We start from the raw sequence: 72,089 nt of genomic DNA, 5'->3' as shown, positions 1-72,089 counted from the left end.
CTTCCCAAAACCCTAAGGGTCAAGAACCCTAATTCTCAATTTCCTCAATTCATGAAATTAAACTATATAAACCTTATCTACACACTAATCTAAACTTAAATATGCTTTTTACTTCATCAAAATCAATCAAACCCTAGTGGATCTATTGGTGACCGAATTTCCTATCTAGTCCCCCATAATTTTTTTCTTTTATATTTTCTCTAATTTCTAAGTTTATGTAACTATAAATACATAGATTTAATTTAAATTTGTAGGTTAAGTTACTAACCTTTCCCTTGAATTTCAATCACCAATTTTCTTCACTTCTCCTCATTGCTTTCTTCTTCAATCTACTTTTCAAGTTGCCAAAGTAGGGTTTATCAAGAATTTTGGGGGATTTAATGGAGAATTTTAGGGTTTGTGAAGCTTTAAATTAAGCTTCAATGGAGGAAACAAGAAAGAGATGAGAGAGAAGATGAGTGGACGGCATTTGAGGGTGAGGAAGAAGACCCATTTTTTCTTTTAATTTTTTAGTATTTATCTTACATTTTGACTTAGTCAAAATTAAATTAATTTAATTGCATTTTTAACATCATGCATGATGTCACAAAAGTGATGTCATAAATCCCATTTTCTTTTCTTTTCCTTTTTCTTTTATTTTTCCATTCTTCTTTAATTTAATTCTATATTCTAAAATTGTTATTTCTCCGATTTTATCGAACAGTTAGATCAGGAGTCACCTCTAGGGGTAAATTGACCCAATTGCCCCTCACTGGTTCGATTCAGTTTGTTAGTTATTCAATATTTCTTCTAGATCACTGACCTAATTATTTGACCTGCTTAACAACTCTTTTCTGTGATTTTCTCTTTTTCACTATATTCGCAATAGTCCTTAGGACCGCGGCGTCACATTTTTTGGTTCAAAATTTAGGTTAAAACTGACTTCGTAGTCACTTCCAGGTAAGGTTACCCATTGCTATGACCCTCAGCTCATTTAACTTTTTATGCTTTGTTTTTCTTATTTTTACTTTTTCATCTGGTAATTACTATTTATTTTAGTTCAAGGCTTTTTTATATGTCTTAAACATAATTCTAGCCCTCTTAATTGTCCGGACTGACACCGATCATCGGAACAGTATAATTTACTAAGCTATACAAATAGAGGTATTACAAAAAAAAAAAATTGTTTACAGTTTGTTAAACAGTGAAAATATTAATGTGTTGTATTTCAGTTATATATGTGATAGTTAAATGCTTGTGTTATGTACAATTTTAATATAAATTAATTTTTTATATATTTAATTTAAATTTTAATATTTTAATTTTTGTTAATTTTTTTAAATTTTTTATATAATTTTAATTACTATTATTTGTAACATGTAATTATAATACTCTCATTTTAATATTGTATTTTTATTCGTTATATATCAACTAGATTTTCAATAAAATTGTATTTATTATCCTGTTTTGTAATCTTTTTTTTATGAAAAAAAAAGTTAATTAATTTATATAATTAAATATATCATCATTCATATTTGATAAATAAATTAATTAATTAAAAAAATATAAAAGTATTGTCATTATCCTAAGTAGGTAAATAATTATGAATATATTCTAATTTAATTGAATAAATATATTTAAAATTTTTGTAAATTTTAACTATAATTATATTATTAAATTAAATTAATTTTTATTTTAAATAATAATAACAATTATCATAATTGAATGATAATTAATATTATAAAAAAATAATTTTTTAAAATAAATAAAAATTAAATAATATTAAAGTAAATTAAACTTTATTAAAAACATAAAGGAGAGAGATGACTCAACGATATGGCAAGTTCGTGAAAAGGACTGCCACGTGCCAAACTCTTAAAAAAATTTAGCTTGCTTCATATTGATAGATGGACGTGAGATTTTGAGCTTAAATTTAAATTTTAATAAAAATTAAATTAATTAAAAAATATTAAAGATATTATAATATATTAAATTATCATTTATATTACAAATCAATTTTATAAATAAAAATAATAAGAAAAAAAAATTAATAAAGCAACAATTTTTCCCTTAGATTTCCATAATTAATAATTTTTTTTAATCTGAATATTTTATCTATTACTTGTACCTATTGTGCAAGATATTTTGATGATTATTAATTTTTTTTTATTATTGTCAAATTATAAGATTTTGGCATATATTATATTTTCATATAAAGAAAAAGTTAATTAGGTTTCTGAGAATTTTTTTTTATATATAAAAAAAAAGTGTCAAAATATTATCCTTGCTAAAGCTACCAAAAACTTTTATTCAGTTATTGGATAAACAATTACATAATGTGAGTGCTATCAGTGATTAATTAATTAATTAATTAAAACCCTATTAATGATGTTTCAAGTTTGAGTTCTGTAGTCAAACCTAATTGTATGAAAAAAAAATAATTAAAATTAGAATTAATTTGTAAATAAAAAATTTTAGTATTTAGTTTAAATGAACATTCATTTAAAATTCTTAAAAATTAATTTTATGAAATTTATTTTAATTAAACCAAATTTCATAAACATTAATAGAATTTGTTAATGAATTCTAATTTAAAATTATATATATTTTAAGTGATAAAATGATTCTCTTATTATATATTATTTTATTTTATTTTATTTATTTTAAATAAAAAATTATTTCTTTAAAAATAAATTTCATATTTAATATAAAAAATATCAAACAAATAAATTTATTTGTAAATGAATTCTAATATCATTTGCAAATGAAATGAATTTTATTATAGAATTAAACTAAACAGGATCTTAATAAATAAAATATAAAGCTTTAGTTATAAGAGACATAATATAAATTTAAAATAAAAAATTTCATATTATTATAATTTTACATAAAAAATTTTAAAATAAATTATTTATATAAAATATAATAATAATAATTATCTTAATTTAAAAGATCTAATCGTGTTTATAAAATATTTGAGTTGACTATTTAGTAAAAATTTACTCCATTCATTAGTAGTCTACCACTATTCGACTCATAATCTTTTTATGAATCTGATTTGAAAATCATCATATTTTAATCGTTATACTCTTTTATCTAAATAACAAAACAAAATACATAATCCCTTTATGATAAAAAAAAAATCTACTTATAAAAAAAGAAATACTAAATACTCACAAAAGATAAAAAAAATTTAAATAATCCAAAAGCAATCATAAATATATTCTAAAATAATATAAATTTAAAAAATTCTGAGAAAAAATATAAAATAATATAAAAAGGAAGGAAAATGGACCGATGACCACTCTAAAGAACTCACCTTTGACTCTAATTATGCTATGTTTTATTATGTATTGGTTCTTTTTTTTTTATTCCATCTGTTAATTTAATTTAAATTCATTTAATCTAAGGTGATTTATAATTATTTAAATTTGAATTTAATTTCAAATGATGTGAATTTAAATAATTTACAAAATTAGGAGTCAGTTTAATAATTTGTATAATTCAATTCAAAATTAATATTCGTTGAATCCATCCATCTAATCTTAATTTTAATTTAAAAATTAAATAAAAAATATGTTTTATGTTGAACAAAAAATAACATTTTAATCTGAAAATTCAAAGCCCTGTTAATTAATTCCAAATATTTTGGTATTGTGATATAATGAATAACTCAAATTAACTGTAATTCGAAATGATCCGACTCAATATCACTTGAATAAAATAACTTAAAATTTAAAATAATTTAAATCTGTTGAATTCAACCCTTTTATTATTAAGAATTATAATTATAATTATAGCTCTGTTTATTTTATGAAAAATAATTTATATATAAAAAATATTCTAATGAAAATATTTTTCATTATTTGGTTGTAATGTTAAACTAATAATATATATTTATATCATGTATATATAAATATTTTCACATTTTAGACTCAATTTGTTTCATCTGAAAAATATTTTTCATATTTTTTAGTGTTTTGAGTATTAAAAAAATTAAGTTATTTTTAATAAAAATGACTTCATATTTTTTTTAAAAAAAGTTATTTTTATATTTTCTAAATTTTAATAATCTTATTAAAATGTGAAAATATTTATATATATATATATATATATATAATATAAACATATACAATTAGTCTAACATTGTAATCAAATAATAAAATATTTATATTTTTTTAAAAAGTATTTTTATATATTTTTAAAAAAATATTTTTCATATATAAGATATTTTTTAAAAAATAAATGGAGTTTTAATAATATTATCAAAATTTAAAAAAATAAAAAATAACTTCTTTTTAAAGTCATTTTTTTTTAAAATGATTTAATTTTTTCTTTGACCTGAAATATTAACCTATTTTTCTAAGTACTTCAAATACTATAAATATAAAAAATATTTTTTATAAAACAAATGAAGTCTATAATTTAATTTTAAATAATTACATATAATATATACTAAAGAGAAAAAAATAACATAATAAGTAATAAAAAAAACGTAATTAAAATTTTGGAAAAGAAAAAAAGGTGTTATAGATATGTTGAAACCTTATGCAAAGCATGATTGAATTGTGCTTAAATGTCTTAATTTAAGTTAACATATCCGCATAAAAATTAATCATAAATTAATTTTCGTTTAATAGTTAAGACAAATGTCATCCCTAATTATTAAGAAATGTCTTTTCTTTCTATCAAAGGAACTAAACCCAATCTCATCTCTCACTCTCTCTCTCTCTCTCTCTCTCTCTCTTAGGTGGAAAATGCTGAGACTTCCCCAAACTTTTTTATAACAACTATTAATTAATTAATTGCTCAAATCACATTAGAGAACAATATTACGCCGATTAGTTAGCTTTAATGGCTATTTTTTAATAGACATGGATAGCATTATGCAACTTAATTAATTGCACTCTACAGCTCTTATTACCTCAAGAAATTAAATAACAATTTCAAAGGGAATAAATTCATAATTATTTATATACATATCTATCTCCTCAATTACAATAAGTTCCATGTTTATGATTTTTCAAAGAGAGAGGATCACCCTGAAAAAGTGTTCATCATTTCATCCTTCTAAAGAGTTCACATTGCATTTCAGGTAAAAATAGTTCATAATGATCTGAAGATGGAAGGCCAATCTTCCTGAAAGTATTAGGTAAGAAATTTCTTCGTACTCGTTTATATGTTTTTTTTTTTAATTCACTTTTTTTTTTTTGCATTGATTAGGGTTTTCTCATGTTCTTATTTTACAATTAACAGAAAACTATTCCCTCTCGAGCACTAGACATGCAAAGTGAGGTTCTCTCTAAACTGTCAATTTCATGAATTGAACACTTGATCAATTCATAAGGTGTAGTGTATGTTCGCCACTACACTAATTATCATATACATACTTTATAGATTTCAGTCTCATAAAATGCTTAACTTATTATATGATTACAATATTATCAATAATGTGGTGCCATAGAACAAAATTGATCCCATAATTAAAGGCAAAATGGCTTCAAATCGATTGGCAATAAGCTTGGTGATGACTTTATAGACAATTATGCATAAGCTAGTTGGTCGAAACTATGAAATAGACACTAGATTGTCCACCTTAGAAATGAAAACCAACAAAGTGCTATTTATCTCCTTCTCTACCAACTTGTTGTTAAAGGCAGCTCCTAGCCTCTTGACATACAACACTTCTCGCTATACTCCATTGTTTTTTATAAAAACCCGCATATATATCATCATGACTTGGGGCTTTTCATGGCTTCAACTCAAATAAAGTTTTATGAGCCTAAAAGAAAGAATGTTATGTTTACGTAAATATGGTGGAAATTAATAGTATATATGAGAAGTGAATTGTTTAATATATTGTTAATGAAAGAAAGTGTCAAGAAAGGAAGTGAGAGTTCTATGGGCAAGGGTATATGAGTTCTGGCAGTTTTGACAAGGACGTCCAACCCATTAGCCATGACCATTGTCCTGAAAAGACAAGCCAGCACCAAAGCGCCAAGCAATGATTCCTCCATCTTCTCATGCTTGACTTCCATAGCAGTCCGAGCATCTTTTGCAAATGGCTAGATAATAGAAACTATTCACAATAATAAAAGGTATGAGGCCCAATAATAAAAATTATTCTAAAACAATTACTTCGATTCACCCAGCGTTCACAATTACAAAAACACATCCCAAGCCCAAGCCCACATGTTTACCTCAACTCAATAAGAGGTGGACAAAGAAAATATTAAAACCTATTAAAATTTATCTAATACCAAAAAATAATTAAAAGTCATATATATATATATATATATATATATATATATATATATATATATATATATATATATATATATCTCGATGCAAATGTAAAACCTATTAATTTTATTTGGTTTCAATTCTTTAGCTCATAGCATATTGTTCCTGTAAGCAATTTTCATTATATTTTTTTAGTAGGGGATCAATGGAGTGGATTGTAAACTCAAATTTGAGTTTACCTGGTGAATAATTTCTTTAAATACTAAATCAAGTCAGGCTAAATAATTTTTATTTTATTTAAAATTATAAAAAAATTAATATTTGTAAAATAATATCCTATCCATAAAAAAATTAAAATAATAATAATTATTATTAAATCCATACGGCTAATTAAATACGTAACCAACTTGTTAAAATATTACGGTAAATTATTAGATATATTAATAACACTAAAAAAATAATGTTCACTTTCTCACAGAAAAGTGAATTCTCCTTATAATATAGAGAATGAATTCTATATAATTGTGAAAAATTATGCATGTACATCGAATGCACTTAATAATTTCTTAAATATTAGAGGTTAAAATTAAATTATTTGATATATTTAAAAAAAATTAAATTGATAAATATTAAGATTTGTGTAATCTTAATATGTTTTAAAATTAATAAAAAAAAAGTGTATATTAAGGTTTTTTTTTTATCAAAGTATATATTAAGTTTTAAATCATGAATTCTCTTAGTCCAGGTCAGGGCTATATTATTTGAGAGATTAACAGATTTTCCATTAAAAAAATATTATTTTACTATATATATATATATATATATTAAATTATGAATATTTTATTTTATTATTTTATATATTATAAAAATATTTATATCAATTAAATTTCAATTCATCTTTTCTTCTTCTTTCTTTTTCTTTCTTTTTTTTTTTATACATTTATGAACTTAGTCAGTAGCCGGATAAAGCGTGGGTTAAAGTAGGAGGGCAGTTGGAATGGCTCCATCGTTTAATATAAATTCTTATTCGGTATAATAATTTAATCATAATTATTAATTATAATAAAATTCAAATACGATGAATCATAATTAATAATTGTAATAAAAAGATGATATATTTCTTTGCTTATAAAAAAAATTTCTATTTAAAATAAAAAAATTGATACATAATTAAATTTTATATATTAGAATAAAATATAAAGTGAAAAAAAATGATATAATAGGTATAAATCTTCCTATTTTTCAATTCGGTTTGATCATAGAGCTATTTATTTGATTTCAGACATTTCTGGAGCTTCGTTGAACACAGGTGAAAGCTTTAATCAACAACACCTTGTCATGCAGCAAGTAAACAAATGGTGGCTCGAACTTAGCACAGCCAACCTAAGCCCACTCTGACAGTCAACTACGGACACAAAAGTCAAAGCCACGTACAGACTTAACTTCCCTCATTTTGAAGTTAAGCTCATCCTTAGCGGCTCATTTGTCGGGCTAGTCCTTCAAAATGACATCGGTTGAATGCATTCATGTATAGACTCAGAGGGGGGCTAAGTTCGCAAGGGATCATCTGTTTCACTACCTGAGTGCAAGAAACACTCTAAGGGGATTACTCCCCTCCTCGACTGTCTTTATCCCTGACAACCCTTTCCTCATCTGTTTCAGTATCCACCCTGGCAGAGAACTCATCCTGGAAGAACTATGGCTCCTCTGGTGCATGGTTACTCTCTATTCTACAGGGATAGAATTCCTACTCATGGCCCTGTATAAATGTGTATATATTATTCTATCTTAATACTCTCACTAAATTTTATTCAATGTTTCATTGAATTTTTTTTTTAATTTATAAAAAAATTTAACATACTAAAATATATTAAAAGTCTTATAATTATTTAATTATTTATTAATTTATAACTTCAAAATCTTTTAATGAGATTATTGCATTTAATGATTAATTAATTATAGTATATGAGTTGAAGTAAAAAAGTTGATATTTAATATGAATACATTACTCATATATATTTTAATTGATTGATAATTATTAATATTTATATCTAATATATAATTAAAGACAATATATAAAATAAATAATAACTATTTTTTTATCAATTTTTCATAAGATTATAATAAATGATATAATTAAATATTGTATATTTCACCTCAAGACAAAGTTTAATAAATTAAAATGTTAATATAATATATTTTATTAAAAAATATATTTATTTATTACTAATGAATTAATTTTTTATAAATAAAATAATATATTTCTTAAAATACTTTGTAAATATAAGAAAATATAAATTTTTGCCCCATTGATAAAAAATTCTAATTCCACCACTATACAGACTTATAAGTGTTAGCGCTTTAATAAAATTGTTATGATTTTATTTTAAAGTATATCCTTCCTCTGAACTTATATGTGCATATCTATCTTTAATTAAAAAAAAAAAAAAAAAAAGAGTTCACCCTCTATCACCATCACTTTTTTTTTTTTTAATCTTATATGGATTGTATGCATATTTCCATTTTGTTTTATATACTTTATATCTTTGGTCCATTTCTTCTTGCCCTTTGATGAAAATTAAGGAATGCAAAGCAAAAATGAAAAGTTCACAACATTGTACGAGATGCATTTGTGCTCATGCATTTTGATGTTGCTGTTGTATGAATTTTTATTTACATGTTTTGGGAGATAATTCCTTTTATCTTTTTAAACATAATTATTTTTGTGTGATTATACATTTTCGTAGTTGAAAAGAATTTGAAATCTCTATTTTCAGAGGCGAAACTTCATTGATTGATGGAGGATTATGGTCCTTCTAAACTTTGCAAAATTTTAATTTATTTTTTCATATAATTTTATTATATAGTTCATTATGCTTTCATGTTAAAAAAATATTTAAAAAATTTTTGATTGAAATATATATATATAGTGACAGATTTAAAACATATATCATATGAACCATCTTGATTTTATTTATTCACCATAAAATAGATGCTTACTTATTTTAGTAAGTGAAAAAAAGGTATAATGCATAGAAGAATGATGTGGCATCCTACTCTCCGTACATTTTTATATGTTGTATTTAAGTTTTTTTTAAATAATTTATTGTATTTAAAAAAAATTAAGGAGCATTAAATAATTTTTTTTTATTTTACTCTTTATCTTTACTAAATACTATACTTCTTTATATAATAAGTAATTAGGTGAGATAAAAAATAATTTAATCAATTACTAGTATATTTTATAAAAATAAAATTATCTAATCATTTTCTTAATAAAATACAAAATCTAATTAAATACAACAGATAAAAATGTATGGAAGTAGTAGTATATATTGAATTAATTATGTTGTTTATTTAGTGACCTAAAACATTCAACTTTATATTAAAGCATTCTATATTCTGAACCATTTCATTGTCTGCTTACTTTGTCTTAATTAATCTCCTCAATTTGTCCATCTATTTTATGATAATGAAAGAGATATGCAAACTTGTTTTATGTATGTAATGCCTCCATTAGCTACCACATTAATTTACATCTTATTAGTGCACCTTTGCACAAAAATGGATTAGCAACCAACTGAATAAGTTGCTAATCTATTAAAATCAGTTGTTAATTGATTTAACAATTAATTAAGTCTGTTATAATGAGGCTAGTTACTAGGGGTGAGTACTTTGAACTGAATAAATCAAATCGAACCGCCTTAATTCAATTATTCAATTCAGTTTTTAAGATAATTTGATTCGGTTCGATTTTACATTTTAAGAATTTTGATTATTTTGGTTCGGTTCTATATTAGAGAAAAAAATTAATTGAATCAAACCTAACTAAATTGTTTTATTGATTTTTAAATTAATTTATTTTTATAGGGAATTAATAAATTATATGTAATTTTATATATATATAAATCGTTTAATTTCATTGATTAATGGTTATGAGGTTCAAACCAAAGTTAAAATCAAAGGAAATAACTTGAAAATCAAGTTTAAATTAAAAAAAAAACAATCAAAACATGAAAACTGATCGGTTGAATAGAACCAAAATAGAGTGGTTCGATTTGATTCGATTTTTCATTCATTCAGTTCAGTTTCTAAAATATTATAATTCGGTTAATTCGATTTTGATAATTCGGCTCGGTTCAGTTTAAACCTAATGCTCAGTCCTAATAATTGCTTAATCGATTAGCAATAGACTGATAAGCAATCAATTTAACAACAGAAAATCATTTGCAAATAGCAACAAAAAATTGAATCGGTTGTTAAAATAAATAAATTTAAAAAAATAAAAAAATTTTATTAAAAATTATTAATTGTTAATAGCAACCGAAATCAGTTGCTCATAGCAATAGATACATAATTGGTACCTTTAGTTTGATAATTTTGCAACCGTTTCATAAGTCAGTTTCTATTTATAACCGATTATCGGTTGTTAATTTAAAAAAAAATTAAAAATTTAATTTTCAAATAGAAAATAAAAATTTTCATAAATAAATTATTCAAAAATCTAAAATTATAATTTATTAATGAAAAATTATTCTAAAATTACTAAAATAATAATTTATTAATGAAAATTAGTATTACAAAATTAATATAAAAATATTATCAAAAACAAATTACTAATAATAATTATTAATCAAAATAATAACAAAAATTGAATATACAAATATATCTACAAGACAAATTAGTAAAAAATTGACATATATATATAAAACAAAAATATTAAGAAAATTTTAATTAATACTAAAAATTAGAACTACAAATAATTTGTTAACAAAAAATATATGAACAAAAATAAATTATAATAAAAAACAAATTAAATAAAAAATGATAAGAAAGAAAAAGAAGAAGAAGTGGAAATTAGATGAGAAAGAAAAAGAAGATGAAGAAGAAAAATAAGAAAGAAAAAGATAATAAAGAATAAAATAGATGAAAAAAGAAAAAGTTGATGAAGAAGAAAAATGAAAAAGAAAAGATAACGAATAAAAAAATAAATAAAAAAGAAAAAATTGATAAGAAGAAAAATGAGAAAAAAAAAAAAGAAGAAATGAAAAAATGATAAATGAAATAGATGAAAAATAGATAAGATAGAAAAAGTTGACGAAGAAGAAAAATTAGAAAGAAAAATATGATGAAAAGGAAAAATATAATGAATAAAATATATTATAAATGAAAAGATGATAAATAAAATAAATGAATAAAAAAATGACAATGAAAATGAGAAAAAAGAGAGAAAATGAATAGTGATTTATAAGAGTAAATTAGTAACTAATTATCAATTACTAATTTTTTTTTTAAATATGTAAAAATTTTTTAGGGGAAAAGTTTGTAATCATTTACAATCAATTGTAAATCAAAAAAAGAAAAAAAAAAGAGTAAAATTTTTAGATGAAAATTTTGTAACTGATTCCCTATCAGTTGTAAAATCGGTTGTTAATAGCATTCAATTTTATTTAGTTGTAAAAATCAGTTATTATTAACAATCGATTCATAAATCGAATACAAATAAAAAAAATTAGATGAGAATTTTTTAGGAAATAATTTAGCAACCTATTTGAATTTTTGTGGGAATAATTTAACAACCGATTTTAAATTAATTGCTGATAGCAATTAATTTTTGCAACATATTGCAAATCGGTTGCTAAATTTTAGAGCCAATTAAAATAACTTTTTAATTTAGCAACCGATTTTAAAAGCGGTTGCTAATCAAATATTCAAATTTTTTCTAATATCAATTAGTAACCAATTATAAATCGATTGCTAATAGTAACTAATTTTTAAATTGATTATTAATTTTTAAAAAATTAATTATTTTTTTAAAAAATTAAAATCACAAATCAATTATAAATTCAGTTGCTAATAGTAATCGATTTCAGCCAATTACAAAAAAATCAATTGCAAAATTATTATTTTTTTAGTGATATTGCATTCAAATACACCAGTTAATCAAAGTGATTATACACCTTGCCCTCGTCACAAGAGCATGGACAGTATAATAATTGATCCATTAATCATTAATCAACCCACTAAATTTTGGAGTCAATTAAAATATTAATTTCAACCTGTTATAAATTATGTGTTAATTATGTTCATTTATAACAGGTTAAGATTAATATAAATAGGTTGACATATGATCACATATTTACGTATAAAAAAACGATATCATCTCCTTCTCCTTTTATTTGTCAAATTTTTAAAAATTATTTTATTCAAAATTATTTGTCACTATAAGAAAATTAAAGTGCATTAATTTTTTTTTTAATTTTACTTTTATTTTTACTGAACATAATAATTATTTTTAAAATTTTTTATTACTATTTTTATCACTTCCCCTTTCCCTTAATTAAGTGCAATAAAAGATAATTTAGTTAAATTACAGAGAACTTTATTATAATTTAGGTGATTTAATTATTTTTTTAATTATCTTATAAAAACATTAAACGACAAATAAAAGTGAATGGAGATAATAGTTAGATATTACATATCTCACATCTAAGGATATGTTTAGTAGAAAGTTAAAAATTAAGGATTAAATGTTACCTTATAAATTTTAACCTTTAAATAGGATAAATATTAATTTAGGCTCTAATGTTAATATTTAACTGTCTAAGAAGACATAAATATTAATGAAGTAAAAAAATTAACCTAATATACTTAAATGTCCAAATAACATTAATGAAAGATTAAAAGTTACAATGATAATAATTATCATTGATTAACATCGCACCAAACACTCTTTAATAATATAAAATAAAATAAATTTAATAATATATTAAACCTTTTAGTCTAACATTTAAAATTTGAGATTAAATTTAAATTTCTAATATAATAATCTTTAACAACCTATATTTAAATCATTAACAATGTCAATTAAAAGTAGTCTGCTAATTCTTTTTTTTTTTTCTTCACATTTATTAAAGCTTAGAGTATGACGAAATTTTGAGTTTGAATTTTTTTATTTACTTATTTTAAAACCATTTACTTTTACAATAAAAAATAAAAATTATTACTTTTTATTGTGTAGCCAGTTAATTATTTTTTTATGCTTTTATTTAATTAAAAAAATTATCAATAATAATAATTGAAGTGAGTTGTTCAGAATTACCTTGAGTACTTTTCTTATAAATTAATAGGCTAATTAATGTGAATATTAATGATATTTTTTTATGGGATAGGAGTTATCACAAGTAGGGATGGCAACGAGTAGGGTACCTGCGAAAATCGCCATATTCGAGCTGAATCCGATTAATATTATTAAAATTCGAATTCGTTTCAAACCCGTTTTAAATTTATTCTCAATTATCCGAACCCGTCCCAAATTCGATTATTATTATCCGAAAAAAACCTGAACCTTTTTAATTTTATATATTTTAATTAATATTTTGTATGAAAATTTATTTTAATTAATAATTTATATTTTAAAATTTTAATAATTTCATAAAATATTTAAATTATATTTTATATAAAATAAAATATTTAAAAATTTATAAATATTATTATAAAAATATATATTTTATATTTAATTAAGTATTTATATAAACGGGTTCGGTTAACAGATATCCAACATATAAAATCTGATTTCAATGCGAACCCAATACGGATATTATTTTTTAAATTCAAACTCATTCCGAATCAGATTATATAATATCCAAACTCATTTTATTAGATTTCAATAAAATCAAATATCCATAAAAATTCGGTTCATTAATCCATAAAATTCGGTCCATTGCCATCTCAATCACAAAGTGCACAAGCCCAAGGCGCAGCGCAAAAAAGCAGGTGGAAAGATCCAGAGGAGACCAACACACACTCATCATCACCCATGAAGGATTCCATTTACACTTTGCTTACCCATATTTTCTATTGGACCAACCTCATGTCATCAACCCACTATTGAAGAAGCCCAAGATGACAATCTCACAGGTTGCGGTGACCCAAGAATGCCCATCACAAGCAAGTCCAACAATCGGTAACAAGCTCAATTGAGCATGAGTGCATGCAAGAATCTGGGCTTGATCAAACAGAAGGTCCTCAGGGATTGCCTGCAGATGTAGTGCTTTTGATGATTATGAATCCATTGTCCGGCAGTTATTCTTCTTGCTTTTCTTACCCTTCTCTTACTTCACCCTCCTTTCTGTCTTGGTCTCCAAGCCATACCCATTCTTGTTTTTGATTATTCAGTGAATGTATATTAAGTGGGTCAGATTATTACCCAATAAATCTTTTTTTTTTTTCTCTGTTACTGCCAAGATAATGTGGGACAACTCAATTTTATGAATATTTTTATAAAATTATTAAATCTTAATTTATTTTATAAAATTTATTAAATTTTAATTTAATTACATAAAAGTCATTATGATAAAAAAAAAGTTAAAAATTTTCAAATTATCTGCTATCATTTATTTTACAAATAAAATTAGGTAATTAGTGCTTGTTGGTAGAGAAGAAATAAATAAATATAAGGGGTTTAATGGTAAGAGGTAGCTGTATGTGTTTTATGTATCATATTTATAAAAAAAATGAGAGAAGCTTGACAACGAAGAGTAGCTGAATGCATTTTATGTATTATATTTTCTTTTTTTTAAGAAACTAATAAAAAAATTAATTTTATTTATAAAATGGTTGACAGGTTAACAGGTAATCTGTAAATCTTTAGTTTATAGTCGTGATGACTTTTATAAAATAAAATTAAAATTTAATGAGTTTTCTAAAAGAAAATAAAGTATAATAATTTTTATAAAAATACACTCATGAAATTGAGTGATAATTACCCAAATAATATGGTGGGATAATGTATATAAAAAAAAAGTGACATAGTGAACAAGTATCTCACATTTATAAATGTTGTGTTGCTCTAATCTACGATATCTAAATTACAAATAAAGTAATTTTATCGTTATATCCAAATTATCTATTAGTGCAATAATATATAATTATGCTAATTAATTTATATTTCTTTATATTTTGCCCATAGTTATATCAATTAGCAACACTATTTGCAGCCTAAAAATCTTATGTTTTCTTTCACACACTCACATTTGTGGTAAGTGATTAAGTATTCAAAATTTCAATAAATGATTAAAGAGTTAAAAATTGATAAATGAAAAATCTTTACTTTTAGAAAGCTACTTGAACTATAAATTTGAAATATTAAATTACTAACCCTTAAAATATCAATTTATCAAATATAACAAATTAATTAAAAATTAAATTCTAACTATTTAATTAAATAAATGTCAAAATTTTTATTTAGAAAAAATATTTGAAACTTGTTAAAAATAAATTTTATATTTTATTTTCCAACAACATAGAAAATTTTAAAATTTCAAAATTAAAGGTTTAGATATGAAACTCTAATTGTATGTTTTGTTGAAAATTATATTTAAAAAGTAACTTGTATTTGTTGAGCTTATCTAGCTTAGGGCTTGTTTGGTATTACTGTTCGAGCTGTTATTGATAAAAATATTTTTTTAAATAAACTAATTAGAGACTATTAAAAAATAATTTAAAATTACATTTAATAATCTTTTGTTATAATAATACTTAAGTGATAAAACTTTTTTTTAATAACATTTTAAATTAATATGAAATAGTTTTGGCCATCTAACACATCCTTACGCAATTATTTGGTTGGTTTAAGGCCTCGAAAAGTTTACAGTACTTGTTTGGTTGCTCAATTCACAAACTCTCAAATTGTTTGGTTCAGTTATTTAATACAATTAATAGCTGATAGGTATTCAAATAACTAAACTTAAATCTTTAAAATATTAGCTAATAGGTGATATAGAACTGATAGGATACCAAACTTTAATTGTATCAATTTTAAAATTGAAGTTATTTCAAAACTGTTATATATTTATGTAATTATTTGATAAAGTTAATCTTATTATATATATATATATATATATATATATATATATATATATAATTTTTATCAATTTTACTTTACGTATCTTCATTTCACAAATTCGGAAAAAAAATACCTTAAAATCATAAATTTTATAAGTAGGTTTTGAGCAAATTTAAATTGCTGAAGCACCTTACTTCTTTAATATAAAAATGTACTATACTATTTAATTATGTAATTTTTATGCAAGTAACTATTTTTACTCATTAGAAATATTAAATCTCCTAATTTAATATTAACAATAATAATAAAATAATAAAATTGTCACGACCCAACCTATGGGCCGAATCGACACTAGGACCTGGGCTAGCCTAAAGCCCCCGAGGCCCGTAGTAAGCCTAACTATTCCTTGACCCAACTCTAAGGCAAATTTGGGCCCAATTTCAAGAATTCAACCGGACAGAGTCTGGCCATAAAATGGACCTTTTAACGGGGAATTTTTGACTCACCTGACCTGTAAACACGATATACAATCAATTGGGGAGCTCAGCTCACCCTCCACATACTCGTATGTCATAAAAATAAATGGAAGCTCAGCTCCCTCATTCAGTCCAACATACACGCATATAATAATAAGTTTACAGGTTCAACATGGTAATTATATTACAGACCCAAATCAAATGAATATTTCTAACACATGTGGAATTCTAGAAGTTAACAGAATTACACAAACATTAATAAACAACCTGCGAAGGAGAAAAGTAGGTTAACCACAACAATAATCCTCATGTAGCCTGAAAAATAATGAACAGGAGTGAGAGTTCGACTCAGAGAGTAAAATATCAATTTTAACCATAATCTCTATAACTATCTAAAGCTAATGCACCTTGCAGAGTGAAATGCAACATCAGCAATATTTTCACATCATAAACAGCAAAAAGGTAATTTGGAGCACTCACACACCCGATAATGTCAAACAATACATATATAGGAGCTGATCCCTTATACAGCCCTCTTAATCCAAACTGTGCCAGTGAAGAATTCAAGCTCGGACTTTCACTTAATAAACCAAATCGGGGTCCCAGCGAAGAACTCAAGCCGTGTCTATCCCGAAGGACCGGGTCCCAGCAAAGATCTCAAGCCGTGTCTACCCGTCCTGTTCATAGCCAACACCACACCACACGCACGCCAACTCATGCACACTGCTCCAAATTACCACAACAACATCCATGGCACTTTAACAATTATGAATGCAATATAAAACGTGCCTAGTGTTTAACTACATAGATACATATTTATAAGTGATGCATGGACATGCTTAAACATATAATAATATCGAAATTACAATTAAAATTAATATTTTACTCACAATACACCGATGACTATTATGGTTGCTGGATGGAGGAAAATAGCTGACATCGATCACCTAATAATTAAATTATAAATTTATTAGTACTAAGTCAAAATAAAACTCTAAAGAGGCAACAGACAACCTAATTCATACCAAAAATCCGGCAGAGTTTTCCCTATACCTAGACCTACCCAACCTGCCAAAAATAGTTCAAATAGCACTTCTAAACTCAACCCATATCTCATCATCATTATATAGCCCCTTCTGGGCCCTCCAAACCAAACAATACTCAAAATCTTAAAAATTATTTTTTAGTTCCTATAATTGACATTTTGCAAAAATCCACTCAAAGAAACTCTAAAAATTCTAAAATCTCACCCCGCGGTCCTTAATAAAGTTATAAAGCTATCGCAAAAGTAATGGTAATTTTCTAATCACTCATGAATATTTTATTCAAGAATATTACTCAATTCCATAAGTTTCCAACAGCTAATATATTCTTAATTTAACCCAATTCAATATTCATATATTTAAACCTCCATCCTCAAGTTTCAACCAATCATATAAAATTTAAATATCATAATTTCAAATAATCTTATATGCCTATATGCTAAAAATTTAACTAAAATTCATCTATATTTTTCAAAAATATTATACAATTACTCAAAAATTCAACAAACACTATAGAATACCTCCAAATAATTTTACTTTCATCATATATTTTTCTTAGAATTTTTCTCAAATTTTTCCTGTTTAAGGAACACTGCATTTATGCTCCACAGACAGAGAACTAATGAAAATAATCTTACCCGAAGCTTATCTGTGTCTCAAAAATTTCAAAAATTTATGAGGAAGCCTTTGGAAGTTGAATCATCTCCAAAGCTCACCAGAGCCACCGCCGGAACCAACCCGCATGGTGGTCGACCATTGATCGCCGGCGACATCTGCGGGAACTGGTTACACCAAAATGTTCCTCTCCTCCTCCTGAGTCCATAAGTGGTCTTGGATCGTCTATCCATCAGTCGGATTGTCAAAAATCTCGTCGAAAAGTAAAAAAAAAAACTGATTTTCTCTCTCCTCGCCGGCGCTAGAAACGGCCACCAAAGTCGGCGAGGCTAGTCTCATCTGAAAGGGCTTGCTCTTAGGAGTCCATAACCGTTAGAATCACTCCAATCGGATGTCGGGATCGCCGGATACGAGCATTCAAAGTTTGGGACCCTCTCTCTCTCTCTCTCTCTCCACTGTTGGTCGGATTTCGGGCTGCTACAGCCGCTTGGGAGGTCGCCGGCCGATCAACGAAGAAGGAAAGAAGAAGAAGAGAGGGGAGGAGAGGAGAGAAATTTGGGGGGGGGGGGGAGGGTGGGCTCCTCCCGATTTTTGTTTTGATAAAATTAATTTTTTTTTTAAGGTGACTGGTAGTGACAGTGGAATCCACTGTCACACGCTAAGTCCCATCCCCCTTTTCCCTTTTTTTTTTTTAAATAATTTTTTTTTTAAGTTGTTACATTCTTCCCACCTTAAGAAAAATTCGTTATCGAATTTTCGAATAAACAAAAGATAAGGAAAAGAAGATTATTAGAACAAGTGCAATCATTACTCCTCTAGCTATGCAGGGATTGGTAAAACATTTATTCTTCAAACTCCTCGTATATTATATATGACATTCTACTGCTCTCTGATTCTACTATAGTGTCCTAACTGTCATCATCTTTTCCCAGAGATGCTCTTATCTCTTAGCTATTCATTGACCATTTTTCTGACATCTCAAGTATTCATTATAACTCCACTACTCTTGATTTGATATCTGATAACTTTAATCAACTTTGGTGCTTACCTCACTTTTATTACGCCCTAACGTGTCTTTTGGTGACTTCAGTCCTCATTCATTTGTTTCAATAATCTCTGTTTCCCCAAAACATGACTTATGTTCCTTATCCTAAGGCATCCTATGAGTAGCTTTCCTGTAGCACCTATCATATACATCTCGTTCGAAACCTTTACTTATCCTTTGACCTTAACGGTTAGTACCAATGCATCTTCTCACTTTTATGATACTTCAAATTTTCAATCTATTTGTGTCTTTACTAAGGTACTTAGACTAACCTCTATCCATCTTATGTAACCAGTCAGGTAGAGTCCCCTCCAAGGGCCAAGTGTATCATTTATCAACATTGAAAAGTGAACTGGGTCTCTCCTTCTAGGTGATAAAAGTATTTATATTCCCTAACAACTCAGTCTATGCGACTTTATCGTTTTCCACTCCTTCTCTGGAATGAAAATATCTAGACTTCTTTCTAAAGCTTCTTAGTATGTGTCCTACTTCTGACACATTGGCACTTTGATCGAGGCTCCACTACTCCTTTAATATATCATCTCATAATAACTGATTTCAAACATCTCTTAATGTGTTCCTAGCATACCTATTCCTTCTTATCCTCATCATTTTAACTAGCTCTACCGAGCTTTATTCCTGTCATTTGGATCTTATCCACTTCCTTTTCTTGTTTCTACTATTGTTGATATCTTTTCAATCTACTATACTTATTCTTTAACCTTTGTTTTCTCTCATTCTTATACTTTTTCCTTCAAGGATGTCCATCCCATCATCAACTTTAACTTTCTTTTTTATTTCCTAGTCCTATCTTAATTACTAGTTTCATTACTTCGAGAATTTTAATCTTACGATTGACCCCTACCAGCACATTCTTCACATTATGTACCACTTGTAATTAAACATAGAAAATTCTTTTTGTGTCCCCTTTTCCCAACTTAACTATCAGAACATTATCATTCCCTACCTCTCTTAGTAGGAAATTGTACATCCTGGATGGATAGGAGCCCTAAAAACTATAAGTTTCATCTGAACTAACACGGCTGTGAGAAATGTGTGCCGTACCTTAATTCTAAACAAGATACTTCACGTGTTTATTCTCCTTAATATAATCACATATACTACCCAAAACTTTCCAAACTTCAGCCTCAAATTACCCGTCAGCAACAATTTCATCTATTGAAACTCATCCACAAATAGTACTTCCTCTAGCTCATAGTTTAAAATGGTTGCAAGCCTTGGTAGCTAACTCCATTTGACTCCTGTCACTATTCTAATTGTCCTTTCATACTTAATATTAGGGATGCACTCACCATCATTCTCCTATCGGGAGATTGTTTATGAATTGGTGCCTACCAAACTCTCAAATAACTAGGTATCCTTGACTCAGTTTATGTTCCTTATATAACGCCCTAGAATCAAAAGCATAAGTTAAACTTGAAGAGAAAGAAAAATTATCCTCTTACAGTCAACTACGCCCGATTGTCCATATAATAACATTTAACCTATGTTTCTTGGTCTTTCTCTTCAAATTTCATCATCTCCTAGCATAATTGTGCTCTACCTATAAGGTATCATCTGCATGAACCCTTTACCGTATCATTGTCCTTCCTGACATAATATTTTATAATTTATTAACTTTACTTATACTCGACCAATGATTCATATCTATCATCGTTTATATTGTGCCCTTAACTTTTATTAAATCCTGAAAGATTTTTCTCACTAATAGATTCTTCCAGCACTAATTTCACCCTTATCTATGGTCATTAATTTGATCCTTGAACTTTCTAGTGATTTATAACCACCCATACTTGTCACTTTTCGTTCTACCCCTACTATTGTTCTGTAGTTATTGCTTCACTGCAAAGTGATTCTTTTGGTCACACTAAAAATGTTTGCCTGACATTCATAATGAACCTCTAACTACCTTCTCACTATCTCAAAAGTCTAACCTAAAGCCTCTGTATCACTATCTATCATTATTTTCCTCTCATCATACCTATTTGATCCCTTAGATTGACTTTTATTCAACTTACTACTTACTAACTTCTTTTTCTCTGCCTAATCTTCTTGATACTGTTAACAAGTTAAAAGAATCTTGCCCCATTGCTATCCACTTCACTTTAGGAATAGGGAATAGATAGAGTATGATCCAATCATACAACTCCAAGCTCTATATTTTAGCCCCTGGCACTACCTCAACTACATCATGCTATGAGTATCACATTACTGGATTCCATACCTCCATCACTATTATCACTAATGTGGTCCCATTTTGGGTTCTCCATCATTGTCATTTACCTTGCCAAGAATAACACTTAGCTTACCCTATATCTTAACTTTTTTCCTTTTATTATGCGCTATTCAGGTTGTCCTTTCATTTATTTCCTTTGTCTTGCCCAAAATAGAACTTGACTATTCTATCCCTGGTTCCATTCTTCTTCCTAATATGATAGTTGTACTTGCTAACTATATCTTTCAGATTCTCTACCACATTATCACATATCTGTGCGACTCAGTTTTGGTCCTTTGACCACTCTAGCTAGTACTTCCACTGGTATTTAGATTATATTGCATCTGCAATCAATTTGTCCAAACTTTCATTATGCACTTTCTCTATCCATTGGCCTTTTGTGATTTATCTTCACTAATTTATTACTCTTAACACTATTATGATTAGATTATACTATTGTTTTGAACAATATGAAGTTAGAAAGGAACTCAGGAAATTGCAGTCATACTTTTATTGTATGATCTCTATTCTTATCCTTTAGCTTACATAATACCCTTACTATCCCAGAACTGATTATGCAGTAATTTTATTTATTTGTTATTATTATTATTTTATTTTATTAATTTTTTTTCCATGTTTCCTCAATTAGCCAAAACTTAAGATACCGGGCACCCAAACCCATCATCCAATTCAAAGGATTTACATCCATGATGACCTGATTATATATGATTCCTATAATGAAACTTGTATCCTCTCCAGAATACCCGAGCCAACTACTCTCTACCACACTCTACAGTCCCATCTGGGGCACTATTCCATAAGTCATCATTATCAGTAATAAACCCCTATCCCTTTTGAAAGAATAAGACCACTTTACATCATAATTGACTGTGAAAAAGGTACTACATCCTTCACCTTGCCAAAATCATATCAAATTAATGACTCTCTTATCATATCATAGCTCTACAAATCATCAATTCATAGTTTCAACCTTCTCTAGGTAGTAGGGTTGTACTTTACACCTTACTGATACACACAAGGTATACTATTCTCACTAAGCTCTAAGCAAAACATCTGTCATACTACAAAAAAAACCATCCAAGATTTCCATGCCAAAGACCAAATGGTGTCACTCTATAGATGTCACCTTTACTTTGCAACTAATCCGTAATCTCTGGTCTGATGGCAAATCTTGATGTAACTTGAGCTCATGCTAGGGCAATCGAGTCACTGACTCTAGTTATCACCCAACTGTGACCTTTCAATATTCTAACTCTAGACCCCTAACCAGGAGTTCCCAACTCCTCTGCAGATACAAAACTCTGTTCTGGCATAACTGTACCAAAACAGAGGTCATCCGCAAACACCCTCATTATAGAGCACCACGGGGATGCACGCAGCTCTACACAATAATCCCATGTCGGTACTGTAATCTGTAGCTTACAGAGCAGACATCGAGAACATTGTATAGTTACTACGATACGTCCTGACCGACTAGGTCTCCTAATCTCTTATCTCTTTAGAATCTACTATTATCATAAACTTACTTTGACTGGGTCATCCACTGACGACTGCCAGCAGTGGTATCCTCATCCTTATCTAGGGCAACTGTATTTTCAAGACTCACCTTTATGTACTCGTACCTTGCACGAAATGGGCACACCATTTAAACCCATACTGACAAAAATATAGTATTTATTGGAGTACGTGTTTCCATGGTAGACCTCAATACGTCTGCTAAATCTATTTCACGTTTCTATGTATTCCACGAAAATCAAGATACTAACTGAGGCACTTTTATATTTCTCTAGGTATAACGTAAAATCTAGAAATAAAGAATTATAGAAAAAGACAAAACAGAATCCTATACTCTGCATGTAACATCCTAACAAGACTCCTTTTACACTCCTAAGTATAGTATTTCCCATGAATCTAGAGCCTAAGCTCTGATACCAATTTTGTCACAACCCAACTTAGTGTCGGTCCGGCTCATAGATTGGCTCGTGATAAAAATAAATAATACATAAATGATCTAATATAATCAATAATTATATATTTATTTAATAATAAAATAAATAATATGATATATTAAATTAATAATTATATATTATTTATGTAATAATAAAATAAATTATATAATATATATATATATATTTATTAATAATTTTATAAATATAATTTCACTAAATACATCATCAATCATTGGTTATTCACCATCCACTAATAATAATTAACATTTGCCATATCAAATGGTTAAACCAAACAGACTTTAAAAAAGTCTGAACCCATAGCCGAGGCACACGACTACAGCAGGCGCAACATAAATCCTGCGCCGTAGTGATGAAATTACCCTTATCATTATACTGGAAATAGTAAAAAAAAGTTTCTACTAATTATTATATACATTAAAAGTGTTAAAAAATATTATTTTATATCTTCTAAAAATATCTTATGATATGAAGAGTGATTACATGATTATAAAAAAGGGATGCACATGCGCCGGGCGACCCTGATAATTTCTCAAAAGTTTCGGGGCAACTACGTAATATCGGCCAAGCGGAATGGCCTCCAAGGCTCCGAGTCCCTGTTTTCCTTTCCTTTCCTTTCCTTTCAAACTCGTGATTGCACTAGAAATCAATAAATTTGTAATCATTCTATTTCTCGTCATCCAAACAAGCTCGCTAGGGTCTCTATTTAGGGTTCACTCTCTGATCAACTGAACTGTTCTATTCATGTCACAATCTTCAATATAAAATGATTTTCTCAGTAATCGGTCGATCTCTTTCTCGTTCTTCTCGTTCCGCCTTCCAAAGAATAAATGCAAAAGCAAGTTCCTTTTCGCTTTCCATTGTTGTCATAGAATTTTTTTTTTTTTTAAATTTTGGTTTCTTCTCTTGGCTAACTGATTTTGTTTTGTTTTTTAGAATGTAAATGCCAATAATTGTAATGTATGGACTGCGGAATCAATTTTGCCACGGGTGCTGCCGGAGAAAGCTTGCATTTCACGCGTGGATAGCGGATTAGGGATTATTAGAGGGTATTTAACTTCTGCTGGAGGTGTGAGGCAGCTTCTGTCGAAAACAAACTTGTCTAATTCGAATTCTCTTCTTGCAAACCCTAGGGCTCGTCTATTCTTCTCCACTCAAGCTCCAAAGAAGAACAGTAAGTGGGTTTTTATTTATTTATTTGTTTTAATATGCTGTTTTGGTTTAATGTTTGGATTTTGTTGATTGATGTTTTTGTTTTCTATTGGTTAGTATAGAATTTGAGAATTACTACCCGAAGCATAAAAAGCAAAATCCTAAAGAAAATGAGAGCAAATCTGAATATAAAGGTGCGTATCTTTTGCTACTTCACACAATGCCTTTTTCAATTTTATTATTATTTTGAGTTCCAGATAAAGTTGTTCTTCTTGTGTTACTTCTTTGTTTTGTGGTATTTCTATTTATTTAACAAATATTGGAAGCTCGTATTGAGAGTGACCTGTGCTTTACGTTTTTGGCCTATGATATTGAAGCAATTAAAGTTTGAGTGCTAATGGGTTTGTTCAAGTTTTCCTTGGTGGGAGGATCTGTTTGTGAGCCAATCTTTGTGTTTATTTCTTCTTCTGGTTGCCAAATTGATTTGGTTTATTTTTTAATGCTGAAATGTAATAGAATAAAACGGAGATTGTTATGGGACGAGTAAGAGAATGTGATTATACCATGGGGAATGTGTGATTGTCATTGCTCTATTGTGGTGACAAGTATGAGAAATGTATTCCTTTGATTATTTTTAGGGGAAATTACAAAAAGGAAAAAAAAAAAGTAGCCTTATTTTGTGATAAAGTGATACCCTTAGGTTTTGCTTTGTTAGCAAAGAACAACTTTTTCCGTTCTTCTTGGTTAAAAACTGCTGACGTGAATTTTAAAAATAATTTTTCATAAATAAAAAAATAGTTTTTTAATAATTTAACATTAAAAAATAAACATTTCTCTCCCCCCCCTCTCTCTCTCTCCTTCCGATCATGGTATGAGCTCTGACCATGAATTCCATCTCCTTCCAATCATGGCATGCGCTTCGACCATGAATTCCATTGGAAAACTAGTTTTCATGTAACCCGTAAAACAAATTCTAAACATTTGGCAAACTATACCTTTTTTTTTTTTGCAAAGTTGGATCCGTCTTGTTGAAACTAGGATTCTTGAAGGAGAAAGCCTTAACGCCATTGTTCTTTGTCACAATGCCACCTAAAGTATTTTCTGAAATTGTTACAACTGATGTGCTGTTCTAAAAAATCACCAAATTCCCAAAGGAACCTGTGTCATTGGCATTTGTTGGCAAGCTAGCAAGTACATCATTGATGATGTGATTTACAGCTTCCTTCTCAACCCAATTCATTGCTTGGCTGTTATTAACCATCGGGAGCAATCTTTGAATCATATGGTCTTGTATGTTCTGGTTGCTTTCATAGGGTTGGGAATTTGACGAAGGTAAGTTCTGGATAAATTCTGGATTCAAGATTTTAGGAACTTGAAATGGTTTGACTGTGGTTATCTCTCTTGTATAAATAAGATGATTCCTCTGATTTGCTCACATTTAAGTTGGGAATTTGACAAAGGTGACTTCTGGATAAATTCTGGATTCAAGATTTTAGGACCTCGAAATAATTGACCGTGGTTATCCCTCTTGTATAAATAAGATGTCTCCCCTGATTTGCTCACATTTAAGCTAATGGATGTTTGTCTCAGCAATTTGCAGTAATCACCAAGATGTGTCAATGCCTACCTTTTCAGAGGTAGTCAAAAGCACAGCTTTGCTAATGTTTGAGTTATCATTTTCATTGCTGCTAAGACCACCAGAAAAAGATAAGAAGGTAGTGGTGTCAGCAAGCATACCTTGTGAAATCTCAAGCTTCTTCTTATCTTGACATTCATTTTTCTGGAATTTGGTTGCAGAAAGTTTTTGGGAATAATTTTTCAAGCTCTTAATTGGTCCAATCTTAATCTCCCAGCAGAAAGTCATGAGATCTTTCATACTATCGAAAACATCGGCTATCTGCAAAAACCGGATGTATCTCTTTGAGAACCCCAACTCACATGTTCGCCCCTTGTTTTTCTAGATATCTAAGACTGAAAAGTATATGCCTGATGAATGCATGGAGCCCAACTCTGAATTTCATCCCAATCTGGTGAACACAGTTTCACACATGGCGAGCATGATGTTCTAGGTGACGAGAGAGAGAGAGAGAGAGAGAGAGAGAGAGAGAGAGAGAGAGAGAGAATTTTTTTTTAATTAAAAAATAATTTTTTTATTTCTGGAAAATTTTTTTTTAAATCCACATCAACAATTTTTAATGGAGAAGGATGGAAAGTTGGTCTTTCCTATCGGAGGAAAACCTCAGTGTATTATTCTGTTACAAAGTGAACTACATATGCTGAAGTGAAAAATAGGTAAAATCACAGAGTACTTTTTTTTGTAATTGCTCCTTATTTTTAAGGGCAATCTTCAACCAAAAAAAAAAAAAATTTCCTTTGTGGTTTTGCACATTGATACTTCAGCATTAAAATGGTATCATGAACTTTGTTTCATTAGTTAATCCACTAATTCCTTCTTGGCATAAAAAAAAAACAAATTTTCCCACTAATGTTCACTCTTTAATGGCTATGTTAATTTTTTAGTATTAGAAAATTAATATAATCAAAATAATATTAATGTCATTTTAACAATAACTAATTAATTTTTCCCTAAAAAAATAATTAGTTTGCTGAATTTAATTAAAAAAAAATTCCTAAAGCCGTTAAAATCAAAACTCTATTACCTAATAAAAAACTAAAAACTAAAAGCCAAAATTCCTGAATCAATCTATGTCTCTTCATATCCTTATATAATAGTTGATTGCCCAACACTCATTGGCAATATTTATGGGTAAAGAAGTTTTGAAGTAATTTTAGCACTATCAGATTGACCGATGCCAAATTGCAATTTTAGCACTAATTGCATTTGAAACCTTCTTTGAACAACCATCTTCTCTTTGTATCTTAGCCACTTTGGAAGCAACATCAAATACTAAAGAACCAAAGAAGAATTGGTGCAATCAAGCCCAAGAAAAGACATTGTAGGCCACATAAAAGGCATGGTAATAAACTAGAGTAGAGCAACAATTGCATTCTGGTTTGGGAAAATAGAGTAGAACCACTACAAAATTACTCATGGATCATGGATAACTAGAGAGTAGTGTTGATGTTGGATTTTGGAGCTTCCATTAAAAATGTGATGCAGTTGCAGTCGAGGAAAACTAAATTTAGGAATTATTTTGGTTTAGCCATTGTTCGGTAACAATTTTTAAGGTAGCTTTCAGTGTTATGACCCTAGTCAAAACACTAACTCTCTTATTTATACTATTTAATGGCATAATGTTTAGATTAGTGTTTAGAAATTGAGGGAATGTTTCATGAAAAGTTACTCCTCCTAATTTTTAGAGGTTTGAGGGAGCGTTTTGACTAGGGTCCACGATACCGCTATTTTTACATTTAACAGCTAATCCAATAACTATTTTCATCGAACACTCCTTTAAATCACTATATAAACCGCTAACCATTAACAGCTAACAACTAGTAAAATAGCTGACAACTACTAAAACAACTAATAATTACCAGAACAACTAATGTTGCCGAATAAATCCTTAATTTTTCTTTGTAAATTAAGAAGTTTAGATTTTTATTATTTAGGAAATTTAATTAGGAAGTAGTATTTTATTATTTAGGAATTATATTATTATTTAGGAATATTTAAAGAGTTCTATTAGGTTTAGTATTTTCCCAGTTAGTGTTGGTATGATATTCCTAATTAAGTTGGTTTAGTATTTTCTTGTTTTGCTATTCATATTCCTAGTACTAGTAGGACTAGTTATTAGATTATAAATACCTATGTAATCTAGGTATTTCAGTCATATTATAATTGTTATTGACAATTGATTTAAGAGTTTATTTCTTTTTTCCTTTGATTGTTCTTTGTGATTCTATATCAATTTGGTATTAGAACTCTTTTTTATCCATATTACCTGTGACCCTGCGAAAATTAGTTGGAGAATTCAATATGAAAATTTTGGTTTTTCTTTGTCATTTTTTACGTCGTCTACTGTCTTGTGTTTTCCCTAGCCCTCACTACTACCCATAAACAAACCACCACCATCTGCACACCAATCTGCCTTACAGTCACAGCCATAGTGGAGTTTTTCTAAAAATTTGTGATTTTTTTTTCCTTCTTGGAATTTTTCTCGCTACTGGAATTTTCTTTTCTTTCTCACGTTTCTCTCTTGCTACCTAAGCCCTCACCAGTGCCTCTTTCATACACCACCATCTTTTCACCAAAATGCCTCATTGCCACTAGCACACTGATGGCCATCACCATGGGACGCTACTGGTTTCACTTGGATTGACAGTAACAGTCCAGATTAGATTGACGGGTCAGGTATTGATCCGACTCACATCCAGCCAAAATTCATTGTCTGAAGCTCACTGGTGCCTTGCCTCCCACTAATTGCTGCATTCCTATTTGCTGAGGTTTCGTCCACCCACCCCTGTGCTCACACATGCCACCAGGCAGTTCCAATCCACCCATTTCTCCATCTGAACCCACATATTCATTTGTACACATCTACACTTGATCTTGTGCCCTGATTCCTGCCACCTTAGATGCCACTTCAGTGCCATGTCACCCGATGCCGATGCGCTAGCAACCCTGGAATGCCAACAATTTTGGTAGAACCTTTCCCCACTAATTTCAACATCCTGATTTCAATTTTGACATTCATCGTGGGTAGAAACAAATATTTGAAGCACAATCAGATTCAAATTTTGTTTTAATGTGATTTTATTTGGGTTGAAATTCAAAGATTATAAGCTGAAATTGATTCTTACGAGGTACAAGTAGATGAGGTATGTTATTTGAGGGATGCATATGCTAGTGCTAAATATTTGTCCTCGTGACTTATTTTATGAATTTTGAACTGTCCAACTTTATGAGTTAGAACGAGAGAACTTGAAGTGTGGAAGAAGGAATATATGTTTCAACAAGCATATTGGAATTTGGAAGACTTTTTTTATTTAGCCACCAACAAATTGTAACCATTTGGTTTATGATGCGTGCTCAAATCTTTAATTTGAAGAAAAATCTGAAGAAAATGATGATAAATGCTTGGATAGAATTGAAGCAAAGTTGGAAGCATTATCAAGAGTTTTTGGACATGTAAATAAACCTCAAATGCATGCAATGACGAAATTTTATAGTGAAGAGCAAGAAGATCGGTTTGAAGATTTTGAAGTTTTGATTGTTGAGACTTCACATAATGAAATTTAAAATGATAAGTTTGAGTTGGAAAATTTTTAGAACCTATTCTAGAGAAAGAAGCTAATGATAATAAGCTATTGATCCTAGAGAAAGAAAAAAAGAGACCATTGAGAAGACAAGGAAAGAAGAAAAACAGCACAGAGCCAACAATGGAAATTGAAGATTTAGCTAATTATCTTGTTCCTAGAGAATTGAAAAGCCTTTCTATTGTAGTTGTGACTGATTTTATATGTTCAGATGTTTCTGGAGATGTGAAGGGCAGAATGGATGTTCATTGTTTAATCTTATTGCTAGTTGCTACAATCAAAGAAGATAGAGTTAATTGATCTCCAAATTAAGTTGTTGATTTTTCAGCACTAAAAACTTGAAATCAAGTTTTCTCCAACTATTGTAGAATGATGCAATCACAGTTAAGGAAAATTAAATTTAGAAATTATTTTGATTTAATTTTTCATTTTAAAATTAAGAAAATTAGGTTTTTATTGTTTAGAAAATTTAATTAGGAAGTAGTAATTTAGGAAATTTAATTAGGATGTAGTATTTCTTTTATTTAGGAATTCTATTATCATCTAGGAATATTTAAAAAGTTCTATTAGGTTTAGTATTTTTGTAGTTAGTATTGGTTTGATGTTCCAAACTATATTGGTTTAGTATTTTCTTATTTTAGGATTCCTAATTCTAGTACCAATAAGACTAGTTACACTATATATACCTATGTTATGTAGGTATTTTTGTAGAGAACTCATTATGATTATTATTAACAATGGAGAATTAATAAAATTTGAGAGTTTGTTTCTTGTTCCCTTTTGAGTGTTCTAGTGGTTCTACATCACAATGGGAATAAGAAGAATTGAGGCTGGTGAGCTTTGGCTGATTTTGTAGTTAGTATTGGTTTGATATTCCAAACTATATTGGTTTAGTATTTTCTTATTTTAGGATTCCTAATTCTAGTACCAATAAGAGTAGTTACACTATATATACCTATGTTATGTAGGTATTTTTGTAGAGAACTCATTATGATTATTATTAACAATGGAGAATTAATAAAATTTGAGAGTTTGTTTCTTGTTCCCTTTTGAGTGTTCTAGTGGTTCTACATCACAATGGGAATAAGAAGAATTGCGGCTGGTGAGCTTTGGCTGATTATGTTTCTCATGCTCTGTTGATTTTCCAAGCAAGACTGATTTTATTGGGGCTCAATTGTTTTGATATGGTTTGCTACCAATCACAATCATTTGCCTACTTGATGTTAGGATTACCAAAAAGGATGGAGGTGTTTGTTTTTTTCTTCCTTTGATGCATTGGTTTTGAATTGAATTTACTTATCAGCAGAGGTGGTTATTAGGTTAGAGAGGAATTCATCTTTTTTTTATGCTTTTACTCTTTCAGTTTTGCTTTGTTTTTTATTTTTTTAATATCAACTGTGCAATGTCAGCTTTTTTCTTTTAATTGGGTTGGTGGATCAACTGACGGAACGAAGCTCATAGAACCATTTTGGTGAAAAAAAAAAAAAAAAAACAAAAACTAGTCCTCACATTGTTAATGTGCAAAACCACAAGATATATATATATATATATATATATATATATATATATATATTTTTTTTTTTTGGAAGTTTGCCCAATTTTTAATCATTGTAAAGGTGATTACATATTGGATATTACATTGGCAGTCATTTATTCAATTCCATTGCAGGGTGAAAAGGTATAAAACAGCATAAGAAGTTCACAATGTGATTATGAGTTACAAATTTGATCACAATGTAACACAAATGTCCTTGTTGTCCTTGATTTCATTTACAGGATATTATTCTATCGACTTTATAGCCTCAAAATTGGTTATCAAAATTATGAATTTTATTTCTTCTTCTATCCCTGTGAAAAATTGTGTTTCCAACTTTGCATGAGCCTGCGAATTTATATATGGGAGAGAAGAAATGAAACTGCTATATTTTTAATCCATGGAGTTTTAGTAGTTCAATTTGTATAATTTGTTTGTCCAATTTTTTTGGCTTAAAAAGGAGATACATTGTTTTTCTAAACAATGCAAGTTATATTTAATATGGTTGTCTCATTGGTCATCTCCTTAGATTTAATAGATTCTGTATCTGCTTTTGCTTTTCTAACCTTTAATAGTTCCTTGCAATGAAACAATGAAGAGTTTTGAGACCCCACAATTGAGAAAGTTTTGTTCTTCTGCAGAGGAGTTGGGTGGTGGTGGTGGAAATTCCCAGAACTTTAACCAGTTTCAAAATTTCATTGCTCCTATATTGTTTATTGCCTTTTTGTATTCATCAGTTCTTGTTGGTCCTCATGACCAGAAGCAGGTTAGAGATTCTGCAACTATCTTACGGAAATTTATTTCTTATTTTTACTAGATAGTAGATAAAATATGTTGATGAAGGCCTCAACATTTTAATCATTAAATTTGATGTGAATTAGTCCAGATATGGACATTTAGTAGTACAAAATACACATGGGCTTCTCTTGCTATGCTTCTCTTCTTGCTGCAGCTTGTACTGCTTTTAGGCTTAAGTATATGATGTTGTTAGAATGCTGATGAGTTCTGAGGTTGAGTTTGTAAGCTGCACAGCTTCTCTGCATTTTGGTCTTTTGTGAAGTTCTTGTTGCAATTGTGCAAAAATGATCAAATTCCAGAGTTTCAAGTTTCATGCTGTGCTTCTTATTTTGCATCAATGTTGCATATTATATAACTCCCTTAATCATCAAAGTAGAGTCACCCTGTACAAAAAAAAAAAATTTAAATAGATAAGTCATGAAGCACACAAGCATATTTTTGAAGAAGCATTGGCAGCCTGGCTACATGATTGTTGTGATATCATGTAAGGGGCTTGTTGATAATACTGTAATTAGATGAGAGCAGCTTGTATATATCATGGTTATTGGTATCTTTTCATTTTAATTATTTTAACTATTTCGTTTTCAATTATTCTTCTGGTGATTTGTCAAATATGTAATTAAAGTTTTTTTAAAATGGATTATGGTTTTCTGGATTAATTTATTTCATGCCATTGATCTTCAGTGGTTTCATTCATATTCCAGATTTGATTCTGTGAAGTGTGCTGCTTTGTGTTGTAATAAATAATCTGACTGCTGTGACTTTTGGTTGTGGTAAAACTATCTTTCTTTACCCTTTTTTGGATGTCTAATTTGTTTCAGATTAGCTTCCAAGAGTTCAAAACCAAGCTACTTGAACCTGGCTTGGTGGATCACATTGTTGTTTCTAATAAATCAGTTGCTAAAGTGTATGCATGGAGCTCCCCAAAGAATGGAAACCAAACCAGTGATGATGTTGTTCAGGTTCCTGCCAATGGTAATCCTCCTAGAAGGAACACCAGCCACTACAAATATTACTTTAACATTGGGAGTATTGAGTCTTTTGAGGAGAAGCTGGAGGAGGCACAGGTGGCACTAGGAATAGATCCCCATGATTATGTTCCTGTAACTTATGTGAATGAGGTGAACTGGTATCAAGAGTTAATGAGGTTTGCTCCAACGGCCTTGCTTTTAGGGACACTCTGGTTCATGGGGCGAGGAATGCAGAGTGGTCTTGGTGTTGGTGGTTCTGGTGGACGAGGGGGCCGTGGAATATTTAACATGGGAAAGGCTCATTTCACGAAAATGGATAAGAATGCCAAAGATAAGGTTAGTTGCACATAATTTCCTGGGCAATGACGTGAGAATAAAATGAAATAGCTTGTATTGGTATGTTATTCTCATGTTGAAAAGCACGCAGGGAAACTGTATACAACTTCTTTTAATTTTGTTATTATTTGAGTTATTGCATACTTACTTTTTATTTATCTAAAATAATGAACTAAACTAAAATTGCAAATGATCAGCATATTAATCCTTTATGATGTTTCATTTGGTGGTATAGGTATTCTTTAAAGATGTAGCTGGGTGTGATGAGGCAAAGCAAGAAATTATGGAGTTTGTGCACTTCCTGAAGAATCCAAAGAAATATGAGGAGTTGGGAGCTAAAATTCCGAAAGGTGCGCTTCTTGTAGGCCCTCCTGGCACAGGCAAGACACTTCTTGCTAAGGCAACCGCTGGTGAATCTGGTGTGCCCTTTCTATCTATAGCTGGGTCAGATTTTATGGAAATGTTTGTTGGAGTTGGGCCATCCAGGGTTAGAAGTTTATTTCAGGAGGCAAGGCAATGTGCGCCCAGTATTGTATTCATTGATGAAATAGATGCAATTGGTCGAGCAAGGGGGCGTGGAGGCTTTTCGGGTGGTAATGATGAGCGTGAAAGTACTCTTAATCAGTTGCTAGTAGAAATGGATGGATTTGGGACCACCTCAGGTGTAGTTGTACTTGCTGGAACAAATAGGCCTGATATCTTAGACAAAGCTCTATTGAGACCTGGTCGATTTGATCGTCAAATTACAATTGATAAACCTGACATCAAAGGCCGTAACCAGATATTCCAGATATATCTGAAAAAGCTAAAACTTGATAATGATCCATCTTATTATTCTCAGAGACTTGCTGCTCTTACTCCTGGATTTACTGGGGCTGACATTGCAAATGTTTGCAATGAAGCTGCTTTAATTGCTGCAAGGAATGAGAGTGCACAAGTGACAATGGAGCACTTTGAGGCAGCAATAGACAGGGTAATTGGTGGCTTGGAAAAGAAGAACAAGGTATTTTTGTCTCCTTGGTGCTGCATTTTCTATTTGGTATCAATGCACTTGTTTTTAGTTTTTACTTCACACTCTCAATGGGCAGGGTTAATATATTAACGTTTGTTGGTTCATAGTGAAACTAGTCTACTTTAATACATTTACATTTTTGTGTATATATAAACGTGACTGATAATTTGTTGCTGTGAGTTTAATTGTTTGGAGAGATACTGATGTACAACCAAGAACACTCAAAAGGGGATGAGAAACACCTCTCAAATTTGTATTAATTCTCAATATCAATTGTCAAATTGTCATGATAAAAGTCTACTGAAATACCTAGAGGATATAGGTATTTTTAGTAGGATTGTAATCCTATTACTAATAGGATTTGGAATTTCAAACAAGAAAATACTTTAAACAAATATTAATTAGGAATATTAAACTAACTCAAACTTCCTAAATAAAATAAAATAATAGAATTTCCTAATACTAAAAAAATATAAATTGAAGATATTAATTTTACAGTTAAAAATTAAATAAAAATAACTTCTAAATTGAATCTTCCTTTACCTCATCATTCTCCCTTAGTTGGAGAAAACTTGAGGTCAAGTTTTGTAGCGCTGAAAAATCAAGAGTGGAATTTGGAGAACATCTTATCTTCTTGGATGATAACAATAAGATTGAAACAAGAACTTCATGCTTTCATTCGCATTCCTGAAAGTATTTGAACATATCAAATAAGTCACAATTATAGTTGAAAGGTTCTTCAATTCACTAGGAACAAAAGAATTAGATAAATTTTCAATTTTCAATTATCTTCTTAATGGTATGTTTTTCTTCTGTTCCTGGGATTAAATCCTCAAAACTTTTCTTGCTCATTCTCTGCAACTTCTTTCTCTAGAATAGGTTTCTCAAAATTTTCCAAATCAATCTTATTATCTTGGATTTCAACATGTGAAGTTTTAGCAATCAAAACTTCAGACCCTCCAAGTTGCTCTTCATGCTCTTCACTATCTAATTCTTGCTTTGTGTCCTGTTGATTGGTAATTTTATATTGAAGAGCCCGTGATATTGTTTCCAGCTTTGCTTTTAGCTTAGCGATATAATAAATCACCAAACCATTTTGACTGCAATAGAGACGTTGTTAGTGACTTGCATTCTAAATTACATTTATTGTTTTATGAACTTAGACATAAAAGGAGTCAACCTCTAAATCAGATGAAATTATGAAATAATCACGCTTTTTTATGTCCTTTTTTATTCTTTTTCCTTTTTGGGCATGTGAGTTTAATTTTGGTAACCGAGATAATTTCATGCTTAATAAATGGTGATAGCATGTGCAGGAGTTTGTCCTTAAAATCATATAGGTTGATTGATAATCTATGGCTGTGTGGGTCCCATTTCAATCAGTTTGATCAAATATCACGTGGGTTTATATCTTTCTGAATCATATCCTTTCGAAATATGTTGCTATAAGCTAGTTACATTATGCCAATTAAATTCATCAAGGCTTTGAACTTTTCATTTTTATGACTCCTTGAACATGCAAATCAAAATGCTCTAAGATAAGCATTTAGTATCATATTGTTATTTGTAACTTCTATTGGTAACATCCTTTAGCTTTGATGGTGGGCCTGAGGTTCTCCTCTTCCTCCTTCCTATTTGGTCTCTAGTCTTGTTAGACTATTACATAATTCTGTAGTTTGTGAAAGTTGGCGTTTTTATCTTTTTATGTGTAGGTTATTAGCAAGCTTGAAAGGAAGACAGTTGCTTACCATGAATCTGGTCATGCTGTTGCTGGTTGGTTCTTGGAACATGCAGAGCCCTTGCTTAAGGTAACAATTGTTCCACGTGGTACTGCTGCACTAGGATTTGCTCAGTATGTTCCCAATGAAAATCTTTTGATGACCAAAGAGCAGCTATTTGATATGACCTGCATGACACTTGGTGGTCGAGCTGCTGAGCAGGTGATTCCTCCCATCCCCTACCCCTCTTATCTTTCTATCTCTTCAGGAATGGGCAAGTTAGTACTTGTGTGGAAGCTGGAAATCATAATCTTTCAGTGTGAGCTCTAAGCTCTTATATAATATTTTGGATGTTAGTATAAAATGTATACTGGGTTAGATTTGAGGACTAAAGTTAGAGGCTGACGCCTTGTGGATTAATTGTTTGAATTTGGAAGTTCAAAATCTCAATATGTCTTGACAAGTTCTTAATTTCATGAATTTGATTCTGAGATGCATTAGCTTTCTGGATTAAAGAAAATAATCGCGCTAGTTTAATCTTTTTAAACATGTATTTAATGCTATAAACTCATCTAAATGTTGTTGTCTTGCTTATGCAACAACTTGTATATTTTGATAACATTTATTGTGATAATACTTCTTTTGAACTGTAATTATTGTACTTGAGAGATATAGCCATACACGCATGCTCCCTAACCTAGCAACAATTGGTTAAGCCAAGACATAGGGAAAAATCTGCCTAGTTAAGAAAGAGAAAAGCCAAGATACATTCATTTGGTCCTTCTACTTGATATTGAGGAAGTTAAGTAATGTGGGCCTTGGGTGCCCATACTCCTCGGTATTAAAATGGTAGTTTCCCCATAAGCTCTAGAAACATGCTTATGGAAAAGCTGCATCTTGAGGCCTTGGACTCTGCGAAACTAAGACACCTCACAAAACCAAACTGGTTCATCGTACATTAGCTTCAAATATATTAGGTTTGGGTTGTTAAGTTGTCTTTGGCGAATGTTTTTTCAAACCATCAATAACTTCTTATAGGTTTTGATAATTCAACAGGTGAATAATCCATGCTAAATAATTTGTTGGTAAGTTTAATGGATAATAATGAATGAATGGTTGGACTGCGTTAAAGTAGTGTCAAAATTGGGTTAGTGTTATTAAATGCGATAAAAGGCGCTAGGCGAGGCGCTAGCTGAGGCGAGGCAACTTGAAGGAGGCGCGCGCCCGAGATTGCTGAGGTGAGGGGCGCTGGGCAACCAAGGCGTCACCTGATTGAAGAAAGTCCATTTTTCCTTTTTCTATTTTTTTAAACAACATAAAAATACAAAAAAAAGCAACCCTAAACTCACGCCACCAATAGACTTGCAGAACGGCACCGTACTAGTTATTTCTCTCTCTCTCTCTCTCTCTCTCCACCTTCTTTCCTCTCTCTCTCCTCTATTCTTCTTCTGTATTCTTCTCCCCTCTCACTTGTCGTTTTCCTCTTACCAATACACTTGGAGAACGCCATTTTTTCTCCTCTCCTACTTATTTTCCCTTTTTTTTTTCTTTTTATTTTTTTTCTTATCTTTTCTATGCTTTTCTCTCTTAAAAACGGTTACGCCATTTTTATCAAGCAGTAGCACTTTTTTTTTTGTTAATTTGTTGTTTCATATTGTTTATTATATGGGCACTGTGATATGCATTTTGTTATTGTCAATTGTTATATGATTTTTATTAAATGGATATTGTAAATCTCATTTAGAATGGTTAATTAATTTAATTTTAAAATGGTTTAGGTCCCATTAATAGGAACTTTGATATGCTCCTCTTGGTTTAGAAGAAAAAGGTATTGTGCATTTGCAAATGGTAATTTAATGTGCTTTTTTACTTATTAAACCAGTTAAATGAATGAATTTTTATGTTAGAAGTATATATATGTATATATATATATATATATATATATATATATATATATATATATATATATATATATATATATATTAGGCAATTTAGGTTACAATGCCTTGCTTCAAAAAGGCCCTCGCCTCGCCTCTCGTATCTCGCCTAAGGCTATGGGATACCTTATCGCCTCAGTGTTGCCTTTTGCCTTAATAACACTGGATTGAGTTTGGGATGAGGAAGAAGTGTCGGTGTTGGCTATTTCCAGGTTTTGACACTTGGCCAAAAGCAATGGTAATTGAATAAGGAAAATCTCAATGAATCTTTTTGTATTTATTGCTTGTATAGCGTGCAATAGATTGCATTATTTTGAATTTTGAAAAGTATTTCAAATTGAAATGTTTATTTGCAAATGACGTTGTCTTAGTAGATGGAACTAATAAAAGAGTTAACCAAAAGGGAAAAATTGAAATTGTGGAGAAAGACTCTTGAACGCAAGGGCTCTGGGTTAAGTAGAAGTAAGATGGAATTTATGCATTGGGAGTTCAGCTCTCATAGAAGGATAGAGGTGAGGTTCGATTGGATAGAGTTTTGGTGCCAAAATGCTATCGATTCAAGTATTTAGATTTTATCATTCAGAAGAACAGAGTAACTAATGGATGAGGATGTAACTAATAAGATTAAAACTGGATGGATGAAATGGAATGCAATAGGCGTGCTAGGCGATTGTATAATCTCTGACAAAGTGAAAAGTAAATTCTATGGAACTATAGTAAGGCCAACTATGTTGTATGAGAGTGAACGTTGGGCAACACGATAATGGATAGATTAGTAATGATCACATACATCAAAGAATGCATGTACCACACATCGGGGGATGAACTCTGAGAGAATTGATTATGATGGTTTGGTCATGTCTAATATTGAGTTTCTAATGCCTCAGTGCTGAAGTGTTATAAGTTAGTGGTGGAAAGAGTGAGAAAGAAAAGGGAGAGACCTAAAATGAAGTAGGGGAAAATAGTATCAAGAGATTTACAATTTTTGAATATTGATGCAAAATTGTTTTTGAACACCTGAATGGTTAAAAATGATTCATATAATTGATCCCAACTGGTTTAGGACTAAAATTTAGTTGTTATATTAGAAGTTGAAATGCGGTATGCACAATAATTTATTTCAAGTCAAAATGACAGTTTCTCTTGCCTGCTAACACTGATGATTAATCATGAATGACGTGGATTCTAGTTGCTTGAAAGCAATGTTATATAATGCTGTATTTGTAGATGTTTGCGCTTGGAATGTAGAAATTGCTGATGTGAGAGATGATTCTTTTTGGTGGTTTTTTTTTTGGGTAATATCTCGGTGAGAAATCAAGTGTACAAAATTTTTTTTGGGTTAAAATTTTTATTTTCATTTTAAGGAATTTTCAACATATTTTTATCACTGTGATACTATGTAGAAATCTAAGTAATGGGGCCTAAGATTATGGCATTAGTCTTGAACGGCTGGTCTCTCACTTTAGGTTAATTACTTTTGTTCTGATAGAACATAGTGTTTCCAAAAGCTAAACCGACCAATTTGGTTATATTTAGTGTGCTATTGCTACTGTTATTCATTTTTGTTAGGAGCTTGTGATGGTAAGGATCTCATTTTTTTTCAACCACTACTCTCCTTCCCTCTCACTCTGTATCTCATTGTGTTGGTGTATGTACACTCATCCTTGGATGTACTGAAGTTTAGTTTATACCGTATATAATCATATGAAATGCATACATGGGCAATTGAATGGCATACTTGTGTTAAGGGCATGAACATGAAATTCTGAACTTTGCAGTGATTTTTCTCTGGATAGGTTTTGCTAGGGAAGATTTCAACCGGCGCACAGAATGACTTGGAGAAAGTAACAAAAATGACTTATGCCCAGGTAGCAGTTTATGGTTTCAGCAACAAAGTGGGTCTTTTATCCTTTCCCCAGAGGGATGATATGTTTGAGATGGCTAAGCCCTATAGTAGCAAGACAGGTGCAATTATAGATAATGAAGTAAGAGAATGGGTGGCCATAGCATATGAACGCACTGTTCAGTTGATAGAGGAACACAAGGAGCAAGTGGCTCAGATTGCAGAGCTGTTGCTTGAGAAGGAGGTCCTTCATCAAGATGACTTGGTTAGGGTCCTGGGCGAACGTCCATTCAAGTCAAGTGAGCCCACAAATTATGATAGATTCAAGGAAGGATTTCAAGAAGATGACAAGGAGTCCAAAGAAACAACGAAGGGTGGAACCTTGGAGGATGATGGATCATCAAACTTGGAACCGCCGGTTGTTCCAGCTTAGCAGGTGGAAAATTTTAGGGCTGTGTAAATGGGTTTTTGTTAAGTTAATTTGCAAGTTTCACCGTACAGAACTAAAGGAAACTGTAAAATTCAACGGACGTGCAAATATCATCTTCAAAAACTTGGCATTTCTTGACCTTTATGCTGAATTGATATGTAATGATATCATATCAGAAGCTTTTCGACACTGCACACACAGCTAATTATGAATTGGCTTATCGGTTTCAACAGAGTTTGGTCGGTTTGTTTTATAAGAGGATGAGGATGCATCTTCTTCCCTCGTCTCTTTTCTTCTCCACTCATTAATTTGGAAGATGCCAATCCCGTTGGCATTTTGGACAATCTTGGTTAATATATTGAATGCGCATAAAAGAATGCTTTTCTAATCTCTAGCATCGCTGAATAAGCTGGGAAAGGATTCTAAGTTTTGGAGTTTGTCACTGAAAGATGTGGACCCATTACCTCGTTTATTTAAATTTCTTTTAATTTAATATAATTGTTTGATGTATGTTTGCCTCTTTAAAATTTTCTTTAATTTAATTGTGATGTGCGTGATTGTGATGTTGAATGCCCAAGCAAGTCTCAAATTATGCTGTTGGAAAGGTATTCCCATCAATTGCATGTGCCTCCCCTCCCCGCACACAAGGTTTTGTGTGATAATAACCTGTGTCTTCTTCAAAAAGAACAAGAACACTCTACATGAAGTCTCCTAACCTCAAAATTTTAGCGTCAAGGTTTTGAAATTGTGGAACTCATCACTTGTTCGTTTCTTGATAAGTGATGAGATGTGAGGCTGAAACTAACGCTCTTCAAAAAATGATAGATATTCATTGTGTTTCTGTGCCTAAATTGGCATCTCTTCACTCTTTCATTTTCTAGGCTGCAGGTAACAACTCATATCTAGTGAATGTCACGTATATAATAAGCAATGTGGTCACTGCTCACCAAATCTTATCAACCACAAATTCATCCAACGTAATGAATATGACATGTAAGGGCCTGTGTTGTGTGGAGCTCTTTGTTTTAACCACTTTGTGACTATGTCCATTGTTCAAGAAGATGCCAAGGCAATCAATTGAGGTGAATGGGACTCCATTTTATAATAAGACTAGAAGTTTTCATTAGGGTGAAGCATTAATAATGTAGGTCACAAACTCAGTGGACTACCTGGAAATCACACTGGACAGACTGTTTCTGCTTTTTGTAAATAAAAGGGTGTCCATATAAGTTCCCATGTTAATGGCCTCCTTGATGGAAAGCAAACATAATTGTGGGACATATGTACCCTCCAAATTTGGACTAATAATTCACCACCAATCAGTTGTCTCTTCTAGTTCTCCCAATTCTTGATTTCTTATTTGTATATTATGTAAATTGTACTAAGATGATGATGGTGAGGAAGGTATTTGGATGGCTTGGATTGGTTTGAAATCCCAAGAAAATAACACATTAAGTAGTTTGCTTCTCTAAGCAATTACTGGTGGATTCAACAAGTGTGATTGCTTCTTTTGACACTTCTTTCCCTCTTTTTAACTTGATTATTTATTCAAATTAAAGATTTTTATAATCAAAGTTTGAACCCTAATTAATTAATTAGCATTACTTATACCATCATCAAGTACAAAATGCAATCAATCTATGTATATAAATAATAATTAAGGCAAAAACTCTTTCTCAACCACCGTAGACCTCCATAGCAAAACAACAAAAACAATATTACAAGGTAGATTTCTATATTTGCTATTTCTTATTATTCTCCTATGATGAACTCCAAAACCGTAAGAACAATGTATAATGCATCAATTACTGTAATTTCTAAGATGCTACCTTACTAATATATATATATATATATATATATATTTATATATATTGTTGGAATTTAGAAAGTCTTGCAAAGTATATTTGTTTTATAGGATTGATTTATCTCTCATTTGTGTATAATAGTCAAACAGAAATGTCATTATCAGCTTAAGAGTTGTGTGAGATTAAACCATACAAACCATTGAATTATTGACCAATTCAGCCTTTGCAATTTAGTAGTTTTACAGGCATCAAGTCCCAGAGGTTTCGTTTACATGGAAAAAAGCGCATTCTTTGTGATATATTTTTGAAAATAACGTGTGAAACAAATTCATTTGTCCACTATATATATATATATATATATATATATATATATATATATATATATATATATATATATATAGTTTATACAAATGATTAATATATCATTATGTAGACTCATTCATAGGGATGGTATAGTTTATCTGCAAGTACCCAACTCAACTGAAATCAAATGGAATAGGATTCGGGTAATATAATGAGGTTTAAATCGGAGCAATCGGATCAGCTTCGGATTTTATGCGTTGAATGCTCATTATTCAAATCTATTTATATAAATTATTAATAAATTAAATTAAATATTAAATTTAAAATATAAATTATTAGTAAAAATATGTTTTACGATAGATTATTAATTAAAATATAAAAAAGTTAAATGGATTTAGGTACTTTTAAGGTAATAATAATCATATTTGAGACGATTCAATTAATTTAGAATAAATTTTAATCAAGTTTGGGACTAATTTAAGTATTAAAAATATTAAATAGATTCAAATAAGAAAATTTTCACGAGTGCCTTATTTATTGTCATCCTAAGTATTCATCATAAATTCAATATACATATATAGTAAAACTCATATATTTATATTTTAAATTCATAATAGATAAATTTAGGTAAAGTTTTCTTATTATATTAGTTGAAAATTATATCTAAATTTCATTTGTGGAGATAATTAATTAAATATAATGGATCAATTCCTTTAAATGAATGTAAATGCAATAAACACAACATTTTCTTTTGGAGTTTTAGGGTTACTTACCAACCTCTTATTTTATATATAAAAGGTATGTCATTAACATTATAACTGATTAATTAATTAATTAATTAATTAATTAATTAATAGATCTCCAGAAAAAAATATCTCTCCACCCATCATCATAGAACATATAATTGGAAGAAAGAGAGAGCATCTATCATCAACCCATATTTTTGATGCCAATAATAGAGGTCAGCAATATTCAATTATAATAAAAGAAATTAAATTAAATCAAATCAATTTGTCTATTCAGTTTGATAAAATTAATTTAATTTGGTTAATTATTTTAAATAATTTCAATTTTTATTTCATTTTAGTTATTTTATTAAAAGTATATGAATAAATTAAATCAAGAATCTTTCTTTATAATTTGATTCAGTTAGTTAAAATAAATTATTTATTTTTTGCTGATTCAAGTCGATTGGAAACTAAATTAATGGAATATTTGGTCGAAGTGATTAGTAGTGATATTTAATAAAATTTTAAGTAAAATAAAGAGACAGAGAGAGGAGAAGAAAGGTTTACATATGCAATTCAACCAAATAGCTTATATTTACAGGTAAAAAACTTCAACAATTGCATTTTAATTTAATCATTTATTTATAAATTAATCATGGAGCAAGCAAAGCTTGAAATGACAACGTTTGATCTGACCGAATCCTAATAGAATATATTTAAATAATATACAATCGAGTTTCAAAAATAATACTCTAATGGTTTTAGATCAGATTCAGGTTTTACATGTTGAATATCCGTTAATTAAATTCGTTTATATAAACATTTAATTAAATATCACATATATATTTTTTATAATAATATTTATGAGTTTTTATATATTTTATTTTATATAAAATAAAATTTTTTCTTTAACACCTCATAGAACGAACTCAAATTCATTTTTTTAAGAATTGATTAAGAACAAACACATGCACACAAAACCATTTAACATAAAATGCTCTTTTTAAGCCAAAGCACTTACCAATGATGAAGAACACATAATTTTAATTTCTCTTATTACTAAGGAAACCATTGGATCACTGTGCAAATCAAATACCAAAAGGTTACTAAGAAATAATTTTGATGAAGATGAGAACTGAAAACGTGGAAAACATTGTTAAAATAGTGCAAAATTAATGATAATATCATTAGATTTGATGAATAATTACAATGTTTAGGATCTCCGTTGCTGTAGCTTTCTCAGTCAACCGCCCTCACCTACTGAAAGCTAAGAGCTCCAATAATCTATGCTAATAATGCCAAAGAAATAAAATATATAAGAGGGAATGATTAATTAAATAATTAATTATTTAATTATTTTAATTCATTTTCAAAGAAAAAAAGATTAATTAAAGGTCATAACAAGAATTAAGAAATAAAAGGGTCATATTCAGAGGCAGCGAGCCAACCAATTAGGTGGTTGAAACTTGAAATTATTGAGAGCAAAGAGTTGAGAAATGGCGCTTTCAGAAGACCCACTGCCCACCACCACCACCGCAAATTTTTTTTTTCTTAAGTACGTAACTGTCTTCTCTATAATTTATTATTTTTTTATTGGAAAATAATCACTAAACGACATAGTTTTCAAAATCACTACGATTCAATTGGTAAAAATAAAGAGTTAAATATTTCAAATTGAATTGAGAGTTTGGCTAATGCATTATTAAATAAAAATATTAATTATATTATAAAAATACCACTCTTAAATAATAATAATAATAATAATAATAATAATTTCATGCATTTTGTATGCAATTAGTAAACCTTGGATGTTTCATTACCCCATAACTTTTGTTCTGTAGATTTTTGGTTTTTAACTTTTATTACCAAAAATAAACTAGCCAAATTATTAAAATTTTCAAAATAATATATTTATTTGTATCATTAAAAAATAAAATTTGCCATATTAAAATATTATAGCATAATAAATAGAAAAAAATTATATTTTTCCTATTTGAAGGATGATAATTAAAATAAAAGAATTAAATAATTCAAATTAATACTAATAAAGTGGAAAAGTTTAATCTTTCCCTCCATTAGCCATGGGTTCAAACATCTAGTACGAACAAGTTCTATTTTTTTTAATAAAAATGAAATTATTCTTCACCTGGTGGATCCAAATTTGAGCCTTTACTTTTCAACTCTTATTAAAATAAAAAAGTAAATTATTATTTAGTCTTTATATTTTAATAAAATTAATTATTTAATTTATATATTTTAAAAAATATGTCATTTAGTCTCTATATTTTACCTTCGTTAAAATATTTAGTTTTTCTGTCAATTTTTTCGTTAGTCAATACTATTCAAACTACTATTTAGTCTCTCTATTTTAGTGAAACTAATTAGTTAGTTCCTATATTTTACAAAAATATATTAGTTAGTTCCTATAATTTAACTCAATTAATTATTTAGTCTCATAATTATTTTTTATATGTAAACTATCATAATCCTCTACATTTGCACCCTTCTCGCTCTGATTTTCTCTTTGTTTTCATCTGTTAATGAAAATAATATAAATTATCTATATAAAAAAAATAATCGGTTTGCTTAAATTTGTAAATAATAAAGGAAAATTATTTTTGAGTTAAAAATATAAAAATGATGTTTAAAAAATTAAAAATTTTAAAAATAATAAATTCAGATCGAGTCTCCACATAGTAAAATTTTTATTTTTATTTAATAATATAATTTTTAAAATATATTGATCAATTAATTAATTTCACCAAAAAAAGAAACTAAATAGTAATATTTTTGAAAATATAAGAATTAACTCATTAATTTTCTTAAAATAGAAGGACTAAATAGTAGTTTGAATAGCATAAATAACGATAAATAAATAGTTTAACATAAGTAAAATATAAATATTAAATAGTATATTTTTTAAAATATAAGGATTAAATAATTAATTTTATTAAAATACAGAGATTAAATAATAATTTTTAAAAAAATATATTTTTTAATTAGATCACACCGGCCATTGATTTTAATTAATTAGTTCAATCCACCGATTCAGTTTAATTTGAAAAATTATGCTAAACAATTGTTCTCCCTCTGTATATTTTCCCTTTTCAGCATTTTCTATGTTCTTCAATTGTACTTTTCCCTGTTGGGGCTCCAGCTATTTCCTCCCCTATCAGATTAGTTTAATATCATAGGGTCTGATTTAGGTTAGTCATTTTCACCAAAGCAATGGCTGCTTAATAAACTCCAATTATATATACCTCCTCCTATTTTTTTCATATATGCATTTAATTATTTTATTTTGTTGGCTTATGTAATATTGTATGCCCAGTTCTTATACATTATATCAAATTCATCTCTGCAATCCGATTAAAATTAGAGCTAATAAACAGGTCAGATAGGAATGATAATAAATAAAATATTCGTAAAAATTACTTTATCTAAATTTAAATTTGATTAATATTTTTAAAATTCAAATTTATCTCGATTAAAATTTATTTTTAACTTCGCTTCAAACCCAATTATTATTATTCAAAAAATACGCAAACCCATTTAATTTTACATATTTTAATCAATAATCCACTTTAAAAATTATTTTCATTAATAATTTATATTTTAAAAATTTTATAATTTCATAAAATAATTAAATTTTATTTTATATAAAATAAAAATATAAAAATTTATAAATATTATTATAAAAAATATATATTTTATATTTAATTAAATATTTATATAAATGTGTTCATATAATTAGATATCCAATATATAAAATTCGAATTCGACTTGAACTTGTCATAGATATTATTATTTAAATCCGAATCTCTTCCAAACTTAATTATATATTATCAAAATCCATTCTATTAGAGTTTGATCAAATTGAATATCCGCAAGAACTCTACTTATTGCCATCCCTAAGTTAGATAAGATGAGTTTGAATTATTTATTTTCTGAATTATTTTAGTTTATTTTTTTTAAATTTAAATTAGATCATTTTGAGTTAACCGTGTCATAATTTTAAATGTTATTTTATTTTAATCGCTTTTTTTTATTTTAATAAAATTATTTTACCATAAACTTTTTATTTATTAAATTGGTTAGTTAGTTATTTATTAATTTATATTTTCCATTATTATTAATTAAATCATTTTGTTCAAATGCCATTAGCATGAAAATACATATCTTTATTTACAATAAAATAAAGTGTAGGTTTTGAATGCCAAAAACATTATAATAAAGGGTATTAAAATATTCATTCATGCTTTAATTAAAAAATTCATTATAAAATCCGGGTAATATAATTCAATGTATTGAAATAATATTTTTTTAATTACTTGAGTTTAAATTGAAATTCAATCAAAACTAGTTATTATTTATTTATTTATTTATAATTAATTGATAATATTATAATTAAATTTATATTTGACATTGATGTTGGTGTACTTGTTGGCAGTCCCACGTTAGCAATGCCCAAGATCATTGGAGTGTACCTTGGAAAAATTATAAAAACATCAAGTAGGTCATATATTTAATTTTTTAAATGGAAAGCAATTTTCATGTGTAGTTTGAAATGCAGTGGGTTATTAAATTGGTGTTCCCAGTTATAATTAAGACTATCCATTGAAATTTATTTATTTTTATCCTTTATTTTTTAAAAAAAAAATTATAAAATGCCTAAATTTATATTTTATTTCAAGAAAATCTCCTTCATCTTCAATAGCTAATTTATAATTTAAAAATAAATAATTTTTTTCATCGTGTCTTAATTTTAAATGTTATTTTATTTAAATCGCTTTATTTTATTTTATTCTAATAAAATTATTTTATTATATTTTCCATTATTATTAATTTTTATTATTTATTTGCATTTGTTTAAATTAATTATTTTATTATACTGCAGCTAATATAAAAGGAAAGACTGAAAAATTAGCACATAAATTGATTGATTCTCTCTCTCTCTCTTGGCATTTTGCCTCTTAGTTTATTTTACAAAATTTCTGCAAAATAATGAAGTGAAGCATCAGGAACTATATATGTTATTACAAAGCTTTAAATTCAAGAACAGTTAGTTTACAGTTTATTATTATTATTTTATTTTAACAATATAATTTATTTTTTTTTTTTACAAAATCATATTGTTTTATTAATTATAGTAAATGTAATTTAAATTTGCATTAAAACTTTGAATAATTACATGCATATCCAAATCGAATTAAATTTATATTTTTTAAAAAAATTATTAATTATTTTTTTTAAAATAATTTTTAATAAGAATTTAATAATATAATATTTTTACTGTATAAATGTAATTAAAAAAATTATATATGATTAAAAAAAATATGTCCATAATATTTAATATAATAATAAATATGCTTAAAGATAAATATGTAACAAATTATCTCAGAAAATTTTCAAACCTCAAAGTGTGTGAGTGTGTATACAATTTCATCAATTAATTGTTTTAACTATTAATTTCTTTCTAAATCTACCATTGAATTACTTTTCAAAACATTTTTCACTTTTCACATAAACAAGAGTAATGAAAGGTACTTCTAGCTCACTACAATTTCAATTTTCATTTAAGATCCATAGCAATAATAATAATGATAGAATGAATGTGATCAATAGAGAAGTTTAAATTTTAAAGTAATCGATTTATTCATATATTTGTTTCGATAAGCACATCATCAATAATTAAGTTTTTAAATTTTAATATGTATTTTGTTGATTAATTGATATAAATAATTAATCCATTTGTTTTGCGAAAAATATTTCATTGGAAAAATATTTTTAGTATTTTTTAGTATTTAGAGCACTCAGAAAATTGATCAATAGAAAATATTTTCTTAGTAAAAATGAAAACTTTGTAATTTTTCATAAAAATGATTTTCAAAAAAATATGTATATATATATATATATATATATATATATAAACATATACCATTAATTTAATATTAGAATAAGGTAATAAAAAATATTTTCATAGAAAATATTTTTCATAAAAATATTTTTCAAATATAAGTTATTTTCCGTAAAATAAACGAAGCCTAACACTTTTAATTTGATGGAAGTATTTCTTATTAATAAAATTTTAAAAAATTAAATTAAATTTAAAATATCTAATTACTAAAATTAAGAAAATATATAAATTCAAAGTTCTTTTTTTCAAATAGTAAAAAAAATAGTAAACATCAAAATGGTGAAAATTGTTTTGCATTTAGTGTACATTTAAGCTTCTGTTACAACTCAAAATTCTGAACCGTGACCGGCGCATAATTTAAGTATTCTTAAATCATGCAAGCCTTATCAGAGTATCTTGAATGAATATATTGTCACTTACTAATCCCAAAAATAGACAAAATCTAAATAGACAAAATGCTGAATAAACGTCATAAATATCCCATAAATAAACTGCGGAGTCTCTACAGATTTCAATAAAAACTTAAACTGTTCAATAAACTAAACTAATTATTAGCCCGAGAAAATATGAATTCGGGCATACCATGAGAACAAATCAAAGTTGTCCCTCTCCAGAAAATGGACTGAATATTTGGATCATTATAGCACACAACGGAATAGGAACAGGCAGACGCTTGATTAATTTCACAATAAATTTTCTATTCAATAAAATCATGCTCATGCTGTCAAAATCATTAATAAAATAACTTCATAAAATATATATATAAAAGAAATTCATTCAATAAAAATTTTATGGTACAGTACACCAGGGTGATAATACCCCACATCACCAAAGGCCAGATGGTAAGCGCGCTACCAGATATTAGATACCTTCCTCCTCCTTCACAGATATCAATGCATATGATACTAATGCAACCCATAAACTGCAATGATGCATGACTCGACAATGCAACCTAATACCGTGATAGTCCACACGGCGGGGCCAGATAACAGAAAATGATACTGGGCACAGGTACCAATTCAAAATAGAAAATCAATTTGTACAAATCAATCAAAATCAATAAAAAATTTCAGATAGCAAATAATAACTGATAGTGCAATTCCAATAGTGTATTTCAATAGTTTCAGAGAGTTAATAAAATCAAATCAATCTCAATTCAATTCAGTAACACATCGGTAAATTTTATAGTCAAATATCAATCAATATAAATACATTAAAGACCTGTTCCCTGAATCCTAATAGGTCTAATGCAGAGATAATTGACAAAATCAATTATTTAATCAAAATCGAAATAAAATTCAATAATAAAGTAAAACTCTAGAAAATCACATATAAAATAATTGTTAAAATATTGATTTAAAATTTCATTTAATAACAAACTTAATGCTAAGAAATTTTAAAAGGGACTAAAACGGTGCCATGTACTATAATTACCACTCACCTGAAACTTCCAAGACAATAGTTATTTTCAATGGAAGAGAGACAATTTCAACTGACTGATTGAATATTCAAATCTCCTACACACCTAAAATATAAGAAAGAAAAAAGAGAAAAAAAATATTAAATAATATATATATATATATATATATATATATATATATATATATATATATATATATATATATATATATATATATATATATATATATATAACAATCAATTTGTAACACCCTAGGCAAATCCCACATCGGCAAAACACGGGAGAGATGCTGGGTTTATAAGTTGGCGGTTCGTAACCCCTAGTGACGCGTTTTAAAATCGTGAGGGCTTCAGCCTAGAGTGGACAATATCACTAGTGGGCCAGGCCATTACATTTGTGGTATCAGAGCCGCTCCGCGTGCAACCTTGGGCCATGGTGGGGCAAACCTCAGCGAGGACGCTGAGTCCCATAAGGGGGGTGGATTGTAACACCCTAGGCAAATCCCATATCGGCAAAACACGGGAGAAATGCTAGGTTTATAAGTTGGCAGTTCGTAACCCCTAGTGACGCGTTTTAAAATCGTGAGGGCTTCGGCCTAGAGCGGACAATATCACTAGTGGGCTGGGCCATTACATTTGTGCCTGGGTCTGTTAGGGAACAGAGCTCGGTTGAGGTCTAGTAAACTTGCGGAGCATAGGATCCTTAATGTCTTTTCAGTTTATCATTGCTTTAGATGTTTGCGTCCTTCGTACCTTTTCACCTGTCTTAATTTGGCTCACATTTTCAAATTTAATGCTTGTTTATTAAAATGAATAGGTGCCTGGGTCTGTTAAACGTAAGAGGAGAACTAGGGCTAAGGGTCTTAATGGTGCAAACCTTAATTCAACAAGGGAGGTACCACCTCAAACTATTAATCAGACATCTGAACAGATGCCTAAGGCTAAGACTGGGGCACAACCATTCCTTTGTTTCTCCATACTTTTCCATGATATTTAGTACACCACCTACTTTGTTAGAATATCCTTTATCTGTATCAACACCTATGAGGAACGCAATAGACACTAATATGGTGTATAAGGGATGTATAGTTCACATTGGAGATAGGGAATTAGCTACAGATCTTGTTTCTTTAGATATATTTGAGTTTGATGTGATTTTAGGCATGGATTGGTTAGCAACTTATCACATTTCATTGGATTGTCATAATAAAGTTATACTCTTTAAAATTCCTGGGGAGGCAGAATTTCAATTTCAGGGAGATCGCAGTATAGCCTCTAGTAATCTTATCTCAGTAGTGAGTGCTAGTCGATTATTGCGAAAGAGGTGTAAGGGGTATCTAGCTTATGTTAGAGACGTTCAGGTAGAAGGTGCAGGTTTGGAGAATGTTGCAGTGGTTAAGGAGTTTTTTGATGTGTTTCCAGAAGATTTATTAGGTTTACCCCCGGAGCGAGAGGTAGAGATTGGAATAGACTTAGTTCCTGGAACTGAGCCCATATTTATGCCACCTTATCGCATGGCACCCATAGAACTTAAGTAATTGAAGGAGCAGCTACAGGACCTACTAGATAAGGGGTTTATTCGCCCTAGTGTTTCTCCATGGGGTGCTCCTGTGTTATTTGTACGGAAGAAGGATGGGTCTTTGAGAATGTGCATTGATTATAGGCAATTGAATAAGGTGACTGTGCATAATAAGTATCCTCTTCCACGCATAGATGACCTATTTGACCAACTTCAAGGTGCAAAGTATTTTTCTAAGATTGATCTTCAATCTGGGTATCATCAATTGAGGGTTAAGAAAGAAGACATACTCAAGACGGCCTTTAGGACTAGGTATGGACACTATGAATTTCTTGTAATGTCTTTTGGTCTTACCAATGCTCCGGCCACTTTTATGGATCTCATGAATAGAGTTTTCAAGCCTTTCTTAGATCAATTTGTTATAGTGTTCATCGATGACATTCTAGTGTACTCAAAGAGTAAGGAGGAGCATGAGAAGCATTTGAGAATTGTCCTTCAGACCTTACGAGAACACAAGCTATATGCCAAGTTCTCAAAATGTGAGTTTTGGTTAGATAGTGTGGCTTTCCTAGGCCATATAGTATCTAAGGATGTGGTGTGCGTTGATAATAAGAAAGATGAGGCAGTGCTTCATTGGCCTAGACCCACAACTGTGTCAGAGATTCGTAGTTTCTTGGATTTAGCAGGGTATTATAGACGGTTTGTTTAAGACTTCTCTCGTATTGCAGCACCTTTAACTAAGTTGACACAGAAGAATGTAAAATTTCAGTGGTCTGAGGCTTGTGAAAAAAAGTTTTTAGGAGCTTAAGACTCATTTAATTACAGCACCAGTGTTACCCCTTCCATCCAGATCAGGAGGTTATGTAGTATATTGTGATGCTTCTAGGATGGTTTAGGATGTGTTTTAATGCAATATGGACGGGTTATTGCATATGCTTCTCGTCAGTTGAAAAGGCACGAGCAGAATTATCCAACTCATGATTTGAAAATGGTTGCAGTAATTTTTGCTTTAAAAATCTGGATTCACTATCTGTATGGTGAGACTTATGAAATCTTCACTGACCACAAAAGTCTCAAATATATTTTTGACCAACGTGATCTTAATCTTAGGCAAAGGAGATGGGTAGAATTGCTGAAGGATTATGATTGCACCATACAGTATCACCTTGGAAAGGCTAATTTGGTGGCTGATGCTCTAAGCAAGAAGTCTTTTGGTAGTTTAGCCCATATATCTACCAAGATGAGGCCTCTGATTAGTGAATTACATGGGTTGCTAGATCAGGGAGTAGAGTTTGAAATCATAGCAAGATCATTCTTAGCACATTTTCGAGTTAGGCCTATCTTAATTGATCGAATTAAGGCTGCTCAGAAGAGGGATTCTCAGCTGTGTGTGATTATAGATAGTATTCATCAAGGCCAAGCTCAAGGGTTCATGTTGAATGATGATGGAGTTCTTCGTTATGGCACTAGACTTTGTGTCCCCAATGTTGATGAGTTGAGAAGAGAAATCATGGAGAAGGCACACCATTCTACTTACACAGTACACCCAGGTTCAACTAAGATGTACTGTAATTTAAGGGAGCATTATTGGTGGGGTGGCATGAAGAGGGATATTGCAGACTTTGTTGCTAAATGTTTGACTTGTCGTGAGTTAAGCGAGAACATCGAGACCATCCAGGTTACTTGGTAGTTGCCTATCCCTGAGTGGAAGTGGGAGCATATTGCCATGGACTTTGTTGTGGGTTTACCTAGTACACGAGGTGGTTACAATGCAATCTAGGTGATAGTGGACATATTGACAAAATCTGCTCATTTCCTTCCTGTGAAGACTACATATGACTTTGCTAAACTTGCACAGTTGTATATAAACAAGATTGTTAGTCTTCATGGAGTTCCAGTTTCCATTGTCTCTGATCATGGTACTCAGTTTACTTCTCGATTTTGGAAGAAATTCCAAGAAGCTTTAGGAATACGAGTAGACTTTAGTACTGCTTTTCACCCTCAGATGGATGGACAGTCAGAAAGGATCATACAGATATTAGAGGACATGCTTCGTGCATGCGTTATGGATTTTGGTGGCGGTTGGGATCATCATTTGCCTTTAGTGGAGTTTGCTTATAATAACAGTTATCAGGCAAGTATAGAGATGGTTCCATATGAGGCATTATATGGTCGAAAGTGTAGGTCACCGGTTTGTTGGGATGAAGTTAGAGAAAGAAGGCTTACTAGACCAGAGTTGATACAATTAACTTCAGAGAAGATTCGACTAATTCGTGATCGACTTTTGACTGCTCAAAGTCGACAGAGAAGTTATGCTGACCCTAAGCGTAAAGATGTAGAATTTATGATTAGTGATCATGTATTTCTGAGAGTTTCCCCTATGAAAGGAATCATGAGGTTTGGGAAGAAAGGGAAGCTTAGCCCTCGTTTTGTTGGTCCATTTGAAATTTTGGAGAGAATTGGAGCAGTTGCTTACCTTTTAGCCCTTCCACCTGATTTTGCACATGTACGTCCAGTTTTCCATATTTCTATGCTTAGGAAGTATGTACCAGATCCATCTCATGTTTTACAACCTCAAACCATGCAATTTAGGGATGATATGTCATATGAGGAGCAATCAGTAAAGATTTTAGATCGACAAATTAGGAAACTCCGGTCTAAGGAAGTGGCTTTGATCAAAGTCTTGTGGCATAATCACTCAAGTAGTGAGGCCACATGGGAAGCAGAATCTGAAATGCGAGCCAAATATCCTCACTTATTTGATTCTTCATGTTAGAATTTTGTCTATTCAAATTCGGGGACCGAATTTGAATAAGGGGGGAAGTATGTGGAAACCCATATATATTTATTATTTATTATTATTTTATTTTAATTAGCTAACAATAATTTAATATATTTATAAAAAATATATATATTTTATTGGAAGATCTGCTTATTTATTTTTAGATATATATATAATATTTTTGAAATTAAATATATATCTGCAATCTGAATAACCCAGTTCAATAATAACTTTTATCCCATTCTACACCTAATAGAACTCTTAAAATATATATATATATACCCTAATCATCTCTTCTGCTAAACTTTGCTCTCAAAACCTGTTTGCCACCTCCTTTTTCTATCAAATACTCTCAACAGGTATTTTCATTATCTTTTAAATTATTATTATTATTATTATTATTATATATATATATAATTTACTATTTATAATCTGATGTGCGCAGAGAATCCCTAAATTTTTTACTTCTCTATTCATCACCTTCGATTCTATTTTCAAGGTAAAAATTCTCATTCCTTGTTCAATAATCGGTGAATCTAATTTTATTTATTTTCTTTTCTTGATCTGTTACAACTACTCTATAAATTTATTTTTTTGATAATTGATATTGAATTGGGTTGATCATAATTATTATTGGACAATAATTGTGTAACACCCTAGGCAAATCCCACATCGGCAAAACACGGGAGAGATGCTGGGTTTATAAGTTGGTGGTTCGTAACCCCTAGTGACGCGTTTTAAAATTGTGAGGGCTTCGGCCTAGAGCGGACAATATCACTAGTGGGCCGGGCCATTACATTTGTGGTATCAGAGCTCACTAGTGATATTGAAAATGGGGGGGAGAAAGGTCCCTTAGGCAAATTCCACATCGGCAAAGCACGGAGTTGGTCTTGGGTTCAAAAAAGTAATGATATAGAAAATGGGGGAACTAATCACTAGAGGCGCCTTTTGGTGGAATGGCCTGGAGAGTTGGAAGAGCCTGGAGAGTTGGAAGAACTCCAGGGTTAAGCGTGCTCGCTTGAGAGAAATCCTAGGATGGGTGACCTCCTGAGAAGTTCTTCATTCCACCAATGGGACAAAACTGTGAGGCTTATAGCCAAAGCGGACAATTCCTCTAGTGTTTGGAGCCCGACCGTTACAGCTTCTATCATAGTCCCTAACTTGATTGTTCATATTGCTTAATTTATAGACTTAAATTCGAGTTCTCACTTTCTTAATTTTTCTCTAAAAAAAATTTTACTTGTAATTACAAATAAGTGGATTGAATTAATAGTGTGAAGTTGATTTTAGACAAACTTTATTTATAAGGTTAAAGTTTAAATTCTATCATTGAGCTATATCTAAATATTATTTTGGATCTGAATGTGTGAGTGAAGATACATCTTATCAATCCGAACAAAACAAATAAATTGTAATTGATCAACACAGAAATATCAACTCATCAATTGAAAGTGAAGAGATCCAATCTATTGAAAAATCAGCATCTAATCTAAGACACTTAACAACCTAAAAGAACATCAATTACTTCTTTTTTTTCTTCTTCTTTATATCAAGTACTTCAAAGTACAATAATGGATATTTAGGAAGAGAAAAAGAAGAAGAAAGATTGTTAGATGAATGTAAATGGATGATCTTATCTTACAAATGATAGAACAAATCATCAACAAATAATTATATGAACATGTGCACCATATCAACACCTTCTTATGTCCTCATTCAATGGTATAATTGAATGAATTTATTATTATACTTTAAAAAATTATTTATTAATTATAACATTAAAATTTTTTTTAATAAAATCACTTTAAAAACATTCAATAATGATAAATTTATTGAAATAAAACTAAAATTAACTATTTTTATTAGTAATTTTAAATTCAATAATCTTACTAAAAATCAATAAAAAGTTTATAAATAACCATAGCAAAAATATAATTATTTTAAACCTTAGTACAATATTAATTATATCATCGAACAACTTATTCAAACATACTAATTAGGTATTATTCAAACATACTAATTAGGTATATCGAAATTGTTGAATAAAATCGTTGAATAATTTACAATGAAAGTCATTTAATTGTACAATTCCAATAATGGCTATAATTTCTTTTTCTTTATCAATTTCTCCATATGTATATGGGAATATATATATATATATATATATATATATATATATATAAACACTAAGAAGTTAATATGTAATGTTCTTTTATATATATATATATATATAAACATTAAGAAGTTAATATGTAATGTTCTTTTTTATAGTATTATTATGTGACATTTTTTATTATATGTAAGTTATAAATTATTTAATAGTTATTCATTTAATATTATAATAAATAACTTTTATTATAAAGTAAATTACAATATAATAATATAAATTATTTTCATATATTTATAGCTATATATAATATATAAAGAGATTTTAATTATTTCTATTATAAAACCTTTATTAAAATGTTTGAGAGATAAAAAAATAATAAAAATAAAATATAAAATAATGAAACACAAACCAAATGGTATAAAGGTTAATTAGCTACCGAAAATAATTAAATTCAAAATTGAAAATTAGGTTATTTATTTTCAAAACTTTGAAAAATATGTTAATTTAGCCCAAATTCAATTCTGTACAGAACGAGCACTCTGGAAGACCTAAAAAAAAAATATTTAGTATTTTACAATTTGTTTTTAAAAGTTTGTAAAAGGCTACAAATTGGTTCATTTTTCTCTATGCTCTCTACTTTTTCTTTCTTGTTCCTTCCTTTTTCTGATTTTTGATGTAGTCTAAGTTCAAAATCCAATCACTCTTCATTGGATTAGGTAGTTGATCTCATATGAGTCGTACTTAGCTCAATCTATTTTTGACCTCAAGGAGATTGGACATTGTTAGACCTTCAAGTTAGGAGACTGAAACTCTATAGATAAGATCAAAATAACGTGTGAACACGATTCATTTCCATAGCATATGACCAAAGTTAAGTCCATTGAATAGTGTGGTTATCCAACAAAATCCTGTGTCATACTCTCAAAGTGTACTGTTTCATTATCATCTATAAAAGAATCTTTATTGACTTGAGCATTAAAATGACCGCTGAACAATCAACCGTCAACCTCACTTTTTTTCACTATTTACAGATAATTCAAAATCCAATATTGAGTATTACTTTCTTTCATTAAAAATCACAAAATGAAAAAAAAAATAAAATTCAATTGAAAATTAAAATAAAAAATATTATCAAAAGAAATAAAAAAATCATTAAAAAAATTTTAAAAATTGATTTAGAATTGTTTTAAAAAAATTAAATAATAATATAAAGATAACAATCTAATTTATTAATAATAAATTAGTTTTCTCACTTACTTTTAATTGTGTACATAATTTCAACTAAATTGACTTACTTTATCAAAAATTAGATTTCATTAATCCAAGTTTATTGTTTTAAATTTAATTATTATAATTATCAAATTTAGGGATATCCCAAACGAAACTAAGGACTTTCCACATCTTCCCTTAAACAAAACTCACTGTTGATTTTAATTGAAACTCAAAATCGGTACTCATCTGAATTAATCAAACTAATTATTTAATTTTTATATTTTAAAAAATATATTATTTAATTTTTATATTTTACTTTTATTAAATTATTTAATTTTTTTCAACTTTTTTATTAGTCAGCAAACATTAATATAAGTTAAACTATTATTTAATCCTTCTATTTTAATAAAATTAATTATTTGATCTTTATATTTAAAAAAAATATTATTATTTATTTTATTTATTTAAGTAAAACTAAGTAATTGATTCTTATATTTAAAAAATATAATATTTTGAAAAATATATTTCTGAATGAAAATAAAAATTTTATTGTGTAAAGACTAAATTTAAATTTTTATTTTTGTAAAATTATTTAAATATTTTTATTCAATTCATTGGGTATCATTTTGTATTTTTTTCATTAAAAAATAATTTTTCTAAATTATTATCTTGATTATATAAAGATTTATGAGAACTTATTAACTTATACCTTGTACATTTTTTACCAAAAGATGAAAATTTTAAAGAAAATGAGAGAAAAAAAATGAAGAGAGAGAAGCACGAGAGGGTAAGAAAAAAATAAAAAAAAAGAGAATTAAGTCAATTTAAACATTAAAAAAAATAACTAGAAAAATTAAAGAGATAAGAAAATTAAATTATAAAAAATAAATAGAAATATTTTTTAAAATATAAATTAATTTTATTAAAATAGGTGAAGTAAATAGTAATTTAATTCATATTAAAATTTATTAATAAAAAAAATTGATGAAAATAAAATATAAAAAATAAAAAATAAAATTTTTAAAATAAAAAAATAATTAATTTTATTAAAATATAAAAATTAAATAATAATTTTCCAATTTTAACGCTACTCCAATACCATTTTGGTAAAGTTGATTGCCATAAACTCTGTTTTAGGTAAAAGCATCTCACTGTAATGTTTCTTTTGACCTGTCCCTCGCACTTTCTGCCCTTTTGTACAGCTGCACCCCTTAACGATTATTTCTTTAATTTTTGCCACGTGTTCAAATTTTTATTTTTTATTATTTACATATTTTTTTTTCATAAAATGGATTATTATTTATAAAGTTAATATTGAAAAAATCATTTTTTACATGCACGTTAGGTTTCAAGTTAATTACACATGAATAAATATGGGTTATAATATTCTGATGATTTCTTATATTTAATAAAACATTTTAATTTTAAATTTTATTTAAATGCTGAAATTTTAATTATATAATAGACTTGAAATATATCATTTGTGATTGAAATATAGCGTAAAAATTAATATAATTATTCTAAAATAACTATAATTGTTTTTACATTTTAAAATAAATATTGACTTTTTATTTATTTATTCATGTATTTCTTAAAAAAAAAATATAGGCGATTTTTATAATATTAAGCAAAAGCTATATTAATTAGATGAAAAAAAACAATAAAGAGGAAAAATATATATCTTTGTTTAGATATTGAAAAGGAAAACAGAAGGTGAAAATTGTTTTTTAATAATAAAATATTTATTTTATTATTATTATTTAAAATTAAATTAAATAATTATAAAATAAAAATGTTTCTCTTCAAATTAAGAAATAAAAATATTTATGTGTCTCATATTGTATTTATGAACTTTATTTTCCTTCTTTTAGAGCAAGTGAAAGATACATTACAAATTACAATCACCTATTTTATAGAAAAGTGATAAATTTAAAGTATTAAAATTATATTTATAAATATTAAACTATAACTTAGATTTTTTATATGAAAATTTACTATTATAAGTTAGGAAGATTTGTTTGAAATAAAATTATAATTTAGAATTTTTTTTAATAATAAATAAAAGTTGAGGCATAAAAATAAAATAGGAAATTCAATAACTGGTTATATAAATTATCCTAATATTTCCCTTTGCAAGTTGAATGAATACGGTGAATCTGGAACCACGGAGAGGTAGAATTGGAAAATTCTAGAAAAGAAACTGAGTCGAGAAAAGAACCCATTTTCAGAATTTTAAAATTTGAACGGTGGGAAGCCCCCATTCTTTCATTGCAGTGTCTTTACGTGTCTGCCTTTCTCAACTAACTGCTAATTTGTCATTTTGGATTTCTTTTTTGAAACAATTTTGGTTTCTAAACGTGGTTAACTTAAAACAATGAATTTGATTTTTTTATTTTTTTAAATTTGGACGCCCATGAACAAGAAAGCAAATTAGGCAATGGAGTTTTTCCTATATAAACCCCCCTCTGCCTCTCTTGTTCCTCCCCCTCTTCCTCTTCTTTACCCTCTATTGTTCATCTTTGCCTTCTCTAAATCGCTAAACTCTCTCTGTTTTGCTCCTTCCCTTTCTTAAGTTCCACAAATCATCACCTGGTATGATATACCCCTCTGGTTTTAAGTCTTGCATTTTCTTTCTCGTCTAAGTTCTGAGTTGTTTTTTATAGCACTTGGAAGTTTCGCCATCTGGGTTTTCACCTATAATCGATTTTTGGGTTTCTGCGTGTGTTCTTTATTTTGGAAACAGTGTGAAGACCTTTTAGCTCAAACTCAAAAGTAGTGTGCATTGCTGTAATGGGGTGTTTTTATTTTTAGTTGTGATCAGAGTTTTGATGAACTTTTTAATTGAATTGGAAATGCTTAAGTCACTTGTCCATTCTTTCTTGATGCAATCTGTTATAGTGGTTGTGGATTGTCTACTCATGAATTCAACAAGGCCTTATCTCAACTGCTAGCGATTATCCACTCATCTAGATGTTTCTCTGCATATGGTGCTAATCCTAGTAGATAGGAACCTTAATTTTTTCCCTTTTCTACCCGTGAGAGCTTACATTTTGAGAGTTAAATTCAATCTTCGTTTTAGCTTTGGTGGGTTTAAGTTATCAATATTGAACTTTGAATTCACTCCCTTTTGTTGTTTGCTTAAGGTTTGTTGATAAAAAATGGAGTATGAGGATCGCTACCTCCAGGCACAAAAGCCTAAATATGATTGCCTTTTGTTTGGTAAGATTCTAAGACTTCCACTTGGTGACATTTTGGTTGAACTAGCAGGATTAATAACTCCAAGAGAGAAAATTAAACCATTTATTTGAATTTGCAGATCTTGATGATACCCTTTATCCCCTTAGTTGTGGTCTTGCGGCAGCATGTGGCCAGAATATTAAAGGTAAGTCTGCAAGGTTGTAATTAATGGATACCCTTTCTTTAGCAGATACCTTAGAGCTTTTGTCTCTAAAATGGGTGTCCTTCCGCAGATTATATGGTGGAACACCTTGGGATAGAGAAGAGCAAGATCACTGAATTGGGTAACCTGCTGTACAAGAATTATGGCACAACAATGGCTGGCCTCAGGGTATAGCATTTGAACATTTTTTTAACCATAATATAAAATCCTTCTTTGATTCCATGAGTTGCATTTTGATGTTGGTGTCTTTCTTTCTGTAGGCAATTGGTTATGACTTCGACTATGATGAGTACCACAGGTAGGAACCAGGAATATCCTTTCTTCTGTTTTATCACTATATTGTTTTGTTAAAATTTTTACATGAGTTACTGCTAGTTTGATTTACCCATATTTTTCACTTTCCTATGTACCAGTTATGTTCATGGGAGACTACCCTATGAGAACTTGAAACCAGACCCTGTCCTGAGGAATCTTCTGCAGAGCCTGCCAATTCGAAAAGTTGTAAGTAGCTATTAATAACCATCAACAGATAAATGACAAAAACTTAGTAAAATCAGACTCTTCTCTAATGATTCCTCTTTCTATTGGAAAAAATAGATCTTTACGAATGCAGACAAAGTGCATGCCCTCAGAGTTCTTGCCAAGCTTGGGCTGGAAGATTGTTTTGAAGGGATTATTTGTTTTGAGACTCTAAACCCTACCCACAAGAACACCATTTCTGATGATGAAGATGACATTGAGTTTGTGGGATCAGCTGTTACTGCAGCTGCCAAAACTACTAGTAATCGTACTGAAATTTTTGACATTATTGACCATTTTTCTCGACCAAACCCAGGCGCAGAGTTACCAAAGACGCCTATTGTCTGCAAACCATCAGTAACTGCCATAGAAAGGGCTCTGGAGATTGCTAACATTAATCCTCAGAGAACTGTAAGTTCAAATCCTTTTCAAGATGAAAAATTGGATCATTCACGCTCATTAATTACTGTTACAATATATACTAATATTTTCTGATCAATATCTATTGTTTTGCAGTTGTTCTTTGAGGATAGTGTCCGCAACATTCAGGCTGGAAAACGTGTGGATCTTCACACTGTGCTGGTGAGCCCTCCAATCCAAATTTGCTCCACTTTTTAACAGTTAAAAATAAAAAACCAAGCTATCAACTGGCGTTTGCAATTAAATCAATTCTGAAACTCTATTGTATTAATGGGTTTTTTTTATTTGTTTAATGGATGCAGGTTGGTACATCTCAGAGAGAGAAAGGTGCAGATTATGCATTAGAAAGCATCCACAACCTGAGGCAAGCAGTGCCAGAGATTTGGGAGGCTGAAATTAAGACAGAAGGGTACCCTGGAAAGCTTGCAAGGGAGACACCTGTCACTGCCTAAGATATTTGCTTTCTTGTCATTAGCTCAAAGGAAGAAAGTGAATCAATGATAAGAGGATCTTAGGATATCTATGATCATAAGGTCTACCCACCTCTGCCCGCTCGGATTGACTCGGCACATAATTCTACACCAAAATCCTGAATTCAACGCATAAACCCTTTCTCAGAATAATAATGGAAAAAAAAAAAATCTAATCAATGCACATTTCCCTATTTTATGTTCCAATGATGTAAATGATTTACTCTAATTATTGATAATATTATCAGAAAAATAATTTAAATAAATGACATCTTCTTCTCCATCATATTTAAATCTAATGCTAATTTGCATTGTGATAACAAAAAAATATTGAAAATAAGGTTAAGCTTTATTTGTTTTGTGAAAAAATACTTTTTACATTTTATAGCGTTTAAAACACTAAAAAATTTGATTAGTGAAAAACATTTTACTAATCAAACAAAAAATTAAGACATCTTTTTAAAAAATTGAAGTAATGTTAATAATTTTGATAATATTATTAAAATATAAAAATATCTATACATGATATAAACATAATAGTATTAATTTAATATCACAATTAAATAGTAAATAATATTTTCATGTAAAACATTTATTGATATAAACAATCAACAAGAAATAAAAAAATTAGCCCAAAATTAAAATAAAATACAAACGAAAAAAATAGATGATCTCTCATTTCAACTCAAGAACATTAGTATAGATGATGAGCTTTAGATTTTTTTCATCTAATACTTTCTATGCACATGTCATTAAAAGAGTGGTTGGCTTTGCTTGATGTGACACCACTAAAAATAAGAAACTTCTTGCTTAAGTTAAATAGTTAGATATAAACACAATTAATTTTTAATTAATTTTAAAATCTTCATTAAGAAAGCTCTTAACTCCAACACTTCTCCTTAAGAATGTTCTTAGAGAATATTAATTTCAAATCCATTTCTTGAGAGTACCCTAGTGAGGATATTAATAAATTGCTATTATAACTTAGAGTAGGCAAGCTTTACTTAATCAAGATACGCTTGATTCTATCATGCTATACAAGAAATAGCAATAGCTAATTTGTTGTAACACTATAAAAGAGTAGCTTTAGATTAAATATTTTCAAAATCAACAAGTAGTCTTCAAAGCCAAATGGCTTGATTAGATGTTGCAACAACTTCTACATACTTAGCCTCAATAGCTAATTGATTGGACAACAATTTCTTGCTTCTTGGAAATCCAAGAAAATGGATTTTATCTCTGTGAAAATAGATAACTAGAATTGCTCTTCATATCTTCAGCACTACTAGCTTAATTACTTTCCACATACCTTTTAAGCTTTGCATCCACGTTCTTCAAATACAACAAATTATAATCAAAGATATATTCTAATTATCTTAGTACTCTCCTGGCAACCAAAAAAAAAAAAAAAAAAGATTGACTTGGAGAGTTCATAGACTTGAACAACAAACTAGCAGAAAACATAAGATCAGGCTTTGTTGATGTTAGATACAGCAAGCTATCAATTAAGCTTCTACAATAACATTTACCTTGGAATCACCATCTTCTTTATTAAGTTTTACATTCGGATCAAGTGGAGTTTCCATAGCCTTGCAATGAACCAAATTAAACCTCTTCAGAACATCAACAACATACTTTCTTTGTGAAATAAGGATTCTAGAACTAACTTGCTTCATCTCCATGCTAAGAAATGGGTCATTAAACCTAAATCAGGCATCTTAAACTCCATTTGCATATAAAGCTTAAAATCCTTCATCAAATAAGTCGAGCTTCTAGTAACAAGCATATTAACAAAATATAAAGAAATAATCAAAAGATTCCCTTCTGGATAAGCTCTTATATAAAGTAACGTCATTCAAATTCCTCCTAAAACCATGTTGAATTAGATAGTCATCAATTTTGGAATACCAAGCCCTCATTAAAAAAACCTTTTTCAATCTTTAGACTTTATCTTTTTGCTCTACAATAACTTACCATTTGGGTTGAAATACATAGATCTCCTCCTAAAGTAAGCTAGATGGAACATCTTTCATCCATCAAAGACAAGTAGCAAACTGATGGTGTCGTACATTACAACTAAGGCAAAAGTATACCTAAAATCAATTATTTGTAGCAAAGCATAATCTTTCTTTGAACACACTGACATCAAAATTCATTTTTTTTTTTAAATCCCATTTAATGCCAATGCCATGCTTTCCTTTTAGCTTGGTAATGAGTGCATATTTTTTATTTTTCTTAATCATTGCCATTTCATCCTCTATACCTTGCTGTAACTTAAGAAACTTTCTTACTTTTAAATAAGTAAATGGCTCCATATTCAAAAAGTTTGCATCTCTTATAAATTTTAGTGAGTGACTTGGTTTTTAGAACATGAAAATTAATTTATAATCCATTTCCACCTTCATCAAAAGTATGCAATTTTGAAACTTCATCTTCTTTCTTTTGTTGAGGATCCCACTCAATTTGTTACTTCTCCAAGTTTCAGAAGTCTTGCTCATTCACCATCACATCTCTTTCAACCATAATATTTTTAGTTTATATATTAAAAATTCTATAACCCTTGGAATATGCAGCATATTCAAGGAAAATCCCCACCAAAAAGTTTTCATCCAGCTTGGATCTCTTCACATTAGAAACATGCATATAGCAAATAAAGCCAAACACTCTATGGTTCTTGACAAATGGCTTCTAACTAAACCAAGCCTCATCCTTTAACATAGTAAGTAGCCTATCTAAAAGATAACTACTGTAAACACAACTTTTGCCGCAAAAATGCTTCGGCAATTTTTTCTTATTCGGCATATATGTTGCCATTTCAACGACAATTTTGTTTCTCCTTTTAAAGACACCATTATGCTATAGTGTGTAGCTCATAGTCAACTGGTGTTTAATTTGATAAAGTCAGTGGAGTTGTACTTCATGCCATTATCTGACCTCATGGTTTTGATCTTCATGACACTTTGATTTTATGCTAGAGCTTTAAGTTGTATAAACTGAGAAAACACATAAGAATTGGTACTTAACAAATATATCCAAGTCATTCTTAAGAAATCATTAGTAAACAAATCAAAATACACGTTCCCACTTAATAAGGGAAGTGACATAGGACGGACATTAGTATGTACAAAACCTATACTCAGCTCTCACAACTTGATTTACAAGAAAGATTTTTTATGCATCTTTTCAAGTTGACAAAATTGGCACACATCATTTTTCAATTGAATTTCAAGCATATCCCTAACTAATTCATTTGAAGAGAGATTTCAAAGCTTTCAAATTAAAAATATTATAAACATGATAAGATACATTCGCAAAATCAAATTGAAAGTTATTATCAATCATGCCAACTCTAATAGTGTCAGCACCATTAAAATGATAAATAACACATGATTCATCTTTAAACATGACAAAAAAAATATTTCTTTTTTAGAAATTGTGCAACATTCAACAAATTTTGATTTAAACAAGGAATAAGAAACACATCAAAGATAAGCTTATTTAGTTCTTGACTAAAGTGTATAACTGTTAGACCCTTGAGCTCCTAAACTTTTGTTGGAGCAAGCCATTCCACAATAACATCAATCTTCCTTAGATCCATCCTCACCTCCCTTGGCTTTCAAGACATCCCAAGAACATAATTTCTTTTTTGGAAAACTCACATTTTTCCATTTTGACATAAAGTTTGTATATCCTTAATCACTCCAGCACCAATTCCAAATGCGTTAAATGATCCTTAAGGGTTATAATATAAATGATAATGTCATTCAAATGCACAACAACAAAGTCATTAAGAGATAATATAAAACACCGTTCATCAAATTGCAAAATGTAGCAAGGGCATTTATTAAGCCGAACGGCATGACTAGAAATTCATAAGAACCATATCTAGCAATACAAGTGGACTTTTGCTTATCTCTGCAGCAATTCTCACTTGCTAATAACTAGCCTCTAAATCCAATTTGGTAAACCAGCATGCGTTACTCAGCCAATCCATCAAATATTGGATAAGAGGCACAGGGTACTTATTTTTCATAGTAACTTTATTTAATGCTATATAATCAACACACGTCCTCAAGCTTCTCCCTTTTTTCTTTTAGAATAAAACAGGAGCACCATATGGGGCTTTTGAAGGTTGAATGTACTCGGCCTCAAGCAATTCATTTAATTATTTTTGCAACTCAACAAGCTCCAATGGAGACATTCTATATGAAGCACATGCAGGAGGAAGAGAACCAAGAATTAGCTTAATCTTATGATTAATTGCACGTCTAAGAGGCAACTGTTTTGCCTAGAGGCATAACATCAATAAATCGCCTCAACACCTCAGCTACAGAATCTGGAACTTCCATCTGCTAGTCAAGTTTTACTTCAATCAAAGTAGCAAAGAAGGTCTTATCACCCCCTCCTTAACCCATTCTCTTCTTGTGTTAAAAACAGAAAGCTACTTTTTTCTTAGCTAACAGTAGCTTTATCATCTTTTGAAGTTACTATCCCATGATCAAAGCAAGTCTGCAGCTCATCCATAATAAATAAGCCACCTAAATGAGGAATCACATTAACTTTTGCAAGCATAAAGAAATCATTATCCAAAATAAGATCAAAATCATCTAAGGGCATTATCAGAAAATAAACTTTGCTAAACTAATTTCCCATAGTCACAACAATATCAGTTGCCATACCTGTTACATCATGGGTTGCCAAATTTACCATCTTAATCTAGTTGGAACTCTTGGTCACCTTCTAGTCGAGAGTCTTTGCCATCCTCTATGCAAGAAAATTATGTGAGGCACCTATATCTACCATAACCAACACTTTAACACTATCCAATGTCACATTCACATATAAAAAGCCCTTCAAAGGAGCTCTTTCTATGGAAATAGCATTCAACAAATGCATAGGATTGACAACAAAAGGACTTTCAGATTCAGCAACTACAAGATCCTTGCTATTCTCAGCCACAATTGCACTAAGCTATTCTTTCTTAGGGCAATTTTTAGTATTGTAAGGACCATTGCACAAGAAAGAGCCTTGATTGCTCATAGAATTTTTAGCTTGAAAGTTTTGGTTATCTGCCTTCCTTTGTCACCATCCTTCTTCTTATAGTCACCTTTCTTCTTGCGATCCCTTTTCTTTTTAACTTTTTGCTTTGGATTTGCTAAAAGAAGCACCATCTTTGTTGAGTTTGAAATCCATTAAGCCATCTGCAGTAGTGAAGGCACTAGGCAAATCTTTCACATTTTGCCTACGCAACTCCATTTGTGCCATGTTAGAATCAAGACCAAAAAACTAAATAGTTTGTCTTCCTCAAACACGTTCTGCATATCCATTATTAATTAATTCCTTCACATAATCTTTAGCACTACCCGTCTGCTTCAACCTTTTTAGTGCATCTCTTACAACTCATTAGGCGTTGCATGGAAGGAATTGATCCTTCATTTGCTTCTTCAACCTTTCGTAGGAATCATTATTGGTTCTGCCAACACTCACATCATCAAACATTTTGGTTTACCGCCATAACTTTGCATCACCGGACAAATACGTGCTAATGATTGTTGCTTGCCTAGAATCTGGCACCTTGGTAGCAAAGCAGTACTCCATGTCCCAAGGAAATTCTCAAGTTCCTTAGCACTCTTGGTGCCATTGGAAGCCTCTAGTTCATGAAATTTCATTTTTTGCAATAGTAGGATCACCCTTAACAAACCCTCAATAACTGACCTTTTAACTAGCACCAAATCTACCTCCACAATTGAGATTCTCCTTTATATCTCCAAGAAAGTTTTGTTAAGCATGTTCTCTAGGTGTTAGATTGTTTCATTTAGGATATCAATCCTTTCTAACATGCTTTCTACCTCATCTGCATCAATAGAGCCAAGATTGACCCCATCTGCATCAATAGGGCCAATGATTGCTTCAAGGCAAGCAACCCTTTCATGAACAGCTTCCACAATAGCCCCACCAGTCCTGGAACAAGAAGAAACTTAATACAACAATCATGCTCTAGTACCAAATTGTCACAAGGTCTAAGTGAATCACATGCAATAACACTTAGACAGCCTACTAGGCAGCCAAGCAATCATACTTGGTTTAACCAACAATCAACATAAGCAGCAAGTGAGGTTTGATCACATGAAAATAAACTAAAGGCAACAAAGAAATTTACAGGAAACACTTCCTAACCTTTTACTAAACCAGCATAAAAGGAAATATACATTTACAAAGGGACTCCTCATACAAATTATCACAAAGGCCTATACAGCCCAATATAAAGAGTATAGGTAGTAGTTACAAGCAACCAATTACCAAACAGTTACAAATTTCATGGCTGACGCTCCCAACCATATAGGGAAACTACTCATAAGTTAAATCACTAACTAACATGTAAAATAAACTACCCATATGCATACTTTGCCTTTAGTAATTGCCAATAAATGCCAAAGCATGGTCTAGGCCTCCTGCCAATTTGCCTAACAAATTTTTATGTGCTAATACATGCAGTCAAGTGGAGTTGTGGTGGAACCAAGGCCAATTTGCACCCCAACTCATGCCAACCAGCTCTAGGGTATCTTAAACCCTATGATAATAGCCATAGTTCCCCTACCTCCAACTTGAACAACTTGGCATATGCCAATCTATCTCTAGTTTTGACGAATGAATCCATAAAAGAGAACATATTGGCATTCGTAGTTGTTAAAATTATGAGTTCACTCATATGATTTTAGGAGTTAGAATCACCAAAACAAGTCAAAACATATGTAAAATCGAAATCAAGCAAAATTGAGGTAAAATCACTTACGAGTTTAACTTTTCTTTCTTCACATCCTTTTTTGAATTTTCTACTAGTTTACTCTTCCTTTGCTTGTCAAAAAAATAATAATAAAATAAAATAAAATAAAATTCTTGCTATCTTTGCTTGGAGCTGGTCTCCACTTTGACGTCACTTAAAATGTTGATTCATTAATATCTTGATTGCTCATAAAGGACCTCTACTCCTAAATTTGAAGCTTGCTAATAAGCTTAGTGATGGTAAAAGTCTTGAGGTTATATTATTCCTCAATTGTAGAAATCTGAGACTTAAAAACAAATCAACAAGAAATTTGAAATAAGAGCAAGATCCAAAACAAATAGAAAAATAGAGACTTGACTCTCTCATAATAGAACTTCCCTCTTTTCTATTTCATTCAAACTATTCACTCTTATTTCAAGTCAAGAACTTTAGTACAAGTTCTTGAATACAAAAAGACAACATCGCTTCTAAGAGCTCCATATCTTTCCATCCAATCCTAGCCATACACGTCATCAAAGGAGTGGTGGGTAATTTTCATTGACAATTCTTTAACTTAAAAGGTTATTTAAATTCCATCATTTAACTACATTTGTATAAAAAAATCCATCAATTTCAATTTTAATAACATAAAAGTCCATATAACTTGATATCAAAAGTTTTATGTTAACCTATTGACTTTACTTCACTTTGTAAAAAAAGGAAATTATATAAACACCTTTAAATACCCGAAGCCTTTCTTCTCCACCCACTGCCTCCTCCTCACCGGCCCCCCCACCCCACCCCACCCCACCCCACCCCACCTCCTCTCCTTACTTTTTTCTAGCCTCCTCCTCCTGTTATGCCTCTCTCTATCATTATCATTTTGCCCTCCCCTCTCTCTCTCTCTCTCTCTCTCTCTCTCTCTCTCTCTCTCTATTTTTTCCCTCTTCTAGGTAATTCCAAAACAAAAAATCATAACCTACGAAAAAATTTTTAACTCATGAATAAATTTCTCACAAATAACAACATGAACAAAATCAAAATCAGCAGAACGTATGAAGAATAATACAACCTAATGCATATCCTTTCAATGGAGAAATTTCAAATGAAACTTTATTAGAACTACATTCTTTTGTTTGCATATGAAAATCTCACCCAAGATTGTCATTGTGCTTATTAAGAGACTCCATTTTTTATGTATCATTTTCTTCCTTTGAGAATTTATGGTTCTCTACAAATTATGCATGTCGCTGGCACCAAATCAAGCTTAGTTTTTGATTTCTTCATCCCACGGGCTAACTTTATGCTCAACAAATGAACTATTTTACAAGGGCCAACTTTTGCCTCTCCATCTCTCCCCTTGAAAATCCATAGTCCGAAATAAAAGAAAAGAGACAGAATCAATAGGCAAATCATCAAAATTAAGAGAAAATAAGGGGGAGAGAGAGAGAAATAAAAATTTTTTTTTTCTCTGATAGTAATTTTTTAGGGGTAAGTTTGTAAGAGGCATGGATGCAACAGTGGCTATGCAAAAGAGAGGGAGGGAGAGAATTGAAAAAGAAAGAAATGAAAAGGGAAGGAGATATTTGAGCAAGGGAAGATGAGGGATGCTTGGTATAGTTGATTTCTTAAGGGAAACACACAATCTCCTCCCTTAAGCAATATTAGTGCAGCCATTGTTCTTTCGCGAGAGAGATGCAAGGAAAAAAATGTTAGGACTTGATTGCAATTGAATGGTATTTGGGTAGTTTTTTTTTTTTTTTTTTTTTCAAAATGATATCAAGTCAGCTGATTAACTTGAAAAACTATTATATTAGGTCACATAAACTTTTGTGTTAGTAAAATTGAAATTGAGATATTTTTTCAACACAAATTGGATAAAATTCAAATAATACCCTAAATTAACGTACGATGAAAAAATTATGCAAAAAGGTGATTGGATTTGCCTGATAAGATACCATTAACAAAATTGGAAACTTCTTCCTTAATTAAACAGCTGGACACAAGAACACAAAATTAACTTTTAATTAATTCTAAAATCTTCGTTAAAAAGACTCTCAACTCCAATAAAAACTTCAATTGATCATAAAATTTTAATTTTAATTTGAAATTTACAATTAATCTCCTCTTATTTAATGATATTATAAGTTCCTTGGCTACAATAAATGTAAAATTCAATATTTTATTCATCATTATGTTATAACACTAAATATGAGATATATAACAAATGAAGGAACGGAAGCGTGAAAAACACAAGTTTATACCATTGAATTCAAAAATTTTCACCTAGGGTCACATGCAT

General features: G+C 29.5%; 2 protein-coding genes across 4 annotated transcripts; both read left to right on the top strand.

Annotated features, from left to right (window-relative positions):
• The first annotated feature begins 24,045 nt into the window (after positions 1-24,045).
• Positions 24,046-40,706, top strand: LOC110650989 (ATP-dependent zinc metalloprotease FTSH 8, mitochondrial). Of its 3 annotated transcripts, XM_021806162.2 has the most exons (8): positions 24,046-24,310; positions 24,409-24,646; positions 24,747-24,818; positions 32,017-32,141; positions 32,995-33,480; positions 33,716-34,483; positions 36,205-36,432; positions 39,944-40,706. In XM_021806162.2, exons 1-8 carry the CDS (start codon positions 24,239-24,241, stop codon positions 40,421-40,423), a joined length of 2,469 nt encoding a protein of 822 aa, XP_021661854.1. In that variant the 5' UTR covers positions 24,046-24,238; the 3' UTR covers positions 40,424-40,706. The 3 variants fall into 3 exon arrangements, with proteins under 3 accessions (XP_021661854.1, XP_021661855.1, XP_021661856.1); XM_021806163.2 differs by lacking the exons at positions 24,046-24,310; positions 32,017-32,141 and having other exon boundaries at positions 24,490-24,646; XM_021806164.2 differs by lacking the exons at positions 24,046-24,310; positions 32,017-32,141 and having other exon boundaries at positions 24,507-24,646; positions 24,742-24,818.
• A 19,780-nt stretch (positions 40,707-60,486) lies between these two features.
• On the top strand, positions 60,487-63,290 carry LOC110646293 (suppressor of disruption of TFIIS). Its single transcript, XM_021799693.2, has 9 exons — positions 60,487-60,807; positions 61,359-61,434; positions 61,532-61,597; positions 61,686-61,783; positions 61,876-61,913; positions 62,029-62,116; positions 62,213-62,545; positions 62,651-62,716; positions 62,857-63,290. Exons 2-9 carry the CDS (start codon positions 61,374-61,376, stop codon positions 63,004-63,006), a joined length of 900 nt encoding a protein of 299 aa, XP_021655385.1. The 5' UTR covers positions 60,487-60,807; positions 61,359-61,373; the 3' UTR covers positions 63,007-63,290.
• Positions 63,291-72,089: the final 8,799 nt, after the last annotated feature.

Source organism: Hevea brasiliensis, chromosome 3 (assembly GCF_030052815.1).
Source record: "Hevea brasiliensis isolate MT/VB/25A 57/8 chromosome 3, ASM3005281v1, whole genome shotgun sequence".
Classification (NCBI taxonomy): domain Eukaryota; kingdom Viridiplantae; phylum Streptophyta; class Magnoliopsida; order Malpighiales; family Euphorbiaceae; genus Hevea; species Hevea brasiliensis.
The sequence above is the reverse complement of the archived record's forward strand: the minus strand, read 5'-3'. Positions and strand labels throughout refer to the sequence as shown.

Bases quoted from the DNA above. Each gene is read 5' to 3' on its own strand.
- LOC110650989 (XM_021806162.2), top strand. From the start codon at position 24,239: ATGATTTTCTCAGTAATCGGTCGATCTCTTTCTCGTTCTTCTCGTTCC. The intron at 32,142-32,994 runs GTTAGAGATTCT...AATTTGTTTCAG, and splicing joins GTCCTCATGACCAGAAGCAG to ATTAGCTTCCAAGAGTTCAA. The intron at 36,433-39,943 runs GTGATTCCTCCC...TTCTCTGGATAG, and splicing joins GTGGTCGAGCTGCTGAGCAG to GTTTTGCTAGGGAAGATTTC.
- LOC110646293 (XM_021799693.2), top strand. From the start codon at position 61,374: ATGGAGTATGAGGATCGCTACCTCCAGGCACAAAAGCCTAAATATGAT. The intron at 61,598-61,685 runs GTAAGTCTGCAA...GTCCTTCCGCAG, and splicing joins ATGTGGCCAGAATATTAAAG to ATTATATGGTGGAACACCTT. The intron at 62,717-62,856 runs GTGAGCCCTCCA...TAATGGATGCAG, and splicing joins TGGATCTTCACACTGTGCTG to GTTGGTACATCTCAGAGAGA.